Genomic DNA, 72,089 nt, shown 5'->3' with positions numbered 1-72,089 from the left:
CAATGTGGTGGTGCGAGTGCCGATTGATGCTGAATGGAGAAGGCAGAAATGAGAGTCAACAGAATGGCTGAGCTCTTCACTAATATGGTTAGCCTTTCTAAGGCAACATGTGCTATGGTTGCCAGTAATGCTCTGTACAGACTTCGTTCCCCTCCACAAGGTTTTGCAGTCCAAAGGAGAGTTGGGTGCCATGCCAGGATGTAATCCAGTGTGTGAGGATGGGCTCCACTGTGCACCCTTGAGTACAGAGAGAGACATACATTCATGCATCTAAGAAAATAAAGGCATCAGTGAGCCTTCTTGACAATAGCCAAGTTGTGGCCATCAGTGATGTGTAAAGCTGCTCACTCTCTCCAACATCATCTCCTGTGATGTACATAGCATTGTGGCCTGCTTCATAACATCTATGACCAGCTCCTTGGATTTCACCTTGGACCTTCAGGAGAGAAACTGTTGTCCTAACATCACTAAGTCCAAAAACAGATCTTCTTTCTAGAAGCCACCTCAGCACAGGGTGAGTTTCCATGCGCACACACAAAACCGTGATAAGGTGAGTAACCAAGTTAAGGCAGAAACCAGGTTTGGTGAAGGAAAAAAAAAAAAAAACGTTGCATGAGTCTACTTACGTAATTCTCCTTCGGCAAAACCATCCAACTGGGGTTGGAGAGAGAGGTTAGGAGCAGGTGCTGATACACAGCAAACCACCTCAGGGTCCCAGGTTAGGACCCGAGTGCAGCCATGCAACGGGCGACACCTCAGCAACACGCTAGTTCAGATGGAGCGGAACAGTGTGAGGTTTTTTATGGTGACTGGAGTGCCAATTCCGCCACCAACCCCCAAGTTTTTCCCTGCAGGTTGGGGGGCTTACATGCAGGGCAGGATGCAGGTTAACGACATACCCAGGACAGAGCAATTACAGGTTAAGGGCCTCGCTAAAGGGCCCAACAGAGCATAGACCCTTTTGGCATTTTACGGGATTCGAACCGGCAACCTTCTGATTACCAGTGCAAATGATCCCTAGCCTCAGAGCCACCACTCCACCATACTGGGGGTGGGAAGAGGAACAAAACAAAAAAAAAAAAAAAGTTGTGCCCTCATCAGCCGCCATGAATCTGAAAACAAACGTGAGGCCTGTGATACTTTTCTAGTTTTATAAACATGTTCAGTCCTTTCACTGAGCAGTAAATAACATCCATCCATTATCCAACCCACTACATCCTAACTACAGGGTCACGGGGGTCTGCTGGAACCAATCCCAGCCAACACAGGGCGCAAGGCAGGAAACAAACCCCGGGCAGGGCGCCAGCCCACCGCAGGTGAATAACATCCATCTTCTTTTTACATCCCTGACCTGAGCCCCCGTTGATTCACAGTATGGACACTGGCTGCTGCGTCACCCACTCCCACTGCCATCCAGTGACACTTTATTTTAATGTGTTTCTGTCACCCGATTGTATGCAGCACACTTTTCCACTGGACTGTGCAGCTGAGGCCTGCAAAGGTGACTGGTATGTATGCTTATTGTTGCTGACATAATAATAATGCAGGTATGTTTAACTTTAGTAAAATAAATATTGTGGTGTTACTTTAAAAAGTAATCAGACTGCATAAAGCTCGTTACTCTTAATGGGTTATCTGCAGTACTGCTGCTGCAATTGGGCTGCAGAGCTCAGCATTGCACATTCAGCTCGTGAACAAAATGAGCGATTTCTCAAAAACAGATTACAGTGGTACCTCGGTATACGTCCTTAATCCGTTCCAGATCCTTTGACTTATACCAAACAGGACGTATACCAAACAAATTTTTCCCATAAGAAATAAAGGGAAGTTATATTATTTGAAGTTGGAAAAAATCAAATACTCAGTTAGAGGATCCGTACAGACTTTTTTCAAAACATGGCAGGATCTAATCAGTAATATTTTAAAATAAGTTCATAAAGCACAGAGAATGTATTAATTTAGGTATGTTTACACGCCGTTTGGCTTGCTCTCTCTCTCAGGGGTGGGGATCGATCTGTTCTTCAGTTAATTTTTCTCTTTGTAAAAACTTGATTGCTTTGTATGGATTGTAATAAAATTAGTAAAAAAATAAATTAAAAAAAAGAAATAAAGGGAAAATGATTAATCTGTTCCAATGAAGAAAAGTCCTATTGTTATTGGCATATCATACATTGATGGGGTTGTATAAAATTATTTAAAAACTCTGCTTAATACTAAAATACATAAATACAAAAGCAATTAGATGAAATAAATGAAAAATTAACCTTACTTAACTTTTGAATAACGTCTTTGTTTTTCACAATCGTAGATACCGTCGTTCTCGGCATACGGTATGCAGCAGCAAAGTCCCGGATACGCATGCCACCTTCATACTTTTCAACAATCAATTCAAATTTATGCAGAAAAACACAAAATCACATGAAAATTCATAGAGAGTTATAGCGCGGGTTGTTCACTAAATGCTAGCAACTGGCGTACTGACACTCGTGCCCAGTCGTGGCTTTGTCTCGAGAGAAGTAAACAAGGGTAGCACGCGGTGTTCTGGCACGCAAGTCGTATTCCAAACAGGACGTATACCAAGTTGGACTTATTCCAAAGCGGACACTTGCCAAGGTACCACTGTATTTCAGTCAGGAGCAGGAATAATGCAATCGCTTGAGCATTTGCCTCATGAAATGTACGTTCTACCATTTTCTACCTGTGGGCAGCTGAGTGTGTGAAGCAAAGCGAAGGTAAGCAGGTGAACAGAGCGCAGTGGACATGTGAAGGCTACAGAATCCATACTGTAACCTGGATACCAACAACATTTATTTCTACAGCACGTTTTCATACAAATGATGTACCGTATATACTTGTGTATACGTTAAGTCTTGTAACTTGAAGAATCGATCATAAAATCAGACGCTGACTTATATGCCCGTTCAAAAATACACTTTCTTTTTTTTAACATCTTCTTGCTTCCTAGAATCTCACACCAGTTTCTCAGATGCATCAAATTTTATTGCAGCAGCGCAGTTACCAATTTCTTCTGCCACTAACGACTTTTCATTTCAGACCACCTTCATATTTTCTTCTGGTCGAACGCTCCATCGTAGATAAGGGATGCTCTTACAATAAAGGTGTACGAGGGTGTGAGATACAAAAAACACAAATCAGTGCAAACGTCGCTTCAGAATAGTTCGGGGATCGCCGTGTGGTTATGTAGGAACAATACATAGAAAAAAAAGGCCGTGTGCTCCGTGGTTACTCTCTCAGGAGGGCGTTAGCAGATCATAATCTTTTGGACCAATAGCGTCAGTTTTCCACATTCAACTTATATAACCAATATTATAAAATACTGGAAATTATATGGTAAAATCAAGTCCCGACTTATCCAAGGGATAACTTAAACGCAAGTATATATGGTAGCTCAAAATGCTTTAGAAGATGAAGAGAAAAACAAAGAATAAAGTAAGGTCTGATGACCAGGGAGGACAGAAAAAAAAAAAAAAAAAAAGATTCCAGAGGGCTGGAGAGAAAAAAAAAAAAACCAAAAAAAAAAAACAAAATCTGCAGGGGTTCCAAGGCCAGGAGGCCACCCAGCCCCTACTAGGAGTTCTATCTAAATTCAATGATCTCAATCAGTCCTCATGGTTTTCAGGCGTCTCATGGAAGAATTAGACGATGATGGTCACATAATCAGGTTACTCGCTGTGTGTTCACCAGTTTCTCTAACCGAAATAAGTTTTAGTTGGGGGCAAAGTGGTAGCGGTGCTGCCTCAGAGTAAGGTTCACGGCCCAGGTCCTCCCTCTGACAGACTGGCTTTCCTCTGACTGCCAAAGACATGCAGGTTAGGTGAAATGTCGACCCTAATTGCCCTTGGTGTGTGCGTTTGTCCTGCGATGGCCTTGCATCCTATGCTAGTCAATCCCACCCACGTCCCTGGGTTATTAAAGTGTAGGTGAGCATGGAATGCAGTGTTGGTTGGCACGATAGACGTGTAGGAAGATATGCTGCCTGAATCTGCCAGTTATAAAGTTGTAGAGGGCAGCAAGCCCAAACACCCACCCAAAACCAACCCAACCCACCACAAGACTACGAGCTTGTTGATCTGCTTGGATGGTACAAGGGTCGCAACACTTAGCTGTAGTTTATAAACTTACTCTGGCGTAATCGTTTTTATTAACAAGGTGTGCCCACTTGGTATGAAGTGCAAATGATATGGGGTCCTCTGTGGTGTCGTTGTGACGCTATGCAAACCTGAGGTGGTCCAACTGACCGGAATATTCTGTTCAATGTGTCCCAGCCTGAGACTATCAAAGCATTTGCTCAGCACTGGAGCCAGTGAATCTTTTTACACTTCACTGAAGTCATGTGCCTTTATTAGGCCCGCCTGCTCATTCATGCAAACAGCCAATCGTAGGCAGGCAGGCAGGCAGGCAGAGTTAGATTCCATGGTAACGCCACACCAACCACACAGACACATGCAGCATTCAACCAGTAAAGTTCTCTCTCATTGTACAAAGGTGGAGTTGGTAAACTTTCACCTTCTTCTCGGCACAGGTCACCTCAGAGCTGCTGCACTCCTCGTTTGCCTCGATTGATGTCCACCATGCCTGCCATTCAGACCTATGGAGGTAAAATAAAGACAAAATATTTACATATAGTAAACATTATCTGAAATGATAACAGCATTCTTACACCTACTTACTCAAATTTAGGAGCGCAGAGAACCAAAGTCCACCCCCGTAGCATCAGACATAAGGTAGGAACATATTTGTTCAGTTTAAGACGTTAAAAATATACTTGATAATTGAGAAGGAGAAAAAAAAATCTTTATATGAATATCATATTTAGCATTAATATTAATATTGCTATTTAGGACCATCTCGTTTCTGTACTTGCCTGTTCCCAGTCTCAAATTCACCCGGGCAGTGAGGCAGCCTAATGGCACAGCAGTGGGTCTCTGCCCACCTCGCTTGTCCACGTCTGGGCGTTTTATCACTTACCACACATTGGGCTTTGTACAAACGCTGCCCACTTACATTTGGGTCAAAGCGTTCGAGCAGGTAATTCAGCCCTTGACGCAAATGGACTTCACTTCTAAATTAGGTTTGCTGCTCGGCCATTTCTTCCTTTAACGTTTCAGGCACCACACACCTCTTGCGCCTTTAAGGTATTTGAATACCCATCGACGTGTCTTTCAGGCAGGTCGTCACGTACAGTGCCATCCATGACGTTTGGGATAGAGACATATATCTATAATATAATAGCAAAATACCCGCGTTTTGCAGCGGAGAAGTAGTGTGTTAAAGAAGTTATGAAAAAGAAAAGGAAACATCTTGAAAATAACGTAAGATGATTGTCAATGTAATTGTTTTGTGACTGTTATGAGTGTTGCTGTCATCAAGGATTTGATTATCATTATTTCTTTCAATCAGGTTCATATTTGGAGGATGTGTTGTGTTCAAGTTACATTCCGTGTTTGTCTAGTCTATCCCTGACCATCTCATCTTCGTTGTCAACCGTTGCAAAGATAACAGGTTTCATTCATCGAAGTGTTCACTACCCAAATCGGTACTCGTGAATCTAAGATGTTTAACAGGCATTCCCGCTATTAAGTTGTGGCTTTGCCTGCGAATATTTAGTGGCAGCGTGTCTATGAACTTAATTTAAACTTAAGCTTTACACCTTGCTTTCCTATTGATATGTCTACAAAGGCTTGTTCAGCATCAGAGGGTTGTTCGTTTCCTACTACATCAAAAAACAGCTCGTCTTCCTCTTTATCTGAGACATCACACACTGCACGCACGGGTTTACCTTTCCCAGTCCTGCAAAGTCAGTTCACGTGAGCCGCTCAGAGTACATGCATCGAAGGTTCTCAGCTGTGCTTGTGCTATCTCGTGTGATCTCACAAAGTCCACGGCTTTATTTAATGTTAGCTCAGACCCGGCACTAAAAGTTTCTCTCGCACGTTTGCCGAGTTTGTGCCAAACACTAGTCTATCCCTGACCATCTTATCTTCGTTTGCATAATCACAGTCCAGCAATTTTAACTCCATTACAGCAATTTTAACTCCGTTACAAAGTGATCAAAAGTCTCGTTTATACTCTGCGTCTTCTTATTAAACTTGTATCTCGTGAATATCGTATTCGTCTTAGGCATGACAAACGCCAGCGGCAGTGTGTCTATGAACCTAATTTAAAGTTAAGCTTTACACCCTGCTTTCCTATTTGTTTGCATAAGCACAGTCCTTCACCAGCAAGTTTTAACTCTGTTACAAAGTGATCAAAAGTCTCGTTTATACCCTGTGTCTTCTAATTTAATCTTGTATCTCGTGAATATCGTATTCGTCGTAGGCATGACAAACGCCAGCAGCAGCCTGTCTATGAACTTAATTTAAACTTAAGGTTTACACCGTGGTTTGTTGCCGCAGTAGCTGCACTTATGAATATGCTTGTATGCGTCACTCGCTTCATATTCTTTTGCTGCCTTCTCAATTGTGTAATGCGTTTTTTGTTCAGCGCTCTTTGGAGCTCTTCCTTGTTCTCTGCGTACTGCGTTCACAGTCCGTTCACGTGAGCCGCTCGGAGTACATGTATCGAAGGTTCTCAGCTGTGCTTCTGCTATCTCATGTGATCTTGCAATGTCCACGGCTTTATTTAATGTTAGCTCAGACCCAGCACTTAAAAGTTTCTCTCGCACTTTTGCCGAGTTTGTGCCAAACACTAGTCTATCCCTGACCATCTCATCTTTGTTTGCATAAGCACAGTCCAGCAATTTTAACTCCATTACAGCAATTTTAACTCCGTTACAAAGTGATCAAAAGTCTCGTTTATACTCTGCGTCTTCTCATTAAACTTGTATCTTGTGAATATCGTATTCGTCGTAGGCATGACAAACGCCAGCAGCAGCGTGTCTATGAACTTAATTTAAACTTAAGGTTTACACCGTGCTTTGTTTCCACAGTAGCTGCACTTATGAATATGCTTGTATGCGTCACTCGCTTCATATTCCTTTGCTGCCTTCTCAATTGTGTAATGCGTTTTTTGTTCAGCGCTCTTTGGAGCTCTTCCTTGTTCTCTGCGTACTGCGTTCACAGTCCGTTCATGTGAGCCGCTCAGAGTACATGCATCGAAGGTTCTCAGCTGTGCTTGTGCTATGTCGTGCGATCTTGTGATGTCCACGGCTTTATTTAATGTTAGCTGAGACCCGGCACTTAAAAGTTTCTCTCGCACTTTTGCTGAGTTTGTGCCAAACACTAGTCTGTCCCTGACCATCTCATCTTCGTTTGCATAAGCACAGTCCTTCACCCGCGAATATATTTAGCGGCAGCGTGTCTATTGGATTGCTGCCGACGGACGGCCTTATATGGGCACGCATTCAATTAAGTGGGAGGAGTGACGATGAAGGACACAACTCCGCCTCACAAGCTGCAGGCTATGACCATATATATGTATGTAAGTAGGTTCCAGTTATGACTGTTAGGCATAGAATTTCGAAATGAAATCTGCGTAACGTTTGTAAGTAAGCTGTAAGGAATGAGCCTGCCAAATTTCAGCCTTCTACCTACACGGGAAGTTGGAGAATTAGTGATGAGTGAGTGAGTGAGGGCTTTGCCTTTTATTAGTATAGATATATTTTTTCCCCTGGAATCATCTGTGGTTGGAGCACAAATCCATGTCAGATACAAAGTCACTCTCGCCCATACTTAACCAGATGAGAAGTGTTAACAGGTCTGACGTGAAGGACACGCAATGTGCCGCCACGCCAACAATGAATACGTTGAAAATTGAGGCCAAGTTCCTGGGGCTGCAAGAGGAAGCTGTGCCAGTTATTGCCCCGTAACCTCCTGAACTTTGGGACAGGTAAGCTCTTTTAAAGTTGAATTAACCAGAGGAAGGTGCTAAATAAATAATGTTACTCACTCAGTCTTTTCCACGTTTTCCTCTTCTCCACAGTTCAATATTACAAATTGAACAATTCAGACATTGTGATTAAAATGCACATTGCAGACTTTCATTTAAGGGGCTTTGCATGCATTTAGAAAGGACAACACTTCCCAAATTGTTTTAAGGCACCTTTAATGTTTGGGACATAGCAATGGCAGGTCTATTAAAGCCATAGTCATATTTAGGACTTTGTCGCGTATCGCCCCAAGTCTGTGACTCACAGACATCAGCAGGTGCCGAGGATCTTCTCTGCCAAGCCTCTAATGCTGCCAACTTCAGCTCCTGCTTGTTTCAGGGGGCTTGGCCACGGAGGTTTTCTCTTCAGCAACTGGATATAAATCAGGTGACTGGCTTGGCCATTTAGGAATATTCCATTTTTCTCCTTTGTAAAACTCCAGCATTCTGTTTGCATCATTATCTTGTTGTAGGATGAAACACAGTCCAGTGAGTTTGGGGTCTTTTACTGGAACTTGAGCAGATTAGATGTTTCTCTACACCTCAGAATTCAGAATTGTGCCACTGCCATCAACAGTTCAGTGAAGAAAAGTGTGCCAGGACCTGGTGGCAGTCACATCCCCCCAGCACCATGTTCAACAGATGAGGTGGTCTGCTTTGGATCTTTGGGCAGTTCCTTTTCATCTCCACACTTTCCTCGCACCATCACTCTGATCAGGTTCATCTTTGTCTCATCTGTCCACAAGACCTTTTCCCAGAATTCTACAGGGGCCCGAGTTGCCTCGAAAGCTTGCATATCGTAATCTTTTTAGTTAGCCAATAAAAAGGTGTCATCCTAATCAACTTCTCATTACATCCATAATGGCTAACACACTACAACACCCTAGTACTAAAGTCCTTATTCACAAAGTCTAACCTGGCCCTCATGTTTTTGTGCTTGGCATCTTGCAGTGGGTCCTCGGTGTTTCTGTTCATGAAGTCTTCTGCTGATAGTCGTCTCTGACACGTCCACGTCGGCCCCCTGAAGACTGTGTATGATCTTGTCATACAAGCATTTGGGGTCTTTTTCTTGACCATAGTGAGGATTCTTCTGTCATCGGCCGTGGTGGTCTTCCTTGGCCTACCAGTCCCTTGGTGATTACTGAGCTCACCAGTGTGTTTTTTCTTCTTCATGATATCCCAGACAGTCATCCTAAGGTTTTTACTGAAGTCTAAGGGTTTCATTTTCCGGCCTCATAATGGCTTCTCTGACTTTCATGGGCACAGCTCTTCTCCTCATGTTTAACGATGCCAAAGGGTAGAAGTGAGCCGAGGTGTCTTATGAAACCCACCTGAAGAATCACAAACACCTGTGACGCCAACTGTCCCAAACATTATGGTGCCCTGAAATATGGGGGGGTAGAGACCGTGTAGAAAAAGTGCTGTCATTTCTAAATATGGTGACCAAAATGAATGCAAATCCCCTTCAATGAAAGTCTGCAATGTGCACTTTTATCACGAGGGCCGAACGGTTTGATTCAGAATTTTAAACTGTGAAGCAGAGGGGAACATTGAGGAAAAATGGCTCCTTGTCCCACCCATTACGGAGGGCACTTTGTAAAGCAGCTCACAGCGTGTTGTTTTCACAAACTACCTTTAAAGATGTTTGTCTCATCCTGCCTTTCAAACAAGAATTGGAAACGAACGTAAAAGAAACAAAAATGCCACCGTGTAGTCAAATATGCACTTGCAGCCATTAAGCTCTTAAGAACTTTTCTTGCCAATACAATAATTATAGACTGCCAGGTTTTTATTCCCCAAAACACATCAATAGTTCTAACCCAATGATGTATTTATTGGAAATCACGAAGGTCAAAATACAGTAAATGTCTTTAGCATCAGCACCTCACTGAAACGCAGTCGTAGTCCAGATGAACCAAAATGGATACCCGAATGAAAAGCCCCCTTGGAGTTGCTACAACCTTCTGCATATTTATGGTAGCTGAATGGTGGCATCTTCTTCCAAGTCATGTTGACGGTCGGTTTTCAACAAAACAGCATTTTCCCCACTAATGCAGAGTCTACACCACCATTTTGAACGATCAAACACTTCACCTGCACTCGGACTGGCATGATCACCGTCTCCCTTCATTGTCTCTTACTGTTTCCACAGAGCTGCTTGCCGGTGGTCACTTTCAAACTGGGTAGACTCTTGTAGAATATGGCCAGGCCACTACAGCCGTCTTTTCTCCACATTTTATCTGGGATTCCAAACCTGGTCTTGATCGAGATGTACACAGTATTTCTATTTATACGCATCTCCATGACATGGAAGCCATGCTCTGCTCTTTTAGTGGTTGGCCTGTAGTTTTGTTCTGTATAATGTAACTGGACACTGTTGGACAGGTGTCAGATCGGTGGTGAGCGGACATGCTTCTTTCAGAGTTTTCTAGTAATTTCTCTTCAGTGCTTCAGGCTGCATTTACTCCTGCTGGCACTTCGTGGTGGTTACTTGCATCACTTTGCTGCAGCAGGACCTACTGCAGATATCAAAACACGTTTGTCGTTATTTGGTCCTCATTGCTATCTGGTGGAGCCGAGTTCTGGGAACGTCTGCAGGTATTCAGTCTCCTTAAGGACAAATTGACCAAGATGACCACTCCATACCTGGACTTGACCGTGATGCACAATGTCATCAGCACAGAGTAGTGGCCTTGGTGCATTAGCTCTCCTTTGATCATTTCCATGATCCATACAACAGAATAAATGTTGGGATCACAGGGGGCCACAGTTTGTCCCAGAAGCACTACACCCGAGTGGGACAGCAGCCCACCCACCTTAACAAATGAACGTAACCTACACACCTCGGAGCAGACTGCACACAGAGGGCTAAGATGTCCGACACCAGCACTGTGCCACCACTAATGAAGCCGTCTGCAGCCTTCATTACATCAACAGAGTGAAGCACACGGTAGACACATCCTTATATGATTTTGTGTGGCTGGGAAATTTCTTCTAGATCGGTAAGCAAAAAGAGCATCTTCAAGATCAGAAAAACACAAAGAAACCTGCAAGTAATACAAGGTGTTTATTCCTCTTCCCTTTAGGCACGGATTAAGATTTTATGTTAAAGATGCACCACATAAATTATTCTTTATCACAAATTCTTCGTCCTTTGCTATGAAATCTACCAGACGTATAAAGCAAACAAAATCCGAGTGCAATACTTTGTGCCTTTACACATTAAATAGCTTCACCTAGCTTTACTTTCACAGCAAAGTGCCTCTGTACACATACATTTCAAAAAAAAAAAAAAAAAGAAAAAGGCAAGTCAGAAACTGGTCACCGTACTCCACATGCAAAGGTTTATGGGTCGTTTCTGTTCTTCTCCTTTGCACAAATGGGAGGCACTGCGACACAGCAGTTAGCGCTCCACCATTCTAGGATCTCGAGAGTTCTCCTCACAAACCACTTATGCGTGCAAGTTAAGTATAAAATTACCGTGAAGGTGTGTGTGTGCAAAAGAGTTTGCCACATCCAGGGTTGGCTCCTACCTTGCATTCATTAGATAAGCAGGTTAGAACATGGATGGCTGAAATGGTGTGTTAACACTGAATTAAACTGTGAATCCTCAAACTTGGCAAATCCAATTTGGGGTCACGGGAGGCTGGAGCCTATCCCAGCAGCACTGGGCACAAAGCAGGACACAACCCTGGACAGGGCCGGCTGTAATTGTGAGGCATTCTCTAGGTTTCCTTATATTAATATTCCATCCATCCATCCATCACCCCACCCGCTATATCCTAACTACAGGGTCATGGGGGGTCTGCTGGAGCCAATACTGGGCGCAAGGCAGGAAACAAACCCCGGGCAGGGCGAACACACACCCCAAGCACACACTAGGGACAATTGAGGATCGCCAATGCACCTAGCCTGCAAATTCACGTCAGAGAAAACTGGGATATCCCAAAGAACTTACCGGGATTTCAAAAATATTCACGACTGACCTGCTGAATTAATATGCAGTCAAATCAATGGAGCGTTTCACTGAGCAGTTTCTGACTTGCTTGAAAATTCATTCATCTTTCAAAACATAACTTTAAAACAATTAGAAAAGAAAAACAAAGCCTGCAGGATTCATAAAAAGAGTTAAAAAGATGTCTTCTCAAATCAGAAAGTTGCAAAACAACAAGCACACTTGAAAGTGATTACAAGTCTGAAGAGGTAGTGTCAGCTGAATGAACTGGGCATGCCTGTCTGCCTCGACACACAACCATTTCAAGTGAATAAAAGATGCACTTTAAAATGTAGAAATCTCAAAAATAAAAATTATAAAAATAAATAGTTCATTTACATTAGAAAAAGTTAAGATTTTTTTTTCTTCATTTTTAATACAAGTCTCATTTTATGTGGTATTTCAATATATATATATCTTTTTTTGAAATGTAGTCTCTTGAACTAAATAAAAAATACAGTTCATTTAAAATAAAACATTTTCATAATAAATATAAATACTCCACAAAGTAATACTATCTTCTTCTGTCTCTTCAAAATGCACCAACTGGGCTCCCGAGCCTCGTTTGAAAAACCTTTCAGAAAGGTGGGCGGGTTCTCCATTTTTATTTGCATTTCATCCAATTGGTATAAAAATAAATATATGTGAATATTTCCAGTTAGCAAACATCATGATCCCACCAGGATTTCCATAATGTGGTCCAGATCATTTAAGTCTGTAATACATATCTGAATGCCATTCGAGGAGGGAGAGATGCACGTAGGGAAGGATTTCATAGTGTCCTCTGAAGAAGAGGCTGGAGACCGTGGAACCGGAAAGGACATGACGGTTGAAAAGTCCGAGGAATCATACATAGAGGTGTCAATGTCCTCAAAGATGTCGTCCAGGGCAAGGTCTGTAAGGTAGCTGGTAGAATTACTAATTTCAAATGAACCAAAGAGGGAGTCCGAGGATCTCGAGTCCAGAGGCTGCTCGTCACCATCATTCTCGTAAGAGGGAGAGCTTGAGAAGCACAGCTCCTCACTATCAGAGCATCCTAGACAAGCTGGCGCTGGGTTCACGTCCTCCACAAATCCAGCCTCTCGTAAAATGGCAGAAACCGAAGACGACGTGGTATTGTCCGTCACTGAGCTATTATTAGGATAAATGGGGCTTTCAAGTAGCAAACTGTGCAGTTCAGGGTTATGTGCAGGTGTTGCTGGAGGATTTCCTCCAATGTAGGTGCAGGAGCTTCCATCATATATGGGCGCTAGTGTAGACTCTCCTCCTTCTTGCCGCATTTCTTCTTGAATCTGCCTTAAAGTGTTTGCTAGCAGAACTGAACGGTGAAGGCTCGGCTCCACTTTCATGTGGCAGCTCTGCAGTTTACTCAGGCACATGTTGAGGACCAGCTGTCTCTGCTGTGGATAAGGTAACAATGAGCTGGAATCAAAGGCACCTGACGTTTCAGCAGCCATGATCTCGTCGTCGTCTTCTAGTTTACGCTTCACTCCTCTACTCAACATGTATCTGGAAAACAGAAACACAGAAAAAGACTTTGTTATACTATATTGTACCTCACACAGAAGCCAACTCCTAATTTTTAGTTTATACAAAATATTTATAAAAGATCAGATTCTAATTTCATAAGCGAGTCAACCAAAGGTTAAAAAAGAACCACTAATTGCTAAAGAGAGAACCCCTACTTAACACAAAATAATGCAAGGATAAATCTTTCCCAAAGGTGCGACGTCGTAGTGAGCTGAATGACTTCCGGCCTGTCGCTCTGACGTCACATGTGATGAAGACCATGGAGCGGCTGCTGCTTCACCACCTGAGGCCACAGGTCCGCCATGCCCTCGACCCTCTGCAGTTCGCATACCAGGAGAAGGTGGGAGCGGAGGATGCCATCATCTATATGCTACACAATCCCTCTCCCACTTGGACAGAGGCAGTGGTGCTGTAAGAATTATGTTTCTGGACTTCTCTAGCGCCTTCAACACCATCCAACCTCTGCTCCTTAGGGACAAGCTGACAGAGATGGGAGTAGATTCATACCTGATGGCATGGATTGTGGACTATCTTGCAGACAGACCTCCATATGTGTGCCTTGGGAACTGCAGGTCTGACATTGTGGTCAGCAGCAGAGGAGCGCCGCAGGGGACTGTACATCCTCCGGTCCTGTTCAGCCAATATTTATATGATCTGACTTCCAATACAACTCGGAGTCCTGCCACGTGCAAAAGTTCGCTGGCGACACTACAATCGTGGGCTGCATCAGGAGTGGGCAGGAAGAGGAGTATAGGAACCTAATCAAGGACTTTGTTAAATGGTGCGACTCAAACCACCTACACCTGAACACCAGCAAAACCAACGAGCTGGTGGTGGATTTTAGGAGACCCAGGCCCCTCATGGACCCCGTGATCATCAGAGGTGACTGTGTGCAGAGGGTGCAGACCTATAAACACCTGGGAGTGCAGCTGGATGATAAATTGGACTGGACTGCCAATACTGATGCTCTGTGTAAGAAAGGTCAGAGCCGACTATACTTCCTTAGAAGGCTGGCGTCCTTCAACATCTGCAATAAGATGCTGTAGATGTTCTATCAGACGGTTGTGGCGAGTGCTCTCTTCTACGCGGTCGTGTGCTGGGGAGGCAGCATAAAGGACGCCTCACGTCTGGACAAACTGGTGAGGAAGGCAGGCTCTATGGTATGCATGGAGCTGGGCAGTTTGACATCTGTGGTGCAGCGACGGGCGCAGAGCAGATGCCGGTCAGTCATGGAGAATCCACTGAACAGGATCATCTCCAGACAGAGGAGCAGCTTCAGCGACAGACTGAGGAGATCGTTCCTCCACCACACTCCGACTCTTCAGTTCCACCCGGGGAGGTAAACGTTAACATTAAACAAAGTTATTGTCTGTTATACCTGCATTGTTATCATTCTTTAATTTTTTTTTTATCAGTGTGCTGCTACTGGAGTATGTGAATTTCCCCTTAGGATTAATAAAAATGAGATTTTTATCTATTCTATTTAATGCACTTTAGTTTAGGAAGCAGAGAGTGTAGGACAAACACGCTCATGAGTTGCTTATATGCACATTTAACTGTCAGGCCAGCAGCTGAGAATACTCCCTCCTGATGGCGAGAGGCATGTTGAAATAAGACCCTGTCTACACTACATTTTCCTTTAAAAACGCAGCCATTAGTCTCTGTTTTTACCTTTAACACAACCCCTAACGTTTTCAACCCCTAAAAAAAACAGACTTTCAAAAACGCTCTCCAGAGCTTGCAGTTTCCATGTGGACGGTGGACAACGCAAACTCTAATCATATTCCCATTTGTTCATGCTTATTAAAACGTCTCATTCCCTTACTGGTCACCCTTCACAAAAGAAACAAATTTTTTTTTAAACACAGCAAGCATAGAAGAGATGCTTTCCTTGACGCTTGTTTGTATGGATCCAACTTGTGCTTTCTACAGTCTGAATGCTCTTGTCCATACAGTAAAGGCAAATTTATCGTTTGCAACAGTTTTGAATAAAATCCCATGGCCAGCCATGGCATTACCACTGTAGTCAACTCACAAGCCAGTGAAAATAACACTGCCTGACAAGCTTCTATCAATGCATCTTAATTAAACGTGAGCCATTCAGTAAGGAGGAGTGCATTACACAACAAAATTAATAACGAGGCGCTTAATGAAGTGAACGGGTGTCAATGCAGCCAAGTTCTCAAGAACACAGGAAACAGACATGAAAGTGCAATGCAGTGAGGCGAAGAGAAAGGCTCAAGCAGGTATGCATTTACAGAATTTATATTTTTTTCTCTATTGAGTTACAAATGCGCTTGGCCTACTTATAATCAATCCCCTCTCAAACATGAAGCTGACCACTTTAACATTTCTGGTGTTGATTTTAAATGACAAGACCACCATCGCCTGTTCTGAAGACTAACTTAGAACTGCACATCACTGTGTAAAGGGGCAATTTGCCTCTTCCTTTCAGCTGCTCCAGTTATTGGACGCCATGGCGGATCATCATCTTCCATATCTTTCTGTCCTTTCCATCTTGTTCTGTTACACCCATCACCTGCATGTCCTCTCCCACCACATCCATAAACCTTTTCTGGGGCCTTCCTCTTTTTCTCTTGCCTGACAGCTCTATCCTTAGCATCCTTCTCCCAATATACCCAGCATCTCTCCTCTGCACATGTCCAAACCAATGCAATCTCACCTCTCTGACTTTGTCTCCCAACCATCCAACTTGAGCTGTGACCTTCTAATGTCCTCATTTCTAATCCTATCCATCCTCATCGCCCCCAATGCAAATCTTAGCATCTTTAACTTTACCACTTCCAGCTCGGTCTCCTGCTTTCTGGTCAGTGCCACCATCTCCAATCCATATAACATAGCTGGTCTCACTACCGTCCTGCACATCAATTTTATCCCCCTGTAGTTACTACAGTCCTGCGCATCCCCCTTATTCTTAAATATCGGCACCAGTACACTTCTTCTCTACTCCTAAGGCATCCTTTCACTTTCCAAGATTCCATTAAACAATCTGGTTAAAAACTCCACTGCCATCTCTCCTAATCACCTCCATGCTTCCACAGGAATGTCATCTGGACCAATGGCTTTTTGATTCTTCATCCTCTCCATAGCTGTCCTTACTTCCTCCTTGGTAATCGGTTGCACTTCCTGATTCTCTGTCTCCACATCATCCAAACTCCTCTCTCTTGTTCTCTTCATTCATAAGGCTTTCAAAGTACTCTTTTCATCTGCTCATCACACTCTCCTCGCTTGTGAGTTCTTTTCCATCTTTATCTCTTATTACCCTAACCTGCTGCACATCTTTCCCAGCTTGGTCCCTCTGTCTAGCCCACCTCTCCCTCCTTAGTTTCCAGCCTCTCATACAACTCATCATACGCTTTTTCTTTAGCCTTTGCCACTTCACTCTTCATCTTGCGCCTTATCTCCTTGTACTCGTCTACTTTCTGAATCTCTCAGACTTTCCCACTTCTTTGCCATCCTCTTCCTCTGTCATCCCCATCACCTCCTCGTCTCCACTGTTCCCTTCACCAATATGCCCATTGAAATCCGCTCCAATCACCACTTTCTGTCCCTTGGGTACACTGTTCATCACTTCATCCAACTCACTCCGAAAAATCTTCTCTCTCACCCATTGCCCACCCAACCCGCGGTGCATATGCACCAACAACATTCATCATCACACCTCCAATTTCCAGCTTCATAATCATTACTCTGTCTGACACTCTTTTCACTTCCAAAACACTCAACATACTGTTACTTCAAAATAATCCCTTCTCCATTTCTCCTTCTATCCACACCATGATAGAACAATTTCACCTGGCCTTACTCCTCTTCCATTTAGTCTCTTGCACACACAATATATCAACCTTCCTTCTCTCCATCATATCTGCTGACTCTCCAATCATACTCCCAACATTCAAAGTTCCTACCCTCAGTTCCTCTCTCTTTACCTTCCTCCTGTGGTTCCTTAAAGAATTTTCTTCTATGTTCTGAGCACACACACAAAGTTCTGCATGTGGTGATTTTCACAGGGCTCTGAATCCTTCACTACACCATTCCAAGGATTCTTCTGCTGATGTGCACATGCCCTGTGTAGGTCAACGTTGATGTTGTATGCGTTTTCGGTTGTTTTCGTTTGGATGTAGAGACTTTTGAAAATGATGTGATGAAGACCCTAGTGTAGAGTAGAGTTGTGTAATAATTCCATTTTTAAATGAAAACCGTTGTATGGAAGTAACCCCAGTCATTGACTGTGACTGCCATCTTCAGGTTTTGCACTGAGCAGATTAGCAGCCACAATTTGCTTATTATCATGAATATACAAACACTTTGTGTGTGAGTTTTAGCATTTAATTTCTCTGTCATTCACATACATAAAAAGGCAAAGCCCTCACTCACTCACTCATCACTATTTCTCCAACTTCCCGTGTAGGTAGAAGGCTGAAATTTGGCAGGCTCATTCCTTACAGCTTACTTACAAAAGATAGGCAGGTTTCATTTCAAAATTCTACGCGTAACGGTCATAACTGGAACCTACTTATGTACATACAGTGGTGTGAAAAACTATTTGCCCCCTTCCTGATTTCTTATTCTTTCGCATGTTTTGTCACACAAAATGTTTCTGATCATCAAACACATTTAACCATTAGTCAAATATAACACAAGTAAACACAAAATGCAGTTTTTAAATGATGGTTTTTATTATTTAGGGAGAAAAAAAAATCCAAACCTACATGGCCCTGTGTGAAAAAGTAATTGCCCCCTGAACCTAATAACAGGTTGGGCCACCCTTAGCAGCAATAACTCCAATCAAGCTTTGTGATAACTTGCAATGAGTCTTTTACAGCGCTCTGGAGGAATTTTGGCCCACTCATCTTTGCAGAATTGTTGTAATTCAGCTTTATTTGAGGGTTTTCTAGCATGAACCACCTTTTTAAGGTCATGCCATAGCATCTCAATTGGATTCAGGTCAGGACTTTGACTAGGCCACTCCAAAGTCTTCATTTTGTTTTTTTCAATCATTCAGAGGTGGATTTGCTGGTGTGTTTTGGGTCATTGTCCTGTTGCAGCACCCAAGATCGCTTCAGCTTGAGTTGAAGAACAGATGGCGGACATTCTCCTTCAGGATTTTTGGTAGACAGTAGAATTCATGGTTCCATCTATCACAGCAAGCCTTCCAGGTCCTGAAGCAGCAAAACAACCCCAGACCATCACACTACCACCACCATATTTTACTGTTGGTATGATGTTCTTTTTCTGAAATGCTGTGTTCCTTTTACGCCAGATGTAACGGGACATTTGCCTTCCAAAAATTCAACTTTTGTCTCATCAGTCCACAAGGTATTTTCCCAAAAGTCTTGGCAATCATTGAGATGTTTCTTAGCAAAATTGAGACGAGCCCTAATGTTCTTTTGCTTAACAGTGGTTTGCGTCTTGGAAATCTGCCATGCAGGCGTTTTGCCCAGTCTCTTTCTTATGGTGGAGTCGTGAACACTGACCTTAATTGAGGCAAGTGAGGCCTGCAGTTCTTTAGACGTTGTCCTGGGGTCTTTTGTGACCTCTTGGATGAGTCGTCTCTGCGCTCTTGGGGTAATTTTGGTCGGCCGGCCACTCCTGGGAAGGTTCACCACTGTTCCATGTTTTTGCCATTTGTGGATAATGGCTCTCACTGTGGTTCGCTGGAGTCCCAAAGCTTTAGAAATGGCTTTATAACCTTTACCAGACTGATAGATCTCAATTACTTCTGTTCTCATTTGTTCCTGAATTTCTTTGGATCTTGGCATGATGTCTAGCTTTTGAGGTGCTTTTGGTCTACTTCTCTGTGTCAGGCAGCTCCTATTTAAGTGATTTCTTGATTGAAACAGGTGTGGCAGTAATCAGGCCTGGGGTGGCTACGGAAATTGAACTCAGGTGTGATACACCACAGTTAGGTTATTTTTAACAAGGGGCAATTACTTTTCACACAGGGCCATGTAGGTTTGGATTTTTTCTCCCTAAATAATAAAAACCATCATTTAAAAACTGCATTTTGTGTTTACTTGTGTTATATTTGACTAATGGTTAAATGTGTTTGATGATCAGAAACATTTTGTGTGACAAACATGCAAAAAAATAAGAAATCAGGAAGGGGGCAAATCGTTTTTCACACCACTGTATATACGGCCATAGCCTGCAGCTCGGTCGCCGTGTGAGGTGGAGTTGCATCCCTCATCGTCACGCCTCCCACGTAATTGAATGCCTGCCCATATAAGGCCGTCCGTCGGCAGCAATCCAATAGACACGCTGCCGCTAAATATTCGCGGGTGAAGGACTGTGCTTATGCAAACGAAGAACAGATAGTCAGGGACAGACTAGTGTTTGGCACAAACTCAGCGAACGTACGAGAGAAACTTTTAAGTGCCGAGTCTCAGCTAACATTGAATAAAGCCATGGACATGGCAAGATCGCACAAGCACAGCTGAGAAGCTTCGATGCATGTACTCCGAGCAGCTCACGTGAACTGACTTTGCAGGACTGGGAAAGGTAAACCCGTGCATGCAGTGTGATGTCTCAGATAAAGAGGAAGACGAGCTGATATTCGCAGGCAAATCCACAACTTAATATCGGGAATACCTGTTAAACATCTTAGATTCACGAGTACCGATTTGGGCAGTGAACACTTCGATGAATGAAACCGGTTATCTTTACAACGGTTTACAAACAAGAAATACAAGTTGAACACAACACATCCTCCAAATACGGATCTGATTAAAAGAAATAATGATAAATCCTTGATGACAGCAACACTCATAACAGTGACAAAACAATTACATTGACAATCATGTTATTTTTAAAATGTTTCCTTTTCTTTTTCATAAATTCTTTAACACACTACTAGTATTTTACTACCTACTATACATACACACATATATATATATATAGTATATATATACCTATATATATATATATATATATATATATATATATATATATATATATATATATATATATATATATATATATATATATATATATATATATATATATATATATACACATATACACATACAATGGTGTGAAAAACTATTTGCCCCCTTCCTAATTTCTTATTCTTTTGCATGTTTGTCACACAAAATGTTTCTGATCATCAAACACATTTAACCATTAGTCAAATATAACACAAGTAAACACAAAATGCAGTTTTTAAATGATGTTTTTTATTATTTAGGGAGAAAAAAAAATCCAAACCTACATGCCCCTGTGTGAAAAAGTAATTGCCCCCTTAGTTCCTGAGTTCAATTTCCGTAGCCACCCCCAGGCCTGATTACTGCCACACCTGTTTCAATCAAGAAATCACTTAAATAGGAGCTGCCTGACACAGAGAAGTAGACCAAAAGCACCTCAAAAGTTAGACATCATGCCAAGATCCAAAGAAATTCAGGAACAAATGAGAACAGAAGTAATTGAGATCTATCAGTCTGGTAAAGGTTATAAAGCCATTTCTAAAGCTTTGGGACGCCAGCGAACAACAATGAGCGCCATTATCCACAAATGGCAAAAACATGGAACAGTGGTGAACCTTCCCAGGAGTGGCTGGTCGACCAAAATTACCCCAAGAGCGCAGAGACGACTCATCCGAGAGGTCACAAAAGACCCCAGGACAACGTCTAAAGAACTGCAGGCCTCACTTGCCTCAATTAAGGTCAGTGTTCACGACTCCACCATAAGAAAGAGACTGGGCAACAACGGCCTGCATGGCAGATTTCCAAGACGCAAACCACTGTTAAGCAAAAAGAACATTAGGGCTCGTCTCAATTTTGCTAAGAAACATCTCAATGATTGCCAAGACTTTTGGGAAAATACCTTGTGGACTGATGAGACAACAGTTGAACTTTTTGGAAGGCAAATGTCCTGTTACATCTGGCGTAAAAGGAACACAGCATTTCAGAAAAGAACATCATACCAACAGTAAAATATGGTGGTGGTGGTGTGATGGTCTGGGGTTGTTTTACTGCTTCAGGACCTGGAAGGCTTGCTGTGATAGATGGAACCATGAATTCTACTGTCTACCAAAAAATCCTGAAGGAGAATGTACGGCCATCTGTTCGTCAACTCAAGCTGAAGCGATCTTGGGTGCTGCAACAGGACAATGACCCAAAATACACCAGCAAATCCACCTCTGAATGGCTGAAGAAAAACAAAATGAAGACTTTGGAGTGGCCTAGCCAAAGTCCTGACCTGAATCCAATTGAGATGCTATGGCATGACCTTAAAAAGGCGGTTCATGCTAGAAAACCCTCAAATAAAGCTGAATTACAACAATTCTGCAAAGATGAGTGGGCCAAAATTCCTCCAGAGCGCTGTAAAAGACTCATTGCAAGTTATCGCAAATGCTTGATTGCAGTTATTGCTGCTAAGGGTGGCCCAACCAGTTATTAGGTTCAGGGGGCAATTACTTTTTCACACAGGGCCATGTAGGTTTGGATTTTTTTTCTCCCTAAATAATAAAAACCAAAACTGCATTTTGTGTTTACTTGTGTTATATTTGACTAATGGTTAAATGTGTTTGATGATCAGAAACATTTTGTGTGACAAACATGCAAAAGAATAAGAAATCAGGAAGGGGGCAAATAGTTTTTCACACCACTGTACATACATACACACACACACACATATCACCTTCTGTGTGATTTCCTGGTAAGTATGGTCTTTACTTGTTGGTGCATCCAGTATGTTAGTTTGCTGTGGTCAGATCTTGTATTTCTGCATAGCACTACAGACCTTGCAGCAAATGTGGTCATCACTCAAAATACTCAAATTCTGAGCTAAATATGGTTTATTTTATCTTGTTAAGGTATCTAATATGCTTCTAGGATCAAAATAACCAGAAATGTAGTTTCAATACTACCTTTATCTATGTAAATTAAAAAGTGCAAGTCAACGTAAGTCTGTATCAGGTGCTGCAAGGCAATTTAGATTTGCATTGGAATGCATATCATAGAAATCAACAAAAAGGTTTCCTTTTTCACTCTGGATGAACAATGTTTAATAATTAACCATAGTTTACAATCCCAAAAACACACAACACCACCCACCAGATTGAGTAAAATGTTAACAAAAATACCTCAAATCCTGTTCACTTTTCATTGGAAGCATTGTAAAGTTGTATTTAAAGTGACAGTTTTGCTTGTTTACTAAGTAACACGAAGTGCAAGGGAAAAAAGCCCCTCATGTCTTGCTCCAAGATCATCCGTATTACACAGAAAGGTAACAAGATGCTTTTATTTACATGGAGCATGACTTTGAACTGTCTTGAGAAAGGATGGAAGGATGAATGACTGATGGGTGGCAAGATTGGGAAATCTAGACAACAGCTGGCTGACATCATACACAGCAGATGACCATTCGGTTGTACTTGTTGAGGTTTGGTTTAATTTTGTGGTTATTGGAGGCTGTTAAACACGGTTCTTTTCAGAACGCTGTTAGAATGTGAGGCACTAAACAAGCTAACCATTATCAATCAGTCATGAAAATGAATCAACGTAAAACGTGCATGCTATGAACCAACTCTCACAAGCCAGAAATATTTACTAAGGCCATTTTCTATTTAGAATAATAAAAAAATAAAACACTTCTAGAAAGACTGGGTGCAAGAAGCAACCAGCTTAAAAGAACGTCTATTTGTTATAATTGAAATAGAAAAACCAAACTAAAGCAGTCAATTGCACAATCCAACAACATAAAATGCATTCAGCTGAACAGGACTTGTGTGGCTAAGAGACGAGACTGACTTGACGGGGTCCTTACTCCATCTGCAATTTCTGCATTCTGTTTCAGTTTAACCCTAATCCATGAATGAGGGGGTCTCCAAGACCCCCCAGTAGCAGATTTTCAAATTCTTTCCCTTTCAAGGTAAAATGACGGCCATGAAATTTTCTGACTTTTCATTTTGTATTGTCTTGGAAAATGTGCTGAAATCCGCGTCTCAATAGCTTAGTGCAAATAAGTGCTACAGTAGCACAAAGTAGCTGGGGGTCTCCGAGACTCCCACCATTCATGGAAATGTTACCATTTTTGTACGAGCGTTTTTGCTTCGTTTTCTATTTTCTATTTGAATTTTCTATTTAAGACCTGTATTTTCTTTGGTTTAGATTTTCTTAGTCCTACTGGAGACATTGCTGGTGTATAGTTTGTAGGGAGCAAGTCCAGTTGATGTGTTTATGAACAATGAGTCAACGACCAACAAAGAAATTCCATGCAAGCGAAGCCCTGGCTGAAAATAATGAAGGAGTTGTCGGATTTCGATACATCAGACAACTCAAATAAAGAGGACAATGATGATGGAAGTGACACTGTGTCAAGAGATGAGGAAACAAAAATTGACGATGAAACAGCCCCGTGGAGATGCAGCAAATGTAGCTAAGAAGCTACGCTGTCACATGTGCCCAAGGGCAAAGAAGAGAAAGATAAAGGCCGCTCGCTCCCAACTTCCGGTTTGCCAGGAACATTCAGTGCATTCCCTTGTGTGTCTGGCCTGTTGAAGTTGAAGCTGAGGCAGACTTTGAGTGATTGTTATGTATGCGAATCAGACGTGTAACTGACATCTCGTTTTAGTGCTACTATGACTGTATTTTATAAGATTTGGTGAACACTGAACACGCATTACTATTACAAAGGTAACATGTCAACCATTGAAAATTTACACCACATTTACTTCATTTCGGAGGCAATAAAAATTTCTGAAGTTATTGTATTGCCTTTAGGCAGATTAAACCAGTTTAAAATTGTCTGCAAGACCCCCCCCCCGATCCCCCATTCAGGGAAATGTTATAAAAATGGCATTCATGGATAAGGGTTAAGCCTTTGTGATATGCAATCTGGGACAGCATGCAAGTAAATGCAGAGTTTGAAATGGAGACTGAAGACTGTGAGCGCTTCAAGTCGCAGACAGCTCGAGAATGGACACTTGCAGAGGTGGCAATTATGGCGGTGTGACTGCTTGTTTATGGTTAGAGGAGCTGGCATACACTCGCTCTTGCTTTCACTCTCTCAGTAAACAAATACTCTGAGCTATCAGGCAGCCAGACTGCACATAAAGCTGCCTTGAAAAAAGGAAAAATGACAATAGCATGATTATTATTCTGAAGTCATTTTGATTATATTCTCTTTTTTCATTGTGGATTTCTTTTAAAGTAGTTTAAAAAATAAAAAAATTGAGCACTGCATTGTGATGGTTAGCATCTCCATTTCACAGATTTGGAGACAGACCATGCTAGAATCCTACACCCATCCTTGTTGGCATGAACAACATTTACTTCTATAGCACATTTTCATACAAATAATGAAGCTCAAAGTGCTTTACATGATGAAGAGAAAAAAAAACCAACAACATAAATAAGAATTAAAATAAGGGAATACTAAATTAACATAGAATAAAAGTCTGAACAACCTCCTTTTATCTGTTGTGGATTTCCTCTGGATGATCTCACTTTCTTTCCAAATGCTAAAAGTCCGGCAAGTTCAAGCGATGGCTCTAAAGTCGCTCTATGAGAGCGCGTGACCCTTACCTGTCCAAGGCATTTTCCTGCCATGCACTCAAGTCCTGCTGGGATAGGCTTCATTTTCCCGATCAATGTTTTTGAGAATATTCTATAAAAGTGAAGTTTTTGGGGACATATTCACTATACCACATGCTAAAAATGTTTAAGAATAGGTTTGGATATTCACATTTAGTAAGAGAAGCCGGAATAAATGTAATTTATCAAGCAAACTTTCATTTTCTATGCATAGTTGCAGGAAACATTGACACATTATGTGTCAACTTTAGTACATTTTATTATGTCAGACTGACTTACTAATAGCATAAACTTAAAAAGGAAATCTATTTTAAAACATGACTAAAGCCTAGTCAGTTTGGGACACTTCATTTGTTTCTGCTTAAATATAGTAAGCTATGTGGCAGCACCACTTTGGAAATTATGTCTACAAATAAGCACAGATTGCCAGAGCAACACATTAAATGGATACCATTTCAATACAAATAAAGTCAAGTTCAAATTAATTAAAAAAAAAATAAAAAATACTAATCACACAAGCACCAGTGAGAAAGAACGTATTTTGCCAGTAAACATTTACATTTAGAGCATCTCTACTCATGTTGATCAGCATACGCAAGTACAAATTTCACTGCACATGTAGTCCGTATGCATGACAAACCCTATAACATGGCTGGCTGGAGCCAAAAAGGGGAATCTGCATGGAAGCAGTGGCTTGTTGCTAAAACGTATTACTGCGTCCCCCAAAACAAGGAATATGCAGATTCTAGGAGGTTCTCAGGCGGCCAGTCTGATCAATCAGGTCAGTTTTTGGTCACCAATGAAAACGTACTCCATTAAACCTGGATTTCTGTCGAGTCAGCCTGAAAATTAAAAAGTATTTTGCAAGGATTATTTTAAATAATGAATTCTAGGACATCTTAACAAAAATGTCACTTTTCCTATTTCTTAATGTAATGACATTAAACTGTAAAACTGCACGATGGTGGAAATTTCTATTCTGAACTGCCTGATCCTAACACCACCATCAAATGAAAGGTGTTCGCCAGAATTTTTTTCTGAATTATTCTAAAATTATTTTAATTAGAATGTGATAGATAAATGGGACAAACACAGCTACACTGTAGGTATTTGACTGTTTTCTTGTAACAAGTGAAACAATTCTAACAATATAGCAATGAAATACAAAAGAGCTTTACTTGCGCAATAGCAGCACCTAAAATACTTCAGCCACTCACTCTTCACTGTTGACACAATTAAGCCTAATTATGTTTGAACACAAGACAGTTCAAGGCTAACTGTACATCCTCAAGTCACATATCTATACTAACAGATTGACCTAAACCTTTATAGTCTTCAAGACAGTCTTCCATTGTCTTTGCACCGTCCAACATAAACGATGAATGTGCAGAACTGTGTTAGTCGCATATGGCTTGACTTAGCAGAGATAGAAAGTCAACAGAAACATTGGCATGCTGAAGTGGAAGATGACAGATTAAGAAAAAGAAAGAGAAACTACATCTGCCTATGAAGAAACTAGACAAGAATTAATTTTTTTATTGTACCGTGAGAAATATGGTAAAACAAAGTTGTGTAATGTTGAGCGTCACTGCCACACAATTAGAGGAGTGTGTGTGTGTGTGTGTGTGTGAGAAATCTGCACACTCTCATTTCTGCATTCTTTTTACCCTGCATATCTTAACATACTAGTAGGCTTTGTCCTACTAAAGTGGCCAAGTGTGTACTCTGCAATGACCCGACACCACAGGGTCGGTTGCTGTTCTTTCATTTGTGCTGCCAGACAGGGTCTAGCCCCTCAGATCCCTAAAGCTGGACTTGTAGGTTTAGAAAAATAGCAACGACAGAGGGAGCAAAAGAAGCAAAAAAAAAAAAAAAATCAACTGTGAGGTGACAGTTAAGTTAAATCTTTGACTGTGACAATGTGCTCATTTGACAAATGGCAGTCTCTCACTTTTACATAAACAGGGATAAATACAATCTTCACAAATAAAACAGAATGGACAAAGAGTCAAAGTACAGCAAGTTGTTTATTATTAGGCAGGCAGTTTTAAGTAAGAACACATTCAAAATGCATACAAAATAAAATAGCAAGAAAGTAAAAAAAATGGTAGTACACAAAAAATAAGTAATACTAATTTAGATCTCGAGTAAGATGAAAACTACCAGTCAAACAAAAAGTACTGCTAGCCAATATGACAGTACAGCCGTAAACATCCAGGATGGCAGAGGGAGAGGTAGACAAAACTAACAATAACAAACTATTTTTGAACAGGTGGGGTCACCAAGAATCACCTGTTTGAAATGCCCATCACACTCCAAGTACAAGGGAAGAAAAAAAAAAAAAAAAATTACAAGAAAAGGGCCCATCATGTACCTGTAAGATTACACAGCTGGTGTCTTCTCCCAGACACAGCTAATTAGAATAAAAATGTTAATATTCTAATAAAAAGACAAAGTTGCATTTTGATTATGCTTCGTAAAATATAATCAAATGCATGGAAATGAGTGCCACAGATAGAGCTGCAAAACTTGAACTAGTAAAATCAGGGAACAGTAAAATTAAGTTTGGTAAATGTCATGTTGCATTCTTCTTAAATCTGTAAAGTGCCTTAGGCTAATGGTACAGCTATATGCAAAATGCTATAATTTTACAACTATATAACATCTTATTATATGGCCAGAATTATGAAAGATAAACAAACCATAAATGCACTTTAATAATACAAATATATAATTTATAATACATCCTATAAAAGCATACAACATTAATTGAATTAAAAAGCCTGCACTCATGCATGCGTCCAAGTACATAAACTGTCCATACGCACACACAAATAAAACCGCGCCACCTTTACCTACATTTTTTTTTTTAAGCATTTTACTTGGAGAAGAAAAAAAAAAAAGAATTTGGAAGGGAAAAAACATTTTTAATTGGCACAGGTAGTACAATGCCTGTGTAATGCACAGTGGAAGCAAGGTCGCTTAAATCGCATTATTTTTGTAAGTCTGTATATTCACACTGTACATGTACAAAGATTACCTCTCTTTTTATTTTAATATAAAAATTAACAAGGTGCCAATGAACTGTTTGCACCTGACAACATGAATTCTTCTATTTTGTGCAATCATCATTAGCAGAATTGGGCTAAGTGGGCTCACAATGGTTATCCAGAACAGTTTATGCACAGCTATCCCCATGGCTTTTACTTTACTGCAGGTCAAATCACACACGCTGCATTTCCGGAATAGTGGCTAAATTTTAAGACTTGCATGCATGCATTCCTACTGCGTATACTCCATTATCAATGACCTGTTACTTGATTGTTCAAAAGACTCCTGAATTTTTACTACTGCCATACATCTATAGTACACAAAATATGCACAGGTAACAAATGCCATAAGATTTTCTGTACTCTCATGCCCTCTGTAAACTACTTATGATAAGGTATTACATACAGAATATGTTTAAATTTAGAAAATGCCAATAGTACCAGAATACAACGTTTATTAATAAAAATGTCAAAACAGTTCAATCAGAAGTATGGTGAAATAAATAAACCTCAGCATGTCTGGTGACTACAGCCATCTAGTTACGAATGGGGGCTACTTATAAAGATGGTGAGGCATTAAATGCATTGAGCAAGACAGAAAGACAGAAGAGACAAGTGATGTGCACAATACAGGAGCCACAAAAAACGATGGGGTGGGGTGGGGGTGTACTCATATATGGTCTAGAAAGTTACATATCGAATAAAAAACGCTTGCTACTACAATTTAATGTTGAAGACTTTTGCGAGATATTTCGACACGGTGACCCTTCATGACATTGTGCCAAGAACACCCCCACAGATGGAGACTTTCATATTATCGCCTTGCTGCCTTAAAATTGCACCATTTCCATTGGTTACATACGAACTAATGCTACACGCGCGCATGCGCACATTGTGTCTCTCTAGTATTCTATAGAAACACTTAAATATTAAGTAGCAAGTGATGCCTTACCACTTTGACTGGCATTAAAAAATGTTAAACAAAAGTTAGCAAGTTTACTCCACTATCGTGCAAGAATTTAAAAAATAATATATACGTTGCTAAGGATTTAACAGCAGAAATCAAGCCAGAGATAAGGTTTGCACCGAGTTCCATTTATATTCAGACTTTTGACTTCTTGTTTTCAACATGATCCCGTTGGCTCCAAATCATTTCAAGTCTCCCGCATCTAGAACAGTATCCTACCCTTCAGAAGAATCCCGAATAATCCACCCACCATTAAAGGGAACTTTTAGGAGGCGTTCGTTACTGCCGCGGCCCCAGTGCATTTGTGTGTTAAAACTCTATGGTTGTATTTGTTGCTACTGTAACAAAACGAACCATCTGCAATTCTGCGTTCTTTGTAACTTTCTCAAAAGGCTCGTCTTGTCACGACGATTCCCACTTGAAGTCACAGAAGTGCTTCTGAAATATGGGAGTGTATTCTTCAAACCTCACGCACTCACTTACCTTCCCGACACAGCGAAGCCACTTCACCCGAACCCTTTGCTCGTCGCCATAAAGTTAGCGAGCATGACTAGAAGCACCAAGAAACGCTGCTCTTTTAATTCCGTGGAGCAAACCGTGATCTGCGGCAACACAACGTAGTTAACAGAAAGTGCTATGCAGCAGCTGTCTTCCTCCCCCACTCCTCCTCCTCCTCCTCTTCCCTCCCCCTCCCGACAGCTGACAAACAGGCAACTGCAAAAGCTGGAGACAAACTGACGTAGAGCGCCACAGCAAAGGGGCGGGACATACACTAAGGGGCGGGGTCAAGGAGGCGAAAAGAAAGGAAAGAGCTAGAGACTGGGGGAGGAGCACACACGGACGTGCAGATAGCGTGCGAAGCCGTGGGACTGCAGCACCCAGAAAGCCAACAGTCCCGGCGCCACAGCCTCGTCTCGGCTTTCGAATGCGACAGTGCGTTTGTCCCTCCCAGCGCAGCCCACCACCGCCACCCCCATTCCGGCCTCACGTAACTCCCATCGAAGTAAACCGCAAAGCGTCCCGTACCAAATATACTAATTCCTCTGGCAAATTGATGAACACAAATACATCGGACACAGTTTAAAAAAAGAAGCGCTAATTACTGACGTGTGCCGTCTCTACACGATAACAGAGAAAATAAGTGCTTTTTTTGGCATAACGAATCACATCCCGTGGCGTTAAGTTTGAAAGAATATCCACGAAACATTCGCCTGTACGCAAAGTATGCTGTATATACCTTTGAGAGATTTATATAGGAGAATATACAGAGTGTATGCTGCACATACAACAAATCTGTCTATCCTGACGACAGCCGTGGGGGTGCAAATTTTCTGATGTTGTCCGTCAAACTTGCCGATATTCATTGTGTTGTCACCGCAGTGTGGCAACAACAGATTGGTACTGTATTTCAGTAAGTTGTAGTATAGCACCTGGACATTGTACACTGGGCACAGCCATCGTCGTGCTAATTTTTCAGCTGTTTGATTTCTAAAAGCTACCATATAGCAACACATACAATTAAATGTCCAATGGCATAAGTACAGAGGCTCCGGTGCTGAATGGCAAATGGATTTGTTATTCTTTACCTCGCTCATTTAGCAAGAGTGTAGCAATGCAACTCTTTTCATTGACAGTTTGTGAAGCCTGTGACCATATTGTTACTTTTGAATACGTAAAGCATTGGGGCCATGTTCACATATAGTCAGAGAACCTACGGTGCATCCGGAAAGTATTCACAGCGCATCACTTTTTCCACATTTTGTTATACTACAGCGTTATTCCAAAATGGATTAAATTCATTTTTTTCCTCAGAATTCTACACACAACAACCCATAATGACAACGTGAAAATAGTTTAATTGAGGTTTTTGCAAATTTATTAAAAATAAACTGAGAAATCACAGGTACATAAGTATTCACAGCCTTTGTTCAATACTTTGTCGATGCACCTTTGGCAGCAATTACAGCCTCAAGTCTTTTTGAATATGATACCACAAGCTTGGCACACCTATCCTTGGCCAGTTTCGCCCATTCCTCTCAAGCTCCGTCAGGTTGGATGGGAAGTGTCGGTGCACAGCCATTTTAAGATCTCTCCAGAGATGTTCAATCGGATTCAAGTCTGGGCTCTGGCTGGGCCACCCAAGGACATTCACCGAGTTGTCCTGAAGCCACTCCTTTGATATCTTGGCTGTGTGCTTAGGGTTGTTGTCCTGCTGAAAGATTAACCATTGACCCAGTCGGAGGTCAAGAGCGCTCTGGAGCAGGTTTTCATCCAGGATGTCTCTGTACATTGCTGCAGTCATCTTTTCCTTTATCCTGACTAGTCTCCCAGTTCCTGCCGCTGAAAAACATCCCCACAGCATGATGCTACCACCACCATGCTTCACTGTAGGGATGGATTGGCCTGGTGATGAGCGGTGCCTGGTTTCCTCCAAACGTGATGCCTGGCAATCACACCAAAGAGTTCAATCTTTGTCTCATCAAACCAGAGAATTTTGTTTCTCATAGTCTGAGAGTCCTTCAGGTGCCTTTTGGCAAACTCCAGGCGGGCTCCATGTGCCTTTTACTAAGGAATGGCTTCCGTCTGGCCACTCTACCATACACGCCTGGATTGCTGCAGAGATTGTTGTCCTTCTGGAAGGTTCTCCTCTTTCCACAGGAGGACCTCTGGAGCTCTGACAGAGTGACCATCGGGTTCTTGGTCACCTCCCTGACTAAGGCCCTTCTCCCCCGATCGCTCAGCTTAGATGGCCAACCAGCTCTAGGAAGAGTCCTGGTGGTTTTGAACTTCTTCCACTAACGGATGATGGAGGCCACTGTGCTCATTTAGACCTTCAAAGCAGCAGAAATTTTTCTGTAACCTTCCCCAGATTTGTGCCTCGAGACAATCCTGTCTCAGAGGTCTACAGACAATTCCTTTGACTTCATGTTTGGTTTGTGCTCTGACATGAACTGTCAACTGTGGGACCTTCTATAGACAGGTGTGTGCCTTTCAAATCATGTCCAATCAACTGAATTTCCCACAGGTGGACTCCAATTAAGCTGCAGAAACATCTCAAGGATGATCAGGGGAAACAGGATGCAGCTGAGCTCAATTTTGAGCTTCATGGCAAAGGCTGTGAATACTTATGTACATGTGCTTTCTCAAATTATTTCATTTTTAATAAATTTGCAAAAATCTCAAGTAAACTTTTTTCACGTTGTCATTATGGGGATACAAAAAATTATTTCCGGATACAAACGTTCAGTTGATCTTTAGTATTCCTTCTCCTGGCTGAAATAATCTGTCTCAATATTTCAGAAATTGCTAAATTTGTCAATAAGATGAATGTCCTCAAGAGCAGTAGGGCAACATGCAGTACGTAACATGCGTTAACTAGTCCGATTACGTTTTAAAGTGACGAGTAACTTAACCCAATACTTATCTTACTGAAGTATAAATGCCTACAGCATTGCGTCGGGTTTATCAAGAAGCACATGTAAAGGTACGCCGGTCTTTTGCAGGGCTCAATCACACAGCCAAGCCAACAAAAAAAGATTTCTGCATTCTTTTTGTAACAGAAACCTATAAATAAATAAATAAAGTATCAACTTAATTTAACTTATTTTTAAAACACACAATTATAACAGGTGTCATGTTAATTTTAAGATTCATGGTAGCAAATAAGGTTTCACTCTTTTTTGCAACGTTCAATGACATTGGAGCATTTTTGTACTCCAGAAGATTACTTGCACATGTTAAACATGCATTTTTCTGTCTTAATTGGGTTATTCACCTTAACATGTTTATGTGTGTGCATGTAAATGCACTGACTGATGGGGTGAGCTGAACCTGTTCCATGCGTATGGATTTAGCCGGAGAAGATGCACAGAGAGACAGGTCACATTACCTTGTAACATGTGGAAGGCAGTGGCCATATAGGGAGAGGCACATGTTGCATTCAATAATATAATGTACGCTGTCATAGGCTGGGTGGTCCCATGGCCTGGAACCCCTGCAGATTTTGTTTTTTTCTGCAGCCATCTGGATTTTTTCTTTTTTTCTGTCCTACCTGGCCATCGGACCTTACTTTTACACTTAACATGTTAGTGTTCCCTAATTTTAATCTTTTATTCTGTCTTTTTTCTCTTTCTTCATCATTTAAAGTACTTTGAGCTACATGGTTTGTATGGAAATGTGCTATATAAATAAATGTTGTTGTTGATCATCCCATCCGAATACACAGTACAGATTGAGTTGAATTTGCACGTCTTCATGATCACGGTGCAAAAATATAACATGTAGTGGAATGAGACAATGTACACCATTTACTGCAAACACAACTTAAGAGTGCAAAAAGACAAGAGGATACTCCGAGGCTAATCTGTGCCAAGAAGAGGGAGTCTCACTCTGGATTAGAACCTGCGCGAGCAGAAGCCATTTGCCCATGTGTCTCCATATTATTACTTGGCTGATGCCTTTATCCAAGGCAACTTGTAACCAATTCTATCTCTGATGTTCCATTACTTTTACACGAATACAGGTCATTATTGTCATAATATTAGAGAGTACAGTGAAATTGTTATTTGTATGTGCTAATCAATGACAAAGTTAAACCAAAAAAAAAATCCGCTAGATGAATAGTTTTGTCAAACAAATGTCAAATCTGTATTTACATTTTAGTACAGTGTAGAAGTTTGCTCAAGTAAAGAGTGGCAATGCCACCCAAGAAACGAAGCATCTAGCGCTGTACCACACTCTTAAACACAGCACTGCAAGCTTATGATCTGTAGATTTAAATACCAAATAAAGAAAAGTAAGTGAACTGTCAGATCCAGATGTGGTCTAGGAGGAGTTGCTCTTGAAGAAGAATCCCCCTTGGAGAATTGCCACCAACAATGATAGCAGTTTAATGTCAACTGCTTAAACTGCCCACAGTGACCCATCGCGAGACGCCTTGCAAACTATAAATGACCCTTTCCCATTGAATACAATGACAAGTCACAACCCAAAAGGCAACAATGACCCAGAGTTTAAGGAACTACATGCTCTAGAGCAATGCAATCAGCTGTGAGGCCTAGAAGTCAAAGTATTGTACTGAAAAGTATGATGATACAAGATCAACCCCTATAACCCTGTGATCTTTAACAAAGATTTAATGTTTTCCTACCATAGAAATTAAAAATAAAAAAAAAATTATATATATACACACACACACTTTACGGGACAATTGCTTTATATGTCACACTGAGGTTCTTTAGTCCTTTACATGTTCAGTGGATAATTTTTAACCCAAGTATACTGATAAAGAACACAATCTTAGTATTATTTGTATGCAGGCCACTTTAGTTATCTGATCACTTCATAATAAAAAGTACAATGCCATGTAACAATAGCTCTAAATTCTCAATGTATGCAAATCCAACAAAACAGGCAACAATAAACATTTCAACCTCAGAGAAGAAGAGAAACCAGACGGATGACAACACTGTAATCTTGAGCATTCACAATAGAACACCAAAAATAAATAAATAATTACACAATGATTCAAAACATCAAAAGGTCACTCTATTTTCACACCATTGGGCAGTGGAAGCAGTGGTCGACTTTTAAACGTTCACCTTGCAACAAGCACTTGGACAGGTGGCTCTTAGTGGTAGAAGCAATCATTTTTGATAATGCCAAAGGTTCCTCACATTGCAACTGGAAGACACCTTCAAGGTGTGCATGAACTGGCTGCACGCTCATTAGGATGGGAGAAGCAGAAGAAATAAACAAAAAAGGCACAGATAAGTAGTGTTACCATTTTAATAATGCTAAAAAATGTATACAGTATATTGTAATCTGTTCAGTTAGCCAATTAAAGGTGTCACTTTCCTGGACTGTTTATTACATTCATAATGACTAACACAACATAACACCCTACTGCTACTAATACAGGCTGAAAATCCCTAATCTAAAATTCCAAAATCCAACACTTTGAGTGTCAACATGACACCACAAGTGCAAACATTTCACATCAGAGGTCTCTAAAAAATTTTAGTTGAATTTGAGAGTGAAAATATGTTCATGCCAGAAAGTGGATGTGAATGACAAACAGCATGTGCAAATTCAAAAACTGACTTATTCTGTAAAAACATAATACTGGGTGGTGAAACGACACACAATTGACAATGCAGAAGCTGGGCGAAAAGTACCCCGTAAAGAATTGCACTCCACTAAGCAATGAAACACAATAGATAAAGTTTGTTCTAAGCAAAGCGACAGGATAACACCTGCATTCAAAAGTGCTGCATGCCACCATTAAAACTGCAGAGGAATTCTACGTTAATCAAATTTCACTGTACACAGCTAACAAGAGCAGCTTCATTCTCACTAGGTGGCCTTATTATACTAAGGATTGAGTAAATTCTTAAGAATACATTAGAAAAACTGGACACTGCTGCAGATTACCTTTTTTGTTGGCAAACACATTTTTATGCATGTACACCCACAACATATAGTATGAAAACTGAATGTAGAAACTTGGTCAGTTAATGATTTCCAGGAAAGCAAGCATGATGGGAGTGAAGGCTGGCTGGGATATCTCTGCTGTCAGTCAATTCCATGAGAAGTGACAAGAGGTAGACAATATAAACTAATGAAACATCAAAGTTTCAATGTAAATATGCAGCATTGACCTTCTTAAAAGGGAACTAAAATATAGGCTGCGTCATATTCATCAGGTGTAGTCACATTAGCATACATTATAACAGCAGCTTGGTGATTTGACTTATTATATGCGCAAGTCATCATTTCCCTGGCGTGGCTGCATTTCCCCATTTGATGAAGGGGGTCCCCAAGATCTCTCATTCTATATATGCAAATATTACAAAATCTAAAAATATCCAAAATACTTCTGGTCCCATGCATTAAGGATTTAGGGAATTCTCAACCTGTATGTTAGAGGGAAACCAGTTGTGGGACCATGGTGCATAAATCCCTTAGTATGTCTATAATTCCACTTTTTGTAAATAAAGTGGCACAAATAAAAGCAAGTATTGTTCTTACGAGCAGCGGAGAGAAGTCTTGTCAGAACAGCAATCCTTTTCACTGAACAAATGTTGCCCCTTAAATAAGTCCAGAGTTCCAAATTCTTGACTTCACTAAGTTTGATGGTTTACAGCAGTGTTTCCCAAACTCGGTCCTGGTGAACCCCTGTGGCTGCATATATATATTATAGGAATAATGTAATTTTCATCTTGATTTTCATTCTACTTTTCTAGGTCTTCTAATTGTTTAATTAATCCAATTTTTACTAATTAGTGGGTCTGACTCTAAAGTAGTTGCAGCCTTTGATCATTCAGTGTTGTTTGTCTGGTTGTCTGATCTGCTCGTTTTAAATTGTCATTAATAAGATACAATGAAGGGGGGGAAAAACTGGACAGAGAAAGGGCAAAGTATAATGAAATCAACAAAAGAGTTAAGCATTATAGCAAAAGCAGAAATATTTCTAAATATATTATACATGTAAAAATCATGCTGCTAAGCTTTTCTGAATGTCGAATAAAAGAAAAAAAAATACCAGCTAATTAAATGAGATCAGTGCTATCAGGTGTTGTCACTGATTAGGAATCTAGTTGGAACAAAAACCTGCAGCCACAGGGGTCCACCAAGACCGAGTTTGGGAAACACTGGTTTACAGGGTCTTTAAGCCCCCTCCCACTATATTAAAAAAATAGTTATTTAAGCAAACTGGTGAATGTTTACATTCTAATTAAATTAACCATAAAATTTAATAGAATTTACCACCACAAGGAACAAACCTGTAAAGTGCCAATCAAGTCAATGTAAAATAAATAAATAAAATCTAACGGATTAAATAATTTTTCTGAAGAACTACACGAGTTACCAATTTTTCCAGACATGACTGGCATGAAATCCAGGGTGTAGAGGTCAGTATTCCTTCAGAGTGGACTGTAATCTCCAAGAGAGGAAGCAGGAACTTGCATTACCAAGGGAAAAATAACCACGGTGGGAATGACATGGATAAATACAACTTTAAAAAAAAAAAAAGTGGAACACACAAAATGTGGAAACATTTATTATATGCAAAACATCAACAGTATCAAAATCTAGTCCTTCATATTCCCACCCACTTTAGTTGAGGGTGATAAGGAGCTGTTACTACTTATAGCTTGTATGGCGATCAAAGGGGAACCAAAACACTGAAGGGTTAAAAGTCACTCAAATAGGGACAACCAACACTTCCAATTAGCTTCAACGCACTTTAGGATGTAGGAGGTGAACCCGAGTCCCAGAGGGGGGGGGGCCCAGAGATGGGGAAAAAAAAAAAAAAAAGGCAAATGCTGAAAAAGTTCAAAATCCATACAGACAACCACTAGGCATGGAATTCAACCCTGGGACTGTGTAGCTGTGTGGCAGCAGTGTTAACGACTGTTCACCCCAGGCACTAGAATCAAATGTAACATTTTAACCTTAATGGCATTAATAACACACATCCTTAACAAATACAAATATAAATATATATAAATACAAATACAAATATATATATATAAATACAAATATATATATATAAATACAAATAATATATATATATATATATATATATAAATACAAATATATATATATATATATATATATATATATATATATATATATATATATATATATATATATAAAAAACACTTTACACAATTCAAATGTTGCCAAGAGCTCCAAAGTAACTTCTACATTCTTGCTCTAACCTGCCTTCTACCCTTGGCCCTTTTTGCTTTAACATTCTTTAGCTATTCAGAGACGTTAGAAATCACTGCTCAGACAGACCAAACTTGCTGACCCAGCAGACAGCTGCTCAGCTGGGCTTGTCTGTAGTGAGAAACGAAGTCAAATCTGAGAAGGCAAATTTTATCTGTTAAGACAGCTCAGTAAACATGGCTATTTTGTATCTTTATATTCCACTGCCTAAAGAAAAGGTGCCAAACAGAGTGAGAGCTGGATCTGTTGTCACTGCATTTAGAAAATATATTAAACTGCACAAAGTATGCAGTAATGCCACCATTTAAAAATAAAAAAATAAAAAAGAAGAAGTCTTTTTTTTTTTTCAAACTTATGAACTACAACACTCATTTCTCCATTTTGGGCTCACACTCTTCAGTAAGGAAACTTGGCAAAGTACATTAGGTCATGCACATTTTAGTTAATTCCTTCATATTACTGAGAATCTTTGCAATCTGTGCTTCTAGTTTGGTCCTTGATACTTCTGCTCATTTATGTGCAGGCTATAAAGCTGACAATATATGGTGGAGTAGTAAATGTTTAACAGATAACTCGCCACCGAGCTGTACACAGTGTTTATACAGTGCATGGGGGTGGGAATGTAATGTAACCTGACTTTTGCACACAGTAAACAGCCTAATGGGCTCCTCACACACAGACACAAAGGATTTATAAAAAGAACAATTAGAAACATATAAAATTAAAACAGTGAGCTGCAGTGCAATAGCAAGAAAAAGTTTTTCCTTCAAAGAAATTCCTAATCTTAATCTTAATCTTAACTAAATTTAGTTCAAACACTTTGTTCAAAACTTAAGTAACCATCCATTCACTTCATATTCTGCTTAAGCCGATGTCACATACAGTACAGTCATGCTCACCCCCTTTTTTTTGTGAAAACCAATGGCATGCTGCCCTACACAGCCCCAGCTGTACAAAAGGTTAACAGGTAAGGCAAGTTCAGCCACAATCTGAACCCCCTACCCCCTAAGTCGTGGCAATGTACTTCCAGATGAATATTAATTGGTTGCCAGCTCTCATGCACACAGTCCTGCTCCAACAACTAGTAGCGAATCCGTCTTGGATCGAGTTGCTGGGCATGTCACATTATGCGACAGACTTCACAGGAGTGTGCCTTTAGACTTGACAAGATTATGTAAATGAAGGCTAGAATGGGGGGGAGAGAGATAAGGATCACTTGAAAAGATACAATGTATCAAGGACTTTAATCAATTCAGATTGGGAGCCAGTGCCTTGTGTATCAATGTATGATAAACAGCAGCAATATAATAAGCAACTAATGGATATCACTGGTTTCCAAATTAGTGTAATACTATACAGTGTATCAAAATGGCTTCATCCATTTAGACCAGTAGAGTTAGTTTGGTTAGTTTAATTAGTTTGGTACTGAGCTAACTAGCATCATCCCAAAATCCACTGGATCTTAATCTGCCTTTTCTAAAGCATCTCAGTGTTGGTACTTTCAGAACTAAAAATACCAAATGTGAAAGCGCAACCGGCCTTGGGCAACCTCATTGTGTCACCTGATACAAATGACTGTCCAAAACAAAACACACTGAGGAGCACCCACAACAGATTTGAATATCAGTTACATATTGCAGCTAAAATGGCATCACTATTTTCTTCCCAAAAAATTTGACAGCTTATCATGTGGTTAAATAAACACACATTGGGTTTCTCACAAATGCCAGAAAGAACAATTTGCCATTTCTGGGTGTAACTCTGGACTTCTTACCTCACACTAACTCTTGTTAATTTGATAAAATGCAGTGGCAAGGGGGTCAGAACGGGTCATGTGGAGTAATGTGGTCATCTAATACAGCATGAACCTGCAGTTCCACGTTGTTGTCAAATGACCTCATATTTTCCATCCATCTCAATGCAGCACACATCTGACTCTGTAGTAACAGTGTGTGCTGCTTCAGTTGGACATAATAGGAGTGTCTAGGGTTTTTTCTTTGGCATTCAACCATTCATGTGAATTGGTCAAAACAATGAAAATCTTTGGCATTAAACTCAAAAACAAAAAGTAAAAATATCAGTTGGAGCTCTAAATATGTAGGTTGTTGATTTAACATATGGTACTGGCAATACCATTTTAATAATGGTTGCCGGTTAAATCCCCCTTGCTTCTGATGTAACCGAACAAACTATAGCGTATAATGGTGTAACTTTGATCAAAACCCTCCTTCGAACATATGGGCAAGTCACAATATGCGCCAATAAGTAGAAATGTTTGTAGCCTTTATGCTGCCACCTTTTCCTAAATATCAGGTCGTGACATTCATGACAGAAATTGTAAAAGTGATTTTGTGCCCACCACTAAGATGTACCATGTGTGCCATTAACAAACAGGAACCACTAGAGTTTAAAGCCAAGTAACTTAAAAACACTTTTACTTTGGGCTTATATCCCAGTATGCATCTGCCCTAAAAAGCACAAAGAGCCTTTGGCTTAACACCTGCTACAGCAAACAGAAAACTAATCAGATTAAACCAGTGGTTCCCAAACTTTTCTATGCACCCCCTAGAAAATGTTTGGTTTATGATTTCACCCACTACAAAAGCAATATCACATTTGAAGATTAAGTGATATTTGTAATTTCTGAACCACATACATTTCTGCAAATTTTAAATATGAATTGAGTAATTTACCTTTATAAAATCTTAATTTTATAAAGGTGTCCCCAAATAAGCTTGGGCTCTCAAAGGACTAATCTGAGGTTTGGGTATCCTGTAAAGCATCAAGCACCATTGGGAAATGGCACATTATCAAAATATCAAGGGGACTGGAGACCCCGGTGAAGTAACAGGTGCCAGTGCACTCCTAAGCAATGAAACACTGTCAATGGACAAGCATACAAACCATTTCCATACTGTGAAGGCAGTGTAGGCTTCCTGGTGGCCAAGATGTTGGGACTACAAACTACCTGGTTGTCATTTCTTACTCACCATCTTCCTTTGTGATCTTGGACCTCCTGTCAGAACATACATTAATAAATATTGAAAATATGAAACTTGTGAAATGCATTGAGTTATCTTAATCGGTCTTATTTCCCACATCCAAATACAGGCTTAGAGGCAACATCTGGCATAAAGCATAAACCCAGCATTGACAGGAGGTACTCCACTGTAGGGCATGGGTATGCCAAAGCAAATCTCACTGCCAGCAAGAGGTTCTAAAATCTTATCAAGCACATCTTGGGTATGTGGGAAGAAACTTGAATACTCTTAGAAAAAAGTGTAAAAGTGAATGTAAATGAGCAAACCGCCGACACACAGCACCTGGTAAAGGAATGAAATCCTCAACCCTGAGGCCACGAGGCAGAAACACTAACCACTGTGTCACCACGCAACACAGCATGAGTCATCTAAACATGCAGTGGCTGCAGACATATGACATACTCATGACATGAAGCAGGCAGGGAAGTATTACTATTACATATCTGAATCCACAGACCAAAAGGCAAAGAATTGAAAAAATAAATACAAAAATAAAAACATGAAACAAACACTGTCAAACAATAAGATTTAAGCCAACTTAACCACAAATCTAAGTAGGACTCCTTAAAGGCCAATAAAAGAAATCCAACCATACTCAAAATTGTGGCAAGAAAGAGCTTAAGCTGTGAAATCGAATTTGGATGCATGATCTTTTTTGCTTACTCTGAACGACCTCCCTACTAACTGACCACAACATTCTCCCGAGAAATACATTACATTAATCATTACCATATACTGTACTTAGTTAATGCTTTTATCTATGGCACCTTACATAATCAGGATGCTACAACTGTTTACATATATTACTTGCAGCTAGGGCACAGACAGATTAAGTGACTTGTTCAGGGTCACACAGAGGGCAGAAACGGGAACTGAAAATGCTACCTTGTGGTTTAAAGACTGAAGCCTAAGCCACTACACTATCTTTATATATAATACACTACCGTGGCTGTTCATTTGTCCGTCCAGGATTTTAAATCACTTGTAGCTCGCAAACCGTTTAAGCTATTGATCCAAACATTGGTACACATATACAACGTGAAGTCTAATATCCGCTTTTAGGGTGATGATTGACCTGCAAGGCTATTCCACTTTTATTTTTATTTTATTGTAGAATCAAACTGCCGTACGCCGTTCTCATCCCCTACCTCTTCATATCTTAAGTCTTCAATCTGCCTCAAGAATAATTTAAGTGCCAGCTTAAGTGAAAAATTAAGGAAAATGTACTAATTAAGTGCAACACAAACACTGACTGACTCAGTTTTCATGCGAAAAGATGCCGACAAAAAATGAGAAGAAGCAGGCCGCTATGGTGCAGAAAAGCAGAGCTGCTCAGGAAACAGCAAACGCATCAACCTCTGAGCAAATGAATGCTAAACATACAGAGAAAATAGACAGAAGCAAGTGCCCTGGACAATAACTCAAATAAATTAAGAGACACGTATCTGGATGTCTAGAAATGTCCTCAAATCAAAAACTTTTACAACAGTTTTGATTCTTTGAACAGTCACAAAAGTGTAACTTTCTCCTCGAATCGCAGATCTTATCTGCAAATCCTATTATATTCGGAGGATAACTTATAAGTGCCCTTGATGAAAATACCTAGTAAAGAAAGCAAGCCTGAGCTAAAGACTTAAACTTAAAATGTTGGAGTGGTTTTAACTTAACTGCATTCTAGCTTTGAATATAAAGGCTGTCTCATAGTACCACACATTTCTTTTTAAAAAAAAAAAAACCACGTTTAAAATGCAGCTGCAGCTATCTGTCACAACACTACATGTCTGTAGTACTCCAGCAGACTTTTTTGAGATTTTGAATCTTCTATACGATACCTGCATTGTCCTTCAAAGTTTCATATTCCACACAAATGAAAATACTGACGAAAATGACCTCTTAAACTCATCCCTTTGGCTGGGTGTTGGGGGTCCCACTGAAAAATTTGCTGCCCAAGGCTGGGTTCCACCTTGCAGAATTACCAACACAGGTCATAGAGGTACAATAGCATATGTTTAAACTACCCAAGGCAACCAATCACAAGACACTTGGTAGGCAACCTTTTCCCATCGATTACAATTATGAAATTCTGCGTGACCCAAAAATAATAACACCCTACCCAAAATGGGGGAAAAACCCAAAGTTTAAGAAGTTGTGCTCTATAAAGCTGCAAAAATGTAGGAGATTTGATGTCTGCTTTCTTTTTAATCAGAAAACTAAGTTTTTTGGCACCACTCTTTAAAATTTTCAATATCCCCACCCTACTCAGAATTTAAGAGCACACCTTTAACAGAGTCTTACCTGGAGCAGACACGTACACACACATAATTATAGTGAGGAGTCCAAGTGTCTGGTGTTGCGAGTGTCCAGATAAAAACCAAGATACAGGCCTTTAATGACCTCTTGGGCACAGCCATCATCAGTGTGTTGACCTTGTCGAGAGGTTTACTTACCTCAACAGTGACATTTATGTTTCTTATGAAGTCAGTAGACAGATTGGGAGAACATGGGGTGTCATGAAAAGGGTGTGTGGCGTTCCCGATATCTCTGCAAATGGATGAAGGTCCAAGTCTTTAGAGTCCTATTGCTTCCTGTCCTGCTAAATGGCTGCGAGACATGGATGCTATCCAGTGACCTGAGATGAAGACTGGACTCCTTCGTTACCGTTTCTCTTTGGAGTACCACTAGTTTGACTTTATGTCGAATGAGCGGTTGCTTATGAAGTCCCGAATGAAATGTTACCTGCATTGTGAGGAAGCTTCAGTTATGGCACAACAGCCATGTATCGCGATTCCTCGGGGGTGATCTGGCTTGCAGGATCCTCATTGTTAAAAATCGAAGTGGCTGGACCAGAACAAGGGGATGCCCATGGATCACCTGGCTGCGGCAGATAGATGGTCATTTTTGGAGAGGGGGACTGGACCGCGTGTCTCCCTGAGTGGTTGCCAACCAGGATCCTGTTTCGTCGTGTAGTGGGTGTGGCAACGCACTGTACGCATGCATGCTCCCCAACCTGACCTGAAGCAGTTAGGAGCACTGGATACAAAATAGAAGTTGCCCAGCTGCAATAACAATACTTACTATGCTGGCAAAAGTTATAAAATAGATACCGAGACGCTTCATACACTGTTATAGATGGGAGAAAGAACAGAATTTGAAACCATTACAAATGATATTACTCAAACAGTACATGCATGATATATGCACATTTGATTAGCACAGTAATGAATCAAGAGCTTTGACTTCATTTATGAAAAACAGTCAGAGAAAAAGCAATGTTTACTGACATGTAGACCCACAAACAATACATTTAATGGAAACTCACAGTATAAGTAGAGGAGGTTTAAAACAAAAAGTTAAAAGAAAAAAAAAGTTATTTGTGCTTTTGCTTTGATACACAGCTATTTATGAAATTGCACTTTCAAAAAAAAAAAAAAAAGTCTTCCTTTGCTAATATTTCATACTGTTATGAGAAATTCACCCCAGATTTTGGACTTTTTACAGAAAGCGTGTATATACATGTACAATATATAGGGTGCTGGTCTTCAATCTATAAAGGTGTTTTGAGAACATAAATTGAGAAATTTTGAATATCACATTTTACGTCAAAATAACTGCAGCATCAATTTAAGCCCATATTGCCAGTCCTATACAATGCTTCAAAAAAAATGAGCCTGCATTTGAAAGAGTGAAAAGGGCAAAAGAGGCAGTGTGGCAACGTCAATCAAATGACACACTCTTCCATCGGATGCAATTGATCTGGCCCACCATCATGCTATCTAAATGGTCCTGCTAAACCCCCTTATATTAAGGTAAACCAAGAACATGACAGAGAGATCCCAGCCTTTGTTTTTTTTTTTTTAATAAAAGATGATGCAGCTCACATTTTCAACTGCTATATTTGCACTATGTGAACTACTATGTCATTAAAAAAAAAAAGAAAAAAAATTGCAGGATTAGGAATCAAAGACAATGTTCATATAGTAGAGTTTTTTGAGGAGGAGGGGGAGGAGATGGTCCATGTTAGGAAGTGACGACTTCTGCAAGTGGGCCGAAATATGACTAATCTAATAGACAGCCAGCAGGGAGCCTTATAAGGAATATTTTACCATGAATGGACAACTGTGATTGTGACAGCCCTGCTATTAGCTTAAAAACCACCCCAAGATCATGACTCACTGCTGAGTAGCAAGACATTAGTCGTGCTTCTAAGTCTCTACAGCCTACTTTTTTGGGACATGTGGTGAAGGAAATAAAGAAGGAAAAAAAAAAAAATCAAAGCTTTATTTAGGTTTAACTGAATTTTCAAGGTGGCACACTACATTGCAACTGGCCTTTCTGGAAACACCAAAGTTAAGCATACTTAAGAATAAAATGAACAAACCTAGTCTGCATTTTACTTTGTTATATTAAAGAGTGGATTGCAGTCTTTACATTGAGATAATCCAGAATAAGGACTTCTAAATATCCACACATCTGCATGCAAATTTCAATTGTAGCAAATGTATCAAATCCATAAAAGGAAGGCGATCCAATTATAATAATAAAAAAAAAAGCTAATGCAAGTAAACTAAACTTTAAATAATCAAATGCAGCACTGGTTTTATTACATAAAATTTCAACTGCTCAGGATTCCGTCCTGGCAAGGGTCATGGTGGCAACACACAGAAACAGACAGATCAATCAATTCTATCTTCACAATAAACTTCATATACTTCTGGTGAAATCCCTGGCACTCACAAGACAGACAAAGGGTGAAGACCTTCATGCAAATTGATGCTGGTCATTTCTAAGAAGGCTGCGGCTTACACAACTTTACCTAGAGATCCTAAAGAGCATCAAAACTATATGCCAAACACAAAGTAACCTTTTCTCAGCCTGGAGAAACAGTCCTTGTACTCCGAGGTCTTTTTAGCTTTGGCAGAGGAGAGCATATTCACCAGGTAATATCATGACATGTCTAGAGCAAAACCTTAAACCAGGGGTGTCGAACTCCAGGCCTGGAGGGCCGCAGGTTTTCATTCAAACTCTTTTCCTAATCAGTGACCAGTTTTCACTGCTAATTAACTTCTTTTCCCTTCATTTTAATAGCCCTGTTCTTAAAGATTTATTCCTCTGAATTGATTCCTTTCTTCACTGAATGGAAATGAGGAATGAAACGAGCCAACAGATGACCAGCTAAAAATCGGTGCTTCAGACTCTGACCAATTTCACAATGAGAAGCAGAATCTTGCTGTTAAACTTATTATTTAATTCCATGACTTGTTGGTGCTCTCATTCTGCCAAAACAGACATTTCCAGAACTGTTGACTTTTCTGTTTTTTCTAAGACCACCCTCACAATGCTTTGGTGAGCAGAGAGATCAGCCTTACTGAGACCTCCACCTTTCTTTATTTTCACATATTTTGTTATGGGCACGGGTGAGCTGGTCATATGGATTCTTGTTTTGTGCCTCGTTATTGTTTGGTTGCTAATTAAGAAAAAGGAAACAACTAAGGGGACTGAGTCAAGGTAATTAAAATTAAGGCAAAAGGTAATTAGCAGCAAAAACTGGCCACAAATTAAGAAGATGGTTAGAATGAAAACCTGCAGCCACTGCGGCCCTCCAGGACGGGAGTTTGACACCCGTGCCTTAAACGGTGGTGCCAATCAACAAGTACGAGCTCTGAAAGATGGTGTTTCACCAACAAATATCTGGTGACTAGCTTATCATAGCCTAGTCAGGCTCTGCACAAGGAAGCCATAAGTGACAATCAATTTGGCACACCACCTAAAAACGGAGGAGGGCTTAGACAGGGAGAAAGGTATGGGTGGGACAGAATGTAACATAAAAGATCTCGTATATAATAAATAATGCATTTTCATATCATTTATAACCACTTCCATACCTCTACTGTCAAAGAAAAGCTTCCCCTAAAAATTGGTTTCATCTCATTTCTATTGTCTTATAACGTTGGGTAGCTCTACCAAATTATATATTAAATAAATAACAGCAAAAGAACAAAAATAATGAGATAAAAATAGAAGAAGTGTGACTGTAGTGGCTAAGCAATTGATTCATGAAGATACACGTTTACAAAATAATCTAAATTCAACAAAAGCAGATCAATGTAACTACTTAATAAAAATATTAACCCATTAGATACAGTATATAATTCTTAAAGTAATAAAAACTAAATAAAAGTACATTGGTGTTTCATACCCTAAACATGAAATGTTTAACTTTCCGATTTGGTACCCAAGTACATACACAACCACTTAATACAAATTACAGGTCACGCGAGCGGCATCCCCATTCTGGCAGCACTGGACCAAAGGAGGGAGAGAACCTTATGGAGGGTTCCAGTCCATCACAGGGCACACAAACATAGGAGACCAATTTACAGTAACTATTAAACCAACAGTAACAGGAGTCTGGTGGGGACATTCATAAATAAGAAGGACAACCAAACTACACATTGACAATGGCCCTGCATGGTATTTGAACCTGGAATGTTGGAAGTTAGTAATGCAAACTAATATGCCCCATGTCTGCTGAGGAGCTATATCATCTTCTACCTCTCCATCTACTGCAGGACCAACTCAAACACAGATTAGAAAGTCTTTTATTTAATTAAAATAAATTAATAAACTATGGTCCCGTGTGATTCCACAAGCTGACGTGGTAAAGGAGATACACAGCAACAACATGACTAAGGAAGTATATTTATCATGATTAACAACATTCCTGCAAAGTTATTCACTTTTTTCAACTTTAAGCTGTATTTATTTTATTTGCTGTCAGCATTAGCACAGTAGAAATTTTATTTACATTTCACTCAAAAACAGTTGAAACAGGAAACCAGACACTTTCTTGTTCTGAAGATTAAAAATCCATGTGAACTAAAAAAATAAATAAAATCAGAAGCCTGATATCCATTACAATTTAATCATCAGCGGTGCTCTGGCTCTTCACTGTACAAGTTATTAGCTGGTATAACCACAAACGTGAAGGTCATATTCACCTCACACCTTTACAACAAGTGTGCCACTGTCGAGTCTGTGTCCGTTTTCACCTCAAAAAAAGCTGAAAAGTTGACACCAGTCACAGCAGGGATACATGACAAATGTTGTTTTAAAGAAAACAAAGAGTGGTAATTAAAAGCAATTATAAAAGATTTATTTTTTAAGCATTTAAAGCCTGAATCAAATACTTTTCAATTCTTCCAAATGGTATTCTACAGAAAAACAAATGTCATTATTTACAACAATCATTATTTAAGTCATGCCAAGAGTCTTTACTGCAGGAAACACAGGACACTGTACTTCGATGGTTTATTAATGTTGATCATTAAATAAAAGTGCATTCTTTTGACTATCAAAAAGATTTTCATTGACACATCAGGTTCACAACTTAGTCACAGCCACTGTGCTCATTTGGAAATACTGATGAAGAAAAAATAAAAACTGTCTTGCAACTTATTATATACTGTAAATGTAGACAGCACAAGAGTTGTCACAGCTAGAAAAATAATACACTCATACACAATCATAAAAAAAATAAAAATAAAAAATAAACTCCTAGGTGGAAGATTTCACTTCAATATTTGCAATCTAGTAAAGTTGACATTACAAATCAATGCACGCTACAATCCATCCATTTAATGGATCTTCACAGGTGGTTGGGGCCTAACCACAAGGCCATCAGGCACAAAGCAGGAACAAACTGTTAGGGACACCAATCCTCTGCAAAGCACAAACTTTGGCAATTAAACTAGCATCGAGTCGTGTGGGTGTGTGTGTGCGCACGTGTGCGAGAGAGACAGAGAAAATTACAAAGGGACAAAAAAAAGATTCAAAGCCATTCTGGATCCATGAGGAAGCAGGGTTATAGTTGTTTGGTTTCTTGGTGTTTAAAAGTGTATCGGTTTTGTTTCGGATCTGTGTTCTCACCATAAACAAACATTTTCCCTGCATAAAAAAGGGCCTCAGTTCTGGAAATGAGAAAAATATTATTAAATTTAAAATTTGCTCAGAAATAAACTCACTACTTCATTTAGAAAAGTAGAACCACAGAGTCAGTCAGTCAATATAGCATCCAGATGTTTGGCCAAGCACCTGAATATCAAAAGAACAATCAAAACAGTTATCCTATAAAGGGAAACCCTACAGCTCCCATCTACGAACATTTTGGATTTAAATCTAAAACAAAAAACAGGGAAGCCTAACAAAAAAGAGAAACAAAAACAGCCTCCTGTTGTTTTGTCAGTGAAGTTATTTAAGAAAAAGTTATAATACTCCACAAACACTGAAAGCAAATCTTATTACTCTAGCTTTAATAGCTGTGCTATACCATACAGCCATTTAAACTAATAAGAGTTTGAGTGTGTTACTTTGATTTGTTCCAGAAGCTAGACTACAGTAATTGACAAGTGTCAAATATTTAAGCCATCACTTCACATAGAAATAAAAAACAAAACAGAAAACAACAAGAAATATTGACATTGATACTGGAATCTGTACACGATACAGGAAAGAGCAATTATTGGTATCAACTAAAAATGGGTGTATTAGTGCACCCTCAGTCTTAACTGCTGTACATGTTTATTCTGATTAACGAACATCAACGAAATTCTAAGTAGCATCCCCAAAAACACCCACCACCACTCAGTTGGTGTCCAAATTCTTACACTGGCTAATGGCAAACATTGATCTTGGATCAAGAAATGACTGCTTCATTAGAAGTTACTTAAACTTGCATTAGGTCCTTACCCTGTGCTTTCAATGCTCAGCTCAAGTACTGATTGGATTGTATAGTGAAATCCGCCAGCAGTAAGAAGATGATCATTGTTGATGATTCACTCTAATAATAATATTTTCCATTGTCCCACACTTAAAGACTTAAAATCAACCCAGTGTGTAACCAACACGACCAGCAAAGGAGCAAAATATATAACAGAGGATACAGGTAATGGCAAGTTACACATTTGGTTCAATTCTCCAAGACATACTCAGTAACTAATAATGGACATGCACCGACTAGAGACGTACAAAAGTACATTCAGTTATAAATATTGAAATGACCGCAGACAGACACTCTAGTGTGGTAGCATCAAATAACTCACAAGGCATGAAACCCACCACCACAGAGATCAAGCAAGCCAGAGAGTGTTCAAGTGTTGCTTTTGAAAAAAATGCTCACTACAGCTATTGATAGCTTTACTCCAAGATTTTACCTTGAACCTGACAAGATCAAAAATTATTTTTAGTTATTCTTCATTCAAAAAATTGTGTGTTAAAAAACTGAGTTAGGACTTTTAGTCATCATGTATTTTATATTTTTAGACTGTGACCCATTAATTTATGTTTAACCATTTCTCTTTAGGTGAGCAAGGATACCCTTGTTTGATTTATTTCGTTTAGAAAACCTGAAGAACAGGTACTGTATAATTTAGTTAAGTTTGTTCCTTTACTGCTATGAACATTAGTGAGGATTCAACAATTTAATCATTTATGGCTGATCTGCTTAGACAAAGTTAAATTTCTACATCCAATGTGCTCTCCGATTTAAGAACACAATCCAATTAAAACTAATACATGGCAGATTCAAACTGAGCCTTCAAGTCATGCATTCTGGAGACAGTAAAACAACATTGTGAGAGTGGACACATTGCAGTTCAACTAGTGGCAGCCTTAAAAGAAAATGTAATGTCTTAGCAGAGAATAATTGTAAATCCAACTGTTTACCTTTTGTGCTTCAACTTTTGTCCATTGATGTTAGATTAAACATAGCATGTGCAAAGTGAAGCACATTTAGGATGTGCTTGAAGTATAAAGCTTGTTGTTTAAACAACATTCTGTAGTTGCTTCTGCTAATATCCATTACCTATAACACACATAACTGATCTTTTAGAAAATAACAGAAACTGTATTTTTACTTTGGGCTTTCCGTGTTCACTATGCCTCCGCTCATCAGATGTGCTAAATCTGGACAATGCTTCCTAACTCTTACTGCCAAGCTGTGGAATAAGCAGACCATCTGATTTTCTACCAGAGCAACACAACCTTACAGCTCATCGTAGAGCTGCTTAGAATTTACCTCTCCTTTGTTTTCCTTTTGGATATCTGCAGTGGTATTGACTAACTGACAAGTAACTTCAGCACTGTTTTGAGCTCTAGTTTTTCTGTCTGTAATAAGGATTACCTGTGGTGCTACACTTCTTGCATTTCATTTTGAATTTTGCTCCCTATTTGTTAACTCTGCTATAATTAATGTGTATACTAATGTATTATTGGCTGCTTTTGCTATTGCATTGAATTCAGGCATTTAGTAAATTAGGAAAATTAACAACCACAACAAAAACCCAAAGGTAAAATCTCAGATTTGAATGATCAACCAATCATTTAATAAATAAATAGGATAGAAACTACAAAAACTGCCCAGGAATGGAGGAAAATAAAAATCAGTCACACAGTGCTTAAAATTGGATAACAGCATCAAAATGTAACAGTTACGCAAAATATTGTAATGTGAAGTAAAAGTAGCCTAAACACCGCATATGTTTGTTCACAATTCACACCACAATGTTTCCAAGTTTAAACACTTATACAAAACATTAGAACAATCTGGACATTTACAGGCCACTTAGCCTAACAAAGCTCACCAGTCCTATTCCCTTAATTTTTCCAAAATAACATCAAGTCAAGTTTTGAAGGACACCAAAGTCCTACTGTCGACCTCACTACTTGGCCACTTATTCCAAGTGTCTCTGGTTCACTGTGTGAAGAAAAACTTCCTAATGTTTGTATGAAATTTACCCTTAAAAAGCTTCTAACGATGTCTCTATGTTCTTGAAGAACTCATTTTAAAACAGTATTCACCCACTGCAACAATTCCTTTCATAATTTCAAACACTTCAGTCATGTCGCCTCTTAATCTCCTTTTGCTTAAGCAGAAAAGGCTCAGCTCTTTTAATCTCTCCTCATAGCTCGTCCCCTGTAGCCCTAGAACCTGACGTTTTCAGCACTGACGTCCTTCTTATAGCTTGGAGACCAAAACTGCACACAGAACTCCAGATAAGGTCTCACCAGTGTGTTATAAAGCTTGAGCAGAACCTATTTAGACTTAAATGACACACAGAACACCTCTACACCTTGGCCCACACTATAAACTCAAAATGACTACTGGTGACAGGACATCTTCCTTACAAATATGGAGGGTATAAGATTAAATTAATCCTGCATTACCACTACTGAAGGGCCACCCTTACAGAAATAATACATTGAGCAATGGCCAACAAACAGCTGCTAGCAACCTTTCTTCAGATGTATTGCTTCTCTGCATTCAAGAAACATTTGGTTCACCGACAAATAACTTTCAAATACAAAATTAGTCAAAAATGACCGACAGCACAATCAGTTTTAATTATCAAGCAATATATTAAAAAAATTAATAAAAATGGTACCAAGAGAACTTTATGGTAGAGTGAAAACTATCTAAGCATCACATTAATATTCTATACAATAGAAAGTCAAAATAAGACAAAACCCTATAATATTATTTGGACTTGGTCAGTATTTTCGCAGTTCTATTCAATGTAAACAGTGGCACTATACAGAAAGGGGATCACTCACATAAAAGTGCATCAATTAATAACTGAATTGCCTTGTACACGGTTAAGGGATTTTGAAACAATTTCAGGTTGACTTGCATTAAGAGTCTCAAGTATGAAATGTGTTTCTAAGACATCAAACTAAACAGTTTATAACTCAAATGTGGTAAACAATGACCACTTCCAAAAATGTATATAAAAAATTGGAGTGTATAATTAAAGTTAGTTTGGTCCATACATCCCCCGTGAACACTGCTTGCACTCTGAAAAGAACAGAAATTTCACATTAACCTCCCTTTTTCATGTTCTCATACTGAGCACAGTACACCAGACTTCCAAGAACAAATCAACTTCACATTATGTCAAGTACTGCTTTAGAAGAAACAAGCCAAAGCCAGATGGGCATAGAGAAACAACATCTTTCACAAAGGGAGACAGCTTCAAACTAATACAAAAATATAATTCAACAGAAAACTTAGCATGTTTACAACTGTATGATAAAGCAGTGATCCAAATGGAATAAGAAACTACAATGGAATGATTGTTAATATACTAAACCTAAAAGGTGAGTGTTAAGGGTATTAGAATATAATAATTTGTGAAGATTGAACTAGTGGTTTGCAGTCAAAAACAACCTTAGATACAAGGCCACACTACATCTGTGATTAAACCGAGTACCTATTACGGAGAACATTCAAAGTATTAAGTAAAACTGAAAAGTGGAAAAGGTTAAATATCTTCATCTTCTGCTTCAGCCTAGACACCTTCTATATTAGAAGCCTTTCAAACTACATACAATTAAATTCATCATGTTCTTTCAAACAACATATTAACTTAATCATGTTTAAAAATACCATTACATTTTCAACAAACAAGTTATTACAGTGCATCTGCCATATACCAATTACTATTAAAATCCTCAAAATTACATAACATTAACATGTTTTGTTCCAACTGTTATGGAACCATGCTCACTCTGCTAATGGCATGTATCTGTATTCTCATTCATATCTTTTTGACCTAATCACCTCCTCTTGACTGAGATATAACCTCTTTACACCACATGCCCACCATCTTAACATATGGGCACTGGCTGGGGGCCCCAGGAGCCCACAATGTTTCTGATGCCCATCAATATTTCTGTTTTATTATCAGAATAGGGGCCCCAGCACAATACTTTGCCTGTGGGACTATGATGCTGTAAAATGGTCCTACACCAACTAAGACCTCTGAGCTTTCCTTAACCACACAACTTATTACCACTACTACAGTAAAATAGGGATAGAGCATCATGTAGCTCTATGCGCTATCCTCGCTTAGGATGTGCATGGACTGTAGAAAGAAACTCCTCAGTTATTTTCATTAAACGTTCCACTTGTCTTCTTCCCCTTATGACATGTTTCATTGACTCATCATACTAAACCTACTCTTTAAAAGCCTCAATAGCCAATGTGGTATAACGATTAGAGCAATGAACTTTAAGCCTCAAGGTTATCATGTCAATTGCCACTTTCAACTCATTAGTTTGATCCTGAGCAAGTTGACTAACCTGCCTATATGTAAACAGTTCTAATATGTGCAGAGCTGCTAAAATTACCAAGAGTAAATAATTCTTTTAAGGAGACAAATGGGTGTTAGGGCCCTCATTTTTGAATCTGTTCCTGCATCCACAATAAATGTCAACCAAGCACCTTCCTTTATCTATGACCAAATTCAAAGTCAGTATTTACTACACTTGAATTATATGATAAAAGTAGCAACTGCCATTATACAACACTTCTGCAGCAGATATCTTCTTACTAATGCAAAAGAAAATGTTCTGTACATGAGTATTTAGCGAGTTATCGAAAAATTTAGCTACAATCCAGAAACATAAAATTTTTTAGCTTTACTGAAAAAAAAAGTTCCTAACATCCTAATCGCGACGCCGCTTTTAGTTTCAGTGCAAAGTTTCTTTTCCCCCCCAATTCGCATGCTTTTTCTTACATTGTCATCGCCTGCTTTGAGATGGATCCTTGCACATTTAGTGCTTTGCTTTGTTGGCTGTAATGCAGCCTGCTCACTCATCAATTTATTTTCAAAGTATTACTCTTAAGTAGCAAATTACGAAACACTTTTTCCCCTACCTAGTTATTCTTTACTCTGAAGGTCATTATATTATGCCTAATGACCAAAAAGTGAAACGGAGCGACGTAAGGCTAACCAAAGAAATACGCATTCGTATCAGACACATCTGTCAATTTCTATGTGCAACAGAGACAGCGAGGGTCTCCGATCATCTCACAAAAGGGTCACAATCACGGCCGTTAAAACGACCTTTAGACTTTTCCTGAGTGAAGGAGCGCAAAGCTGTAATTTCACGGATTGAAATATTGAAATCTGCTTCCGCTCTCTTCCCAGGGCGTCGCAATATCGCTCATTAGTGACTCAGCAAGGACCTGACCCAGCTTCAGACTCACCGAGCATCATTTGCTTGGTTACGAACAAATATATGAAGTGGTGGAAAAGCAGAAAACACTTTAAACTCGCCAAAACATCTTAGATTGCTGCCGTTATATAACGATTCCGCCAGCTGTGTAACAAGTCAAGCAGTAGCGCGGGGCAAAAAACGAGTGATGACAAACTTCACGTGGATCTAGTCTGAACGGGGCTAAGGAAAGGCAACCACACGGAATACTACCACACAACCAAACAACGTAATACAAACTTCTCGGAAGAAAATCGATCAAACAGCAGCTGATTAAAATAGACAGAAATAATGAAATAGATGCGCATATCCACGACCGCACTACCAGTCTTGTCTGCATCGGATACACTCAACACCGAAATCCTTACCTTCGTAAAGCAACAGAGAGACTGTGGTTTTACCAGCTTTCTTTTCAGCCCTCGGGGGCAAGTCGCGGGAGGAAAAGAGTTATAGCTCTGTCACTTTTTATCCAGTTCGTGCGAAAAAAGTCAGTTGGCAGTACAATTAATACATGTACATTTAAAAAAAGATGACTACGCAATGTCGTTTACATTTTCTTGTATCTTGAAGAATCTTCTTACACCTAGACGGATGGTCCTGTACATAAAACTTACTCAGCAGCGCATTCTTATTTAACAACATGTCTCACGTCCCAACAACCTCTGCAGCCAAGACGCGCTGCCGTCTACAGTCCTAGTCTGTAGAAACTGCGGGAAAAGGCACACAGCTGATTGACGCTGGTTAGGTGCGCGGTTCATGATTGGCTACTTCTTTCCTAGAACCGCCTAGCAACCGCATCCTATTGGGCAGATTTGCACAATCGTGATAAGTTGTCTGTACCGAAGCGCGTCCATTTAAAAATAAAGCATATACTAGAAGGGCCTACGTCATTTTACCCAGAGAGTTATTGCAATTGGTCGAAAATGGTAAAAGCACGAAATAGTCACGACACGTTTCCTCGGACTCGATTTGATGACGTAGAGTGAGTGTGTTGCCGCAGATTACAAGCATTATGGTAAAGCAGCACCTGATTTGTTTCCTTTTCTACAGGTGCAAATTTGTAAAACTTATCTTCACTTATTTGGGCTAAACTGTGTGATTTAAGATTAAAACTGTACATCTGATGGTAGTAATTAGAGGTTTTAAAGCACTGCACAATGCATCTCTTTTTGTCAATTGATTATTTTTGTATACTTCGCGTCATGTATTTTTTAGTACTATAATTATTTGTACATATATAGAGTGGCTTTACTGTAGAATAAGGACATCATATGCAATTCCATCTGACATAATTTGTACTTTCCGCAGTTTCCTTTTTTCCCCACGAGTGTGTGCGTTGGGTCTGCTGTGCATTTTTTTCGCTTGGTAGAAACGTTTCTCAGGTTACTATCGTTTCTTTCTACATCCCAAAATATACTCAGCAAAAAAAGAAACGTCCCTTTTTCAGGACTGTGTATTTCAACAATAATGTTTTAAAAATCCAAATAACTTTACAGATCTTCATTGTAAAGGGTTTAAACAATGTTTTCCATGCATGTTCAATTAACCATAATCAATTAATTAACATGCACCTGTGGAATGGTCGTTAAGACCTTAACAGCTTACAGAAAGTAGGCATTTAAGGTCACAGTTCTAAAAACGCAGGACACTAAAGAGACTTGTCTACCGACTGTGAAAAACACCTAAAAAAAGATGCCCAGGGTCCCTGCTCATCTGCGTGAACGTGCATTAGGCATGCTGCAGGGAGGCATGAGGACTGCTGATGTGGCTAGGGCAATAAATTGCCATGTCCGCACTGTGAGACGCCTAAGACAGCGCTACAGGGAGACAGGAAGGACAGCTGATCATCCTCGCAGTGGAAGAGCCCGGATCTCAATCCCATTGAGCACGTCTGGGACCTGTTGGATCGCAGGGTGAGGGCTAGGGCCATTCCCCCCAGAAATGTCCAGGAACTTGCAGGTGCCGTGGTGGAAGAGTGGGGTAACATCTCACAGCAAGAACTGACAAATCTGGTCCAGTCCATGAGGAGGAGATGCACTGCAGTACTTCAAGCAGCTGGTGGCCACACCAGATACTGACTGGTACTTTTGATTTTGAGCCTCTCTTCATTCAGGGACACATTGTGAAACATTTTTAGTTTATGTCTTATGGTGTTGACTCTTTTAGTGTTCATACAAATATTTACACATTAAGTTTACTGAAAGTAAAAACAGTTGAAAGTTAGAGGACGTTTCTTTTTTTGTTGAGTATAGTATTAAGTTAGTGGACTACAGTTGTCCCTGTCCTATAGATTTTTCGACAACTTACTCCTCCAGTACAGACGTTCTGGTTGTCATTCGCAATCTACTTAAGCAGTTGGCTTCTCGTCATTTTGGTATATGGAGGCATGGTAATCTAAAATCGCAAATGAATGACACTGCATTATGTCTTTTTTGTATACTTTGGCGTCGGTGAGCGCTTCAGAGTCGTTCGCTCATTTTCAGTAATGGCTCAGAAGTTTCCACTCGAGGGAAAAAAAACAATCATGATTCTCGAGAGTTGCCGGATTCATTTGAAGTCAAAGGAGGACAGAGGTTGGGCTGGACGAACCCCTTTGGTGGATCGATTGCGCGGAGATACCCTCAGTTTCATCGAAACCTATGATGGATTGGTTTTGGGAGGTGGGGGGTTTGTGCTTGCTGCTATGCCCCTTGGAGTTTCGTGCAGGCTGATAAAACGTGAAGTCAGGCAGTCAGTCATTTTCTAACCCATATATTCCTGAACAAGGTCGCGAGGGGTGCATGATCCTGTCCCAGCCATAATAAGAGGAAAGGCTGGAACAAAATCTGAACAGGGTGCCAGTCCCTCGCAGGGCGAACACACACCCAACCACACACGGGGCCAATTTATTATCGCTAATCCACCTAATCTGCATGTGCCTGGACTAGGAACACCCGGAGGAAACTCACACAGACATGGGGAGAACATGCAAACTCAACGCAGCGACGACCTGGGATGTGAAAACTGGTCGTCTCCTTACTGTGAGGTGTCGGTGTGAACCAATTTATTGCCTGTACTTAATCTCATTTACTGGAACGGTGCAAAAACGGGACATTTTCCAGGTTTTTATCCTTGCCTGCTGGATGAAGGACATGAGGCGGACATTCGGCAAAACCATATGTGGTCCATAATAATTAAAGCCTGCTTGTACATGTATGTCTAGCAATGGCCTAGAATGATATATAACATGTCTTCAAAATGTATTCAGACCCTGCACTCTGACCCCAATGCGAAAATTAACAAATTCCTAATACAATAAATTGTATAAAGCGAAATAAAAAAAAAAAGAGTGAGGCCACCTACCCATTACCATCAAGGGACTGCTCTCAGCCCTATAAAGACGAAGTAAAATCCACAGTTCCTGGCATTTCATTAAGTGCACTAGCATTGGTGATTTTCCTTTGGGATCATTCTGTGCTTTTGTGAATTTACTGGATTTTTGATCTTATTCTCTGTTTTTAACTTTGTATTCTGGATGTGTGTACTTGTTTACCTTGGATTGCCTTTGCCTTTCCACTCATAGTATCTGTGCCTTTTGTGTTCCGTGGAATGTCTCTATTTTAAGAACTTTTTTGTGTTAATAATTCTTTCATTTATTAAGATTCTGTGTTTGCCTTTTTTGTGACTAGCCATAGTCCGATGCCTCCCACCCTCCAGTGGGCATTTTTGGAACATATTGTGCTTAGAAACCCTAAGTTCATGACACTCATTAGTTATAAACAGGTACCTAAAATCCTCTCACTCAGTTTATACCTTCCTGATGTCTGCATCTTTTTAAAAATTTCTAGCTGAAGGCCAGTGGTTTGTATCAGGGCATTTGTTCTTCTCTGCTCCTCTGCTTTTGACTTTTTTGAGTTCAGCTGAGCTCAGCAAAGCTAAAATTAAATCACGTTTCTTGTCTGACATCATCTAACTTAAAGTAAAGTGCTTATGTCTATAACAAGCTAAGTTCCCTTATCTACTATATTATAAAATGCCAAGGTCTTTGTGTCCAGTCCTTCTGTCCAATCTGATTTTTCAGTTTGTCTTTGATGACACAGCAAAACAGGAAGAGGAAGTGTGAGACACACGAGGAAGAGTAAAGGCGTATGCTGAGAGAGTTGCTTTCAAAGACAGAAGTATAAAACCAAGCAGGAGGTGAGAAAAGCATCTCAAAAACAATGACAGAACGTGCCTGAAAGATGGGGCGCCAGTTAAGAGATCTTCACACACCAAAATACAGAGGAAACGTGCTGAAGGAACATATAGGGCAAGGGATAGCAAATATTTTTAAATAAATCTACCTGTCTTTGACAGAAACCATGGCTAGTTTATTTATATATAAATGTAAGCTAGGTTTTAAATATGTATATTTTCACACATGAGGATCAGAGGATGTCCTCACAGGCTAGATCGAGGTATATAATAACCTGCCAGAGTGAGAGGGGGTGCTGTCATTAACATTCTCTTCTCCTTCTCTCCCCAAAGTGGTGAGAATCCGCCCAGTGAGGGCATTTAGGTCTACCCCTTAAAGTTCATCAGTTATAAGAAACCAAGATTCCTGGATAGGAGGCATCTTTTACAAACAGAGCAACCCACCAGACGGAGCTCCTGAGATTGACCCCTACTTCTGCGGCTGAGAGCCAAATCAGTTTTGTTTATATTTTCACATAATTCCAAGAGGCATTTTCTTTTGTTGGACTTTTTTGTTGAATAAACAGGACGATCCGGGTTGGAGTCCAAACTTTTACCTTTGCGCAACCTGTCATTCCTATAACCGGCCACAGTTTATCCATATATACATATGTAGCAAACCTCTGACTTCTAGAAAGTGCAGAGATTGCCACCCGGTTTACATATCAAAGAAGCTGTTACTGTTTTAAAATGAGGGATGGATAGAATCAGGCCAACACCAAAGTCCTATAGTATTACCACCATGGCTCTCTAATATTTACAACACCCCATATAGATTAAACCCATCCAACAAACAAATATATAAATATCCCTTATTTACTATAACTACTTATAAACACAGTAAAGAAAAATAATGACAAAAAGTACCAAACACCACAAACAAACTCCCATATGACAATATTTACAGTCCTGGAAAAAAGTCTTTACTGTAGGTGATGAAAGTGGTTCTGGAAACATAAACAATAGTTAAAGGATGGAAGGATATGCGGAATACTCCATTTTAATAAACTGCTTCCTGGAACTTGGATAGTGAATAAAGTCCTACCACCAGAGTCCAGAAGAGAATAGTCTTTGGGGGCACGTGTCTAATCAAAAAGTGCATCAGTGGACTGCATTGGGAGGTAATAGAATCCACCACCATCCTTAAATCTGGTGGCCATGCATCACCCTTCTCCTCTATGAACACCCAGTTAATACAAGATTTAGGTGCTGCTGATGATGAAGTAGATCGGAAAATGGTATAATCAAAAAGTCCTGCCGAAACCTTCTCTTCTGGTTTTATCTGTACAGTGCCTACAAACCACAAACTACAAATCCCAAAAGCCCCTCCGCATCCATGCAAATCTGTTTAAAGACACAGACGCCAATTTACAATCAGGAATCTGTGTGACCAGTGTTGTCATTCATGTTTGACAATCACTCAACAGGACGTACGTACACAAAAATAAAACCCCCATTACACACAAACAGCACAATACACTGCATATGTGCAAGTTAAAAATTAAAAAAAAAATCAAACACTTCCGCATGTCAGAGTGACATATTAATCGAAATCTTTCCAATATTGCTATACCATCATCTAAATCTGGGGTGTCGAACTCAGACTGCTCTGTAAGAACAATGATCACATTTTGTGTAATCCTAATAAATCAATATTACAAAAACTAACACTGTGCTATGCTTGGATTTTTTCCCTTGGTTCTGAGCATGTGAGTTTTAAAATTTCAGTTAGTTAATTGTCTCTGATTTAAATCTCAGTTTTACTAAAAACCAGCAACTGCTGGATATCCAACAGGAAGAGAATCAGTTGACCAATGGCATAACAAGTTTCTTTATTATCTTTCCAGAATATTTATCACAGATGTCAAAGTCCAGGGCTGGAGGGCCACAGTGGCTGCAGGTTTTCATTCTAACTATCTTCTTAATTAGTAACCATTTTTCTTTCTGCTAATTAACTTCTTTTGCCTTAGTTTTAATTAATTTGACTCATGCATGCCCCTTAGTTGTTTTTTTCCGTAATTAGCAGTCAAACAATAATGAGACACGAAACAAGCCACCCACATGACCAGCTCAACTGTGACCATCACACAATATCTGAAAATAAAGAGGGATGAAGGTCTCAGGAAAGTTGCTCTCTCAGGTCACCTTGGAAGAAAAACGGAAAATCAACAGTTTTGGAAATGTCTGATGTGGCAGAATGAAAGCAGCAACAAGCCATGGAATTAAATAGCAGGTTTAATTACTAGCAAGAATTGGCTTCTTATTAAGAAACTTGTTGGAGTGAAATTGGTTGGAGTTTGAAGTCCCAATTTTGTTAGTCATCTGTCAGTGTCTCGGTTCTGTCTGACTGTCCTTTAATGAAGAAAAGAATAAATTCAGAGGACTGAATCCATAAAAACAGGGCTATTAAAATGAAGGGAAAAGAAGTTAATTAGTGCTAAAACCTGGTCACTGATAGGAAAAGGGTTAGAATAAAAACCTGCAGCCACTGCAGGCCTCCAGACCAGGGAAGTATTTTCCATACGTCGCTTAAATCATCTGAGATCAGATGCCTCATCTTGGATGAGTTAATGCCGGTGAAGCTCATCCGGGATCAGTCAGTTTTTCAAACGCAGTCATGTAGTAGATTAGTCTAGCTGGATCTAATCATCCGAGATGAATGCACACCCGTGCTGACTGAATAGGCCATATATATTGGGTCTAGAAAACATGATCAGCAAGTCATTGATAGGCTGCAACAAAATGACAAAAGAACAGGTGCATTTTTTCACACGAGCGAAGCAGGACCTTTCATTCGAAGGATATGAAGAATTTCAAGATTTAATATGCACAAGGGGTAACACTGCAAAAGCAGTCCAAACCAGAAAATATGGCTAGCAAAAAGTGGCCGACAAATTAAAACGCCAAGTAGTGTGCATTGTACTTACTGAATGCAGTGTTTCATTTCCTATGTGTCAGATTAATTATTATTTAATATGTCATAATTCCAGATCAAACATGAGCACAAGGAGAACATGGGAACAGATTAAAGTGAAGTACAAAAATATACTTCAAACTGGTAAATATTGGTATATAGCTAAAGAATTGTTGGCATAAAGAATCATATATAATATAAAAAACATTAATTTTAAAACTAATAAGAAGGCAGACAAGCAAAAAACAGGTTGAGGTCAACGCGGTCCAGACCTAACCCATGCAGAAGAGTTGGCTCTCCAGCAAAATGCCCATCACCCTGCTTCTGAGGGCATTACAGGGGGAAGCTCCTCAGCAGAACCAGTAGCAGGATGCAGTGGTCACTTCATTTCAGGTAAAGGATGGTCATTGCATATATTTGTCCTCAGTGTGTGCCATGGGTATGTTCCATATAGCCCTCTTTTTTGTTGGGTCAGTTGCAGGGAATGTCATATCCCTAGAACTTGTGTCTGACCAACAAGATATTGACGAAGGTCAAATATTTGATGAAGACACTGTGTCTGATTATTCATCAGGAGGAGAAGTACATTTTCCAAATAATGTTTGATCAAACTCCACTCTGATCAGTCCCATGTGCCCCAATCACATTTGGAAATCCTGGGTAATGAGAATGTTAGGCTGATTGTGAGATTCTTTATGGAACTGTGGGTGTTTTTGCCTGTGTACCTTCAATGGCATGAAATGCCTCTTTTACTGTCTGCACACGCAGGTGTCCAGGAAACACTATGAAAACCCGAAGGAAATATTTCAGAGCCAAACAGACTTTACGAATTGCCTGGCAAACTACTTTTAGACAGATTTTCTGCATTGCCTACAGTATATAAAAAAGGTGCCGTTTGCAAAAAACCTCAAAGCAATGCATACTGCCTGTGTGGTTGTGAGAGCCCGACTTCGCCTAGTTTGACTTCGAATATAAGGTGCTAATAAATCTTTTGAGGTACAATATTCCCCCTCTGCTAAAGCAGTATCTTTCGAAAAGAATTTCCTCCAGGAGCAATAAAGGATCTTGCCGATCGTACAGAACCCTCTCTATATGAAATTCTCTTCTTATAATTTGCACACCGATATCAACTGGTCGCTCATTCATGAACAATGAAGCCATGACTGAATGAATTCCATGCGCGGACACTGATTAAGTGTGTCAGCTAATCCTTGTTTACACAGAACAAACCTGCTCCGAGCAGGTTTGAGGATTTGGATGTGCTGGTATGACAACACAGCCAGCAAGAGTTTCAAAAAACCGACAGATCCAGGATCAGGCCAAATCGTCAACAATTACATCCAGCTAAACGAGTAATCCACGTACAAAAAATACCCTCCTGGAGTTTGACACCTGTGATAAATATTGTGGAAAGGTAATAAAGATAGTTGTTAACCATTGGTCAGACTCTATTCCTGGAGGACATCCAGTAGTTGCTGGTTTTTACTCATACTGAGCTTTAAATCGGGGACAATTAACTAACTGAAGTTTTAAAACTCACATGTTCAGAACCAAACAGAAAAAAATCCAAGCATAGCACAGTGTTTGTTATATGATATTGATTTATTAGGATTGCACACAATGTGATTGTTGTTCTTGCTGAGCAGTCTGCTCTGTTAGTTCTCTTAAACAATTGTATTTGAAAACAATGCAACACCTTCCAGATAAACACACACACACAAACAAAGGGCAGATAAACCGCACATCATGCCCACTTCACTCAGTGACCAAGCATGCTCATACACATCAGTTTTAGCAGCATTTTAGATTTATTGGCAAATTATGAACATATTTACATATTTTAATGAAAGTTTAATAAGTCAAACTCAATGCATTTCAAAATGTCAATACATGTTTCAAAGATCCCCAATGTGCTACATTTATCAACACTAAAAACCATCCGGTATCACATATCTACATTTTTGTGTGAAGACATTTTTAACATTTATGTAAATGTACTCATAACCACCTTCCATCTCTGCCCATGGACAGAGAAGAAGAGAAACTTCCGAAACATTTAAAATGTGGTGTTGGCACAATTTACACAATTAGCTCATGGAATAATAAATGGAAAAAAACAAGCACTGGATATGTTTGGAGAAGAGAAGAAAGGTTACTTGTCAATATGCAATCAGGAATAAGCAGAAGAACTGGACTGGACACATTCTCCACACTGACTCCCTTTTTAAAGAATTCATATACTGCAAGCTGTACTGGGCAGCAAAAAAGAGAAATAGGAATTTCCGTCAGCATAATCAAGTCAACATCAATCTGGGAGACTGTTTTCTAAATAGCATTACGGGACAAGGTTACATTATATATATATATATATATATATATAGTGAACTATGGCCAGCCGTTTATCCTGGCCAATACCCCCACGCCGCTAGATGGAGGTGCCCCAAATGCCAGCAGGGCATCATGGATATTGGAGTTTTTCTTCACAGCCCTGCTGGATACCATGGGGGCCACAAGGGAACGATGCAGGGAGTCTCAAAGACTTTTATGTACCCTTTACCCCGGAAGTACGTCCTGGTTACAGGGACAGAGGAAATGACGTACTTCCAGGATGAAAAAGAGGAGTTTTTGATCTGACCCGGAAGTGCTAAGCAGTCACATGGACTGAGGGTTCAAAAGCACTTCCGGGTCACGGACTATAAAAGATTGTGGGAACTCTCAGACGAAGAGCTGAGCTGGATGGAAGGGTGGCAACGCAACTTGGAGTGGAAGATTGTTTATTGTATTGTTATTGATTGGTTTAATGAGTTTTGTGGAGAGGAGGGTGCTTTGTACACTACTGTTAATTAATAAAGTCTACTTTTGGACTTTTATTTGGTGTCTGACGTATTGCCTGAGGGTTCAAGGGAATGATAGCACCCCTAATCTGTCACTATATATATATATATATATATATATATATATATATATATATATATATCCATCCATCCATCCATTATCCAGCCCGCTACATCCCAACACAGGGATAGCACATGACAAGGCTAATGCCTGAACCAGATGTTCTTCTTACCACTTTGTCAGTCATGGCCTGATCTTGCAGATGTTATACAGAGGGAATCTGTATGAATGAGACACACTTGCAGTGAGGTCAAAACAGAAATGTGGAGACCTTGAAGACCAGAACCTTTTAAACAACAGTGAACAGTGGTTTTAGGACTTCAATTTAAAGGATACATTTGGTATTATTGAAGCTATTTCTTCAGAATCATGGTAATTATGGTCTGTATTAGTTTGTTACATGAAATTGCATTCTAAAGTGGAGCATATTTTATAACTTATAAAAAACAACTAGCCTGCTCTTGCTTTTTATAATGGAGCTTATGAATAATGGGGTCTCAAAATAAAGAAAAGCCTTAACACGTTCCGAATACTGTATGTCCAATTTTCAAGCCTAAAATGTTATTGAGTATTGACCTGTATCTTGAGATCACATAGATATTGCAAAATAACATATCCATATTAAGAAGGTAAAAGGTGAAAGGGAAAACACAGTTGTGAGATTCAGCCATTTTAAAAAGAGACCAGGTGGGTGCTTCACTTCACCAACTATCCCATTTATCTTACACCACAGACTCTTTTAGACTGAGGGCTGTGGATTCACCTGAAAGGCATCACCAAGTGCCATTATTGACATTACAGAATGTTGATTCCCAGGTATGAAATGTTCTGTAGACAATAATAACAGAAAAAGGCATATTTATTATCACTTATATTATTTCAATAAGCTTATTTTTTTATTTTGCAAAAATAATGTCTGCTGCCACAGGATTGATAATGCACATACGAGCATCACTAAGAGAGACTATTGAGCACGCATGTAGGATGCAATCAAGTGACAAGAACTGAACATATTATCCGTCTATTCAAACCACTTATTCAAGACAGGGTCATGGAGCAGCTGGAGCCTATCCCAGCAATCATTGGATGCAAGGCAGCAACAATTCCTGGATAGGGTGCCAGAATACTCTAGGACCACCTTAGCAATGCCAGTCCACCTAAACTGCATGTATTTGGATTGTGGAAGGGAACTAAAGAACCCAGTGGAAACTCAGAGTTTACTGTGACACACAAGCCATCTTGTTGCCCAGTACTATTACTATTGATAATAATAATTACTGTCCACAATATTTCCCATCCATTAATCTATATCGTGGCCAGGTGCAGGAACGACACACTGCCAGAAGAAAATTTGGGGTGCCAACTGGTTTGTCCCGTGTAATGAACAAGCCAAATAAACAAAAGAAACAACTGTTTTTGCGTTGTTGCTCTTGTCTTTGGGCAATAATTTACAAAAGAAAGCTTGGATTCTTAGCTGTCGGGTCAGTTTGCTTGGGAGAGCCAAAAATGACAACTTCTTTCAGGAAGCTGGGGTTTTTATTGACGGGGAACAGAAAGGAGCAGAGTAGAGTCAGGTGCTCTCACTGGTGGTTTCTCTGTGTTGTGGGGAGACAAGTAGAAGACAATGTTAGCAATAGTGCCCTTTCTTTTCTTGGAGGGTTATTAGATACCTCAACAGAGCCAGTAAGGAGATCCTCCAAAACACGTGCATGACAATATTTTTATTATGTTGCCGGTCCAAATCCTGTTACTGCCAAAAGGGATCCTACTCTGTTAGTTTCTTGAGCAAGGCCACTAGCCCGAAAATTGCTCCAGGGGTGCTGTACAATGGCTGATCCTGCACTTTGACCTCCAAAGTTCATGCAAAAAGAAAATTTCCCCTCAGGGATTAATACAGTATGCCAAAATAATAGAATTTTTGTATGTCTGTGTGTATGTTTGTATATTACCAATACAATCCTAAACTCTTGGACCAATCTGAACCAGATTTTGCATAGTTCCTCTTTAGGACCATACAGACAAGATACGCTTCCATGAAACCTGGACAGCTCTCCGGCCCCCAACCCGGTTTCATCCCCTTGACACATAATAAATGTGGTAATGTTTCTTTATTACCCATTTCAACCAAATTACTACCTAGAGGTTTTCTGGGTTGGAGACTACAAATACAATTTTTTTTTTCAAAACTCAAGATGGCAGAATCAATATGGCTGACCAAACTTATTCCACATGAAAAATGTAGGTACTATATGAGGAGGGTCATTACCTTTTTTTTAATTTGACCATTATTTCATTGAAATGTTTTTTTTTTTTCATCAAGGCTCTTGCCTTTCACACCACTGGACCCTGAACATGCAGCAGCACTGCAGCTACTGATCTCCTTAACTCTCCTTCTTCATCTTCTTTCGGCTACTCCTGTTAGGGGTTGCCACAGCGGATCATCTTCTTCCATAACTTTCTGTCCTCTGCATCTTGTTCCATTACACCCATCACCTGCATGTCCTCTCACCACATCCATAAACCTTCTCTTAGGCCTTCCTCTTTTACTCTTCCCTGGCAGCTCTATCCTTAGCATCCTTCTCCCAATATACCCAGCATCTCTCCTCTGCACATGTCCAAACCAACTCAATCTCGCCTCTCTGACTTTGTCTCCCAACCGTCCAACTTGAGCTGACCCTCTAATGTAGTCATTTCTAATCTTATCCATCCTCGTCACACCCAATGCAAATCTTATCATCTTTAACTCTGCTACATCCAGCTCTGTCTCCTGCTTTCTGGTCAGTGTCACAGTCTCCAACTCATATAACATAGCTGGTCTCACTACTGTCCTGTAGACCTTCCCTTTCACTCTTGCTGATACCCATCTGTCACAAATCACTCCTGAAACTCTTCTCCACCCATTTCACCATCTCTTTTTCACCTCTCTTCCACACTACCATTACTCTGTACTGTTGATCCCAAGTATTTAAACTCATCCACCTTCACCAACTCTACTCCCTGCACCCTCACCATTCCACTGACCTCCCTCTCATTTACACACATGTATTCTGTGTTGTTCCTACTGACCTTGATTCCTCTCCTCTCTCTATCTCCACCTCTCCAGGGTCTCCTCAACCTGTTCCCTACTATTGCTACAGATCACAATGTCATAAGCAAACATCACAGTCCACAGGGACTCCTGTCTAATCTTGTCTGTCAACCTGTCCATCACCATTGCAAATAAGAAAGGGCTCAGAGCTGATCCCTGATGTAATCCCACCTCCAACTTGAATGCATCTGTCACTCCTACCGCAGACCTCACCACTGTCACACTTCCCTCGTACATATCCTGTACAACTGTTACGTACTTCTCTGCCACTCCAGACTTCCTCATACAATACCACAGCTCCTCTCAAGGCACTCTGTCATATGCTTTCTCCAGGTCCACAAAGACGCAATGCAACTCCTTCTGGCCTTCTCTAAACTTCTCCATCAACATCCTCAGAGCAAACATCGCATCTGTGATGCTGTTTCTTGGCATGAAACCATACTGCTGCTCACTAATCATAACCTCACATCTTAACCTAGCTTCCACTACTCTTTCCCATAACTTCATGCTATGACTCATCAATTTTATTTCCCTGTAGTTACTGCAGTCCTGCACATCCCCCTTATTCTTAAATATCGGCACCAGTACACTTCTTCTCCACTCCTCAGGCATCCACTCACTTTCCCAGATTCCATTAGACAATATGGTTAAAAACTCCACTGCCATCTCTCCTAGACACCTCCATGCTTCCACAGGTATGTCATCTGGACCAACAGCCTTTTCATTTTCATCTTCTTCATAGCTGTCCTTACTTCCTCCTTGCTAATCCATTACACTTCCTGATTCACTATGTCCACATTATCCAACCTCTTCTCTCTCTTATTCTCTTCATTCATCAGTCTCTCAAACTACTCTTTCCATCTATTCAACACATTCTCCTTGCTTGTGAGTACATTTCCATCTTTATCCTTTATCACCCTACCCTGCTGCACATCTTTCCTAGCTCTGCCCCTCTGTCTAGCCCACTGATCCTTTTCTCCCTCTTTAGTGTCCAACCTCTCATACAACTCATCATACACATTTTCTTTAGCCTTTGCCAACTCTCTCTCCACCTTGTGCCTTATCTCCTTACACTCTTGTCTACTTTCTGCATCTCTCTGACAATCCCACTTCTTCTTTACCATCCTGTTCCTCTGTATACTCTCCTGTATTTCCTCATTCCACCACCAGGTTTCCTTTTCCTCCTTCCTCTTTCCAGATGTCACGCCAAGCACCCTTCTTGCTGTCACTCTTACTGCATCTACTGTAGTTTCCCAACTGTCTAGTAGCTCTTCACTGCCACCCAGTGCCTTTCTCACCTCCTCCCTAAACTCAACCTTGCATTCTTCCTTTTTCAACTTCCACCATTTGATCCTTGGTTCTGCCCTCACTCTCTTCCTCTTCTTGATCTCCAACGTCATCCTATAGACCACTTGTACGTAACCCTATATTCCTCCCTCTGCTTAAAATACGTATTCACCACAGCCATGTCCATTCTTTTGCCAAAATGCACTATCCTCTGACCTTCTTCATTTCTCTTCTTGACACCATACCTACCCATCACCTCCTCATCTCCACGGTTCCCTTCACCAACATGTCCATTGAAATCCGCTCCAGTCACCACTTTCTCTCCCTTGGGTACACTGTTCATCACTTCATCCAACTCACTCCAAAAATCTTCTTTCTTGCCCATTGCACACCAAACTTGCGGTGCATATGCACTAACAACAGTCATCATCACACCTCCAATTTCCAGCTTCATAATCAGTACTCTGTCTGACACTCTTTTCATCTCCAAAACACTCTTGACATACTGTTCCTTCAGAATAACTCCTACCCCATTTCTCCTCCCATCCACCCCATGATAGAACAATTTGAATCCACCTCCAATCCACCTGGCCTTACTCCCCTTCCATTTAGTCTCTTGCACGCATAATATAGCAACCTTCTTTCTTTCCATCATATCTGCTAACTCTCTCCCCTTACCAGTCACACTGCCAACATTCAAAGTCCCTATCCTCAGTTCCACTCTCTTTACTTTCCTCCTCTCCGCCTGCCTCCGGACACTTCTCCCCCCTCTTCTTTTCCTTCTTCAGCCAACAGTAGCCCAATTTCCGCCAGCACCCTGTTGGCTAACAGTACTGGTGGTGGTCGTTTTTAACCCGGGGCTCGTCTGATCCGGTATGGAAATTTATATTGAAATTTGTATTGTTGTCCGCATATTGATTTGGCAAAATTTTACCCTGGATGCCCTTCCTGACGTAACCCTCCCCATTTATCCGGGCTTGGGACCAGCACAAAGAAACTCATTGGTTTGTGCATCCCCTGTGGCTGGGTTCTGATCTCCATAACCCTGCGACTATGGAATTGCTGCTGCCCTACATTCAAAACATCTGGACACTTGTACAGCATTTGGAGAAGACAACAGCTAGAGCACCATGTGGCTAACTCCTGCATTCATCTCCATCAACTATTATATTGGGTCTCTCTGTAGAGGATTCTATAATACAAGGTATGAACATATTATTTGTGTCATAATTAATTTGCATTGCCATTGTGGCTTTGAGGCAGCAATGTAAGCAGAACAATCTTTTCACATTGTGATTTCCATCATTGAATAGTCTATTCCATGGTGCTAACAGTTTGTGCTGGGCACAGATGAAAACCAGGGATGCTAAAGGTAACTGGTTCCAGGCACTAGCAGAATATGCCAGCTTTACACAGACAGTGACCATGTTCTGTAGATGAATGATCCATGAAGCAACAGTACTACCACTGAGCCAAACCCCCATTTGTGTTACAGAGACAGCAAACAGAAATCAGTATTCATTGTACTTTTTACATAGACAGTATTAAGCAAAAGCTTGAAATTTATTATTAAAAGAGAAATAATTTATACACATCAAGCATAAGAATCAACAAAGTTTGTCTCTATCTTGCATAAAACCCTGGAAATTTCTAGTTCAACAATTTGTGAACAAAACAGACAAAAGAAGACAAAGAGCTGGGGTCCCACAGGATATCCCGTTTCATGTCTGGTGGAAGATGAAAGGAAAAAGGTGAAAAATACACCAAAACAGAAAGGTATAGGCAATTAGGCCACCATGTGGTGCATTGGTTAAGGAATTAAAACCCTGAGTGTGTAGGTTCAAATTCTGCTACGGTCACTGTGTGACTGTGAAAAAGTCACTTCACTTTCCTGTGATCCAATTGGAAAAATGAAAAAAAGAAACATAACCAATTGTATCTCAAATGTTGCAAGTCGCCTTGGATAAAAGTATCACTTAAATAATAAGTAATAATTAGGTGCTATATAAATAAAATAGGTTACTATTAATTAGTTGCAGGTTCAGGAACTGCTGCCTTGAGGTATGACTCTGGAGTCAGTCTGAATGCCGACTTCTGGTCCTTTTTGAGGTTATACAGTATATGCAGGCAGGAGGAGGGAGGGCTCCTTCTCCCGGAAGTGACATCAAATGTCCTCCTGCTGGTGTTCCTCCATTCTACAGGAAGAAACAGACAGGTGTTTATCTCCTATGTATGGCTGCCAGTGGCACTGGGACACTAGTGTTTATTGATGATATGACACAGGACAGAAGCAGCCGAATGAATTCTGAGGTGTTCAGAGACATACTGTCTGCTCAAATCCAGCTAAATGCAGTCAAATTGATTGGGCGGCGTTTCATGATACAGATGGACAATGACCCAAAACATACAGCCAAAGCAACCCAGGAGTTTATTAAAGCAAAGAAGTGGAAAACTCTTGAATGGCCAAGTCAGTTACCTGATCTTAACCCAATAGAGCATACATTTCACTTGTTGAAGACTAAACTTTGGACAGAAAGGCTCACAAACAAACAGCAACTAAAAGCCGCTGCAGCAAAGGCCTGGCAGAGCATTAAAAAGTAGGAAACCCGGCATCTGCTGATGTCCAGGAGTTCAAGACTTCAGGCTGGCATTGCAAGCAAAGGGTTTTCAACCAAGTATTAGAAATGAACATTTTATTTCCAGTTATTTAATTTGTCCAATTACTTTTGAGCCCCTGAAATAAAGGGATTGTGTTAAAATATGCTTTAGTTGCCTCACATTTTTATTCAATCTTTTTGTTCAACCCACTGAATTAAAGCTGAAAGTCTGCACTTCAACTGCATCTGAGTTGTTTCATTTAAAATTCATTGTGGTAATGTAC

At 40.0% G+C, this 72,089-nt stretch overlaps 1 protein-coding gene across 2 annotated transcripts; it reads right to left on the bottom strand.

Annotated features, from left to right (window-relative positions):
* Positions 1–12,314: 12,314 nt before the first annotated feature.
* si:dkey-177p2.6 (uncharacterized protein LOC568712 homolog) lies at positions 12,315–55,563 on the bottom strand. Of its 2 annotated transcripts, none has more exons than XM_039741779.1 (2): positions 55,181–55,563; positions 12,315–13,390 (listed from the first exon to the last, which is right to left on the bottom strand). In XM_039741779.1, exon 2 carries the CDS (start codon positions 13,384–13,386, stop codon positions 12,550–12,552), a length of 837 nt encoding a protein of 278 aa, XP_039597713.1. In that variant the 5' UTR covers positions 13,387–13,390; positions 55,181–55,563; the 3' UTR covers positions 12,315–12,549. The 2 variants fall into 2 exon arrangements, with proteins under 2 accessions (XP_039597713.1, XP_039597712.1); XM_039741778.1 differs by lacking the exon at positions 55,181–55,563 and adding an exon at positions 29,467–29,639.
* Positions 55,564–72,089: the final 16,526 nt, after the last annotated feature.

The sequence above is a fragment of the Polypterus senegalus genome, chromosome 18 (assembly GCF_016835505.1).
Source record: "Polypterus senegalus isolate Bchr_013 chromosome 18, ASM1683550v1, whole genome shotgun sequence".
In the NCBI taxonomy this organism is placed as follows: Eukaryota; Metazoa; Chordata; class Cladistia; order Polypteriformes; family Polypteridae; genus Polypterus; species Polypterus senegalus.
Note: the sequence above shows the minus strand (reverse complement) of the source record. Positions and strands in the feature narration are given on the sequence as shown.

Bases quoted from the DNA above. Each gene is read 5' to 3' on its own strand.
- si:dkey-177p2.6 (XM_039741779.1), bottom strand. From the start codon at position 13,386: ATGTTGAGTAGAGGAGTGAAGCGTAAACTAGAAGACGACGACGAGATC.